General features: G+C 46.7%; 2 protein-coding genes across 4 annotated transcripts; both read right to left on the bottom strand.

The window, feature by feature from the left end:
• Nucleotides 1-18,611: 18,611 nt before the first annotated feature.
• Nucleotides 18,612-55,322, bottom strand: RABGEF1 (RAB guanine nucleotide exchange factor 1). Of its 3 annotated transcripts, none has more exons than XM_060259031.1 (10): nucleotides 55,231-55,322; nucleotides 43,448-43,636; nucleotides 41,447-41,613; nucleotides 30,610-30,630; nucleotides 27,415-27,578; nucleotides 24,703-24,784; nucleotides 24,106-24,238; nucleotides 22,963-23,054; nucleotides 21,811-22,067; nucleotides 18,612-19,475 (listed from the first exon to the last, which is right to left on the bottom strand). In XM_060259031.1, the coding sequence occupies exons 2-10, from the start codon at nucleotides 43,624-43,626 to the stop codon at nucleotides 19,077-19,079; spliced, it is 1,494 nt and encodes a 497-aa protein (XP_060115014.1). In that variant the 5' UTR covers nucleotides 43,627-43,636; nucleotides 55,231-55,322; the 3' UTR covers nucleotides 18,612-19,076. The 3 variants fall into 3 exon arrangements, with proteins under 3 accessions (XP_060115014.1, XP_060115012.1, XP_060115013.1); XM_060259029.1 differs by lacking the exon at nucleotides 55,231-55,322 and adding an exon at nucleotides 37,911-38,030 and having other exon boundaries at nucleotides 43,448-43,634; XM_060259030.1 differs by lacking the exon at nucleotides 30,610-30,630 and having other exon boundaries at nucleotides 55,231-55,296.
• A 1,243-nt stretch (nucleotides 55,323-56,565) lies between these two features.
• Nucleotides 56,566-66,823, bottom strand: KCTD7 (potassium channel tetramerization domain containing 7). The gene is made up of 5 exons (XM_060259381.1): nucleotides 66,642-66,823; nucleotides 65,730-65,922; nucleotides 64,498-64,667; nucleotides 61,186-61,364; nucleotides 56,566-59,534 (listed from the first exon to the last, which is right to left on the bottom strand). The coding sequence occupies exons 2-5, from the start codon at nucleotides 65,871-65,873 to the stop codon at nucleotides 59,158-59,160; spliced, it is 870 nt and encodes a 289-aa protein (XP_060115364.1). The 5' UTR covers nucleotides 65,874-65,922; nucleotides 66,642-66,823; the 3' UTR covers nucleotides 56,566-59,157.
• Between the last annotated feature and the right edge of the window lie 4,096 nt (nucleotides 66,824-70,919).

The raw sequence follows: 70,919 nt of genomic DNA, 5'->3' as shown, positions 1-70,919 counted from the left end.
ATAGCTACTTACCCCAACATTTCAGAAGTTCCTCTTGGATCCGCAGGTTTCAAGGCTCCTAGTATATTTCAGGGTCACAAAAGTCATTGATCCAACCATCCTCCTTATTGAAAGTAAATACAAACTGCTAAAGCAACCTTGAAAGATGGCTGCTCAAAGCCACTCAAAGACTTTCAACTAGTGAAAACTCACCTAAACATCTGGTTCTATAAGCCCCGCTTACACCATCTGGAAGTTTTTCCTAACATTCAACAAGATTTGTTGAACCCTTGTGCGATTTTCAACCCAAGAGACATTCAATGGTGGTTTACCATTGGCTGCCTCGGTGCTAAAACCCTGGACTTCCGTGGGGATCTCCCATCCAAACACTATCTAGGGCTGACCCTGCTTAGCTTTTGACGTCTGACGAGACTGGGCTTATCCAGGCCAAGGCAACAGAATTCTACACTCCCACAACATAAAACCTCCGCTGTAATTCATCTTTTCCTGCCACTCAGTTTCATTGCTGGTGTGCACAATCAATATATTTCTTTTAAAGCAATTAACCTGTACAAGCATCAGTTTTTGATAACGACCTTTCTATTTGGACTTCATTTGTCAGGCCCAGGGGAAAAAGGCAAGTTGAGGTACTCTATGGCAGGGGTGGCCAACGGAAGCTCTCCAGATGTTTTTTTGCCTACAACTCCCATCAGCCCCAGCCAGCATGGCCAATGGCTGGGGCTGATGGGAGTTGTAGGCAAAAAACATCTGGATAGCTTCCGTTGGCCACCCCTGCTCTATGGGAAGATTCTTAGGAAGTTCCTCCCTCCTCAACCCATACCTGCATACAGGGCTTTTTGGGTAGAAAAGTCCCAGCAGGAACTCATTTGCATATTAGGCCACACCCCCTGACACCACGCCAGCCTGAACTGCGATCCTGTGCCAAAAAAAAGCCCTGCCTGCCTAGCCATGCCCCCTGACATCACCATTGTTTCACACAGGGCTTTTGGTAGAAAAAGCCCAGCAGGAACTCATTTGCATATTAGGCCACATCCCCTGACACCAAGTCAGCCAGAACTGCGTTCCTGTGCATTCCTGCTCAAAAAAAGCCCTGCCTGCATAGCTGCAAAGTTGCTATATCACACAACCTCAGACCAAATAGTAGCATGCGCAGCCCTCCCCCACAGCATCCTCTTGCTGCCCATAACCAATCACATTCGTGGGAGCCAGCAATAGCATTCCCTTGTGCCCCAACATTTATTATTTATTATTTTATTTGGTTATTTTATATTCCGCCCTTTCCCATACGGGCTCAGGGCGGATCACAGTCATGGTAAAACAGTTAAAGTACAACAGTAAGTTAATGATGTATGAATAAAACATAACTCAAAACATCAGGGATGCTTGTAAATTCCTTCTCCCACACTACATTGGGAAGAACTTCTTATCAAAGCAGTTCCTCAATGGAACAAGTTTCCTCAGGACTTCTCTGGAAGTTTTTAAGCAGAGGTTGGATGGCCATCTGACAGCAGTGCTAATTCTATGAATTTAGGCAGATTGTCAGAGGGAGGGCCGGAATGGATGAGCCAATACTCTGCTCTTGTGGCTCTTTCTTACATGCCCAGGGATCCTGGAAGGGTTTCTTCCCCCCCCCTTCCTCTAGGCATAGAGCACGGGTCATTGGGGAGGGGGTAGCTGTGAAGTTCGTGCATTGTGCAGGGGGGTGGACAAAAAGACCCTCAGGGTCCCTTCCAGTTTTATGGTCAGGGCTGGTTTTGCATGAAAAGCCCAACAGGAACTCCTTTGCATACTAGGCCACACACCCCAACATCACCATTGTTTCACACAGGGCTTTTTATAGAAAAAGCACAGCAGGAACTCATTTGCCTATTAGGCCACACCCCTTGACAACAAGCCAGTCAGAACTGTATTCCTGTGTGTTCTTGCTTTTAAAAAGCCCTGTCTATGGTTTTGTTTCTGCTGCCAAAGACTATTATCCCCTAATGCTTTGTTCCAAAATTCTTAAGAGCCAATTTGGTGTAGTGGTTAAGTGTGCGGACTCTTACCTGGGAGAACCGAGTTTGATCCCCCACTCCTCAATTTGCACCTGCTGGAATGGCCTTGGGTCAGCCATAGCTCTGGAAGAGGTTGTCCTTGAAAGGGCAGCTGCTGTGAGAGCCCTCTCAGCCCCACCCACCTCACAGGGTGTCTGTTGTCGGGGGGGGGGGAGAAGACGTAGGAGTTTGTAAGCCACTCTGAGTCTCTGATTCAGGGAGAAGGTCAGAGCAGAAATCTGCAATTCTTCTTCTTCTTAACATTCCTCCTCACCCCCCCAATTGAGTCTTGAAGATGGGGGCCAGCCTCTTGATTGCTGACACACATTTGTCTCCACTCCTTGTGGTGTTGACATATGAGGGCAGTGACTGCGGAAGACCCATTAGATACTCCTTGATGGACTCTCCACTCCCAGGGCCTTCCTAAGGCTCTTTTCGCAATCATTAAGCTGTTAGCTGTTTGCATGTTGAATTAGGGACTCCATTAACTCCAAAAATAGCCGAGAAGCTGCAAACATGGGAAGCTAAACTTAGTCTGGCTCCGTAGTGTCTACGCATGCACATCTGCCCTTCCCCTCCCACCCCAATTATTGCCATTGTGGTCCACAGATCTTTGCGATGGCACAACAACTCCCTTCCACAATTACTTGCAGTGATTCCTGGAAGCACAATTGGGCAGGGAGAGATTCCAAGTTTTGTTTCAGCCAAACTGTGTATTATATTTGTTTGTATGAGGAAAGGCTGAAGGAGCTGGGTATGTCTAGCCTGGAAAGGAGATGACTGAGAGGTAATATGATCACTATCTTCAAGTACTTGAAGGGCTGTATGTCATATAGAAGATGGTGCAGAATATTTTCTGTGGCCCTAGAAGGTCATGAGACAGGATGCTGTGCTAGATGGACCATCGGTTTGATTCAGCAGGGCTCTTCTTATGTTCCTAGAGTCCACCTTCCAAAACATTGCTTCATCTGGAGAAAATGGCTATGTATCACCTGGAGATCAGTCATAATAGCGGGAGAACTCCAGCCACTACCTGCCGGCTGACAGCTCTATGTATCTCCCTTCAAAAGGCTTTGCATGTGGACTTCTTCATTGTCCCACCGGAGTCTTCCAGGAGAGGTAGTGAAAAAAGAGTGGGATACATGCCAAAGGTCTTACTGGTCTTGGGAAAGGGTCTTCTGTAGCTTGAGACCCTGGAGAGCTGCAGCCAGTCAGAGAAGACAATACTGAACAAGATGAACCAATGGGCTGACTCAGTATAGGGTTTTTAAACAGCCTTACATGGAAAAGCCTGGCATGAGCAGGCCAGCATCCTGTCTCATGCAATGGCCAGGCAGTTGCCCTGAGGGCAATTCCAGCTTGCTGGAGATCTTGGGGTTGTGCCTTGGGAGGGGCTCTGAGAGATATGAATCAGCCATTTTCTTCAAGGGAACTTATTTCTGTAGTCTGGTGATCAGGTGTAATACTTGGAGAATTCCAGGCTCCATCTGGAGGCTGGGCGTAAAGGCTAAGGCCTTCGTCTGATGTTGGCCTCTTAGCACTGGTATTCAGAGGTTTGCAGCCTCTGCCCATGGAGGTCCCGTTTAGTCACCATGGCTAGTTGCCACTGGCACACCTCTCCTCTGTAGAGCCGCCAACCTGTAGTGGGACTTGGAGATCTCCTGGAATTGGAACTGATCCCTAGGTGACAGAGATGAGTTGCCTGGGAGAAAAATGGGTGCTTCGGAAAGTGGGCTCTGTGGTGTTGTACCCCACAGAGGTCCCTCCCACCCAGTGTTCCCTCTAAGCTGAGTTAGCGTGAGCTAGCTCACAGATTTTTAGCCTTCAGCTCACACATTTTTTGTCTTAGCTCAGGAAGGATGACCACAGAACACAATAATGTATGCAGTAGCTCACAACTTTAATCCTAGTAGCTCACAAAGTAGAATTTTTGCTCACAAGGCTCTGCAGCTTAGAGGGAACATTGCTCCCACCCCCAGGCTCCACCCCCCAAACCTCCAGGTATTTCCAAACCCAGAGTTGGCAACCCAAATTTGATGTGTCTAATTCCCTTCTGGTGCCATCTGTCCTCATCACTAAGACCACCGCCAGGGAATCTCACAATTCAATGACTCCATGGCTATTATGCTGTGACTCATACATCCACTGCAGTCCCTTCTCACTGCATCCCACCACATCTCCCAACTCTTCCATTTCATGCCAAACCCCCTGATGTCCCCTCTCCAATCTGAATCGTAACCCAGCTTCCTGACTGGCTTGAAGTCAAGCCTAGCAAAGGAAAACAACATCAAAACCACCAAAAACCTCCAAACAAACCGATTCAGTTTGTGAGGTTCTTGAATCAATAGAAATACACACACCCCTAGCTTGCTAGAGTCACCACACTTGCAGGAGAGCTTCAGCTAACTCTCTCTTCCTGCCCTCAGGGCCGGCGCATGGGAGTAGTCAGGGTAGGCGGTGGCCTGGGGTACTACCCCGCCTTGGGGCGCCACTAGGCACCCCCTTACCCACACAGAGTGCTCCTCTTACTCTGCCTTGAAGGCAGAATCGGGCAAGCGCTTTCCCCCTGCAGTAAGCTCAGTGCGCTGTTTTAGCGGCACCAGTCGCTTTGGGGTTGAAAGCGGCTAGTGGTGACCTCATTGTGCCATGCACACAATATAAGCTCCATAGAGGGAGCTGGGGGGCACAGTGCAGGGGGCTGCCTCCAGCAGCAGAATCCCTAGTGCCAGCCCTGCCTGCCCTCCAAGTTTGGGGAGGATTGGCTTTATGGGCTTCAAGTTACAATCACCCAAAGAAGATGCCCCCCAGGAAATTGCTCTCTAGGGAAATGACATGTGGCCATTTTGGCAGGTACAGGTTCAGGATCCTGCGCAAGATGGAGATATCGAAGTCACAGGGGCTCCTTGACTGACTCCCCTCTACCTGCCATCCAAGTATGGCGAGGATTGAATTTATTGGGTCTGAGTTACGGCCCCGCAAAAAAGGTGCCCACAGAAAATGCTTCCTGGGGAAATGACAAGTGGTCACTTTGACAGGCTCAGGTTCAGGAGTGTATAGAACAGATCCTGTACAAGCGAGAGACATCGAAGTTGCGGGAGTCCTCCCTCGGATGCTCCTTTACATGATTGTTCCACACACACACCCCAATTGCTTTGAAGTTTGGTAAACATTTAGATTGAGCAGAGACTGTCTTGAAATGTATCTGTTCACGAACCACCATGAACTGCTTGAAAATTCATGCCAGTTGACCTGCCACAAACGTGAATTCGCGAACCACAAACTGGACAAAATTCATCACAAATTCTTCACGAATCCATGAGCCAGTTCATGCCCATCCCTACCTATGCGGTTGCCCTAAATTGGCTACAACATGATGGCTACAACATGATGGCACCTTACACAGACATCTGTACTACTGTCACTTCTGCATCCTTCCACCTGCACTTCTTGACTCAGAGTAGCACGGCGAGAATGTGGCAGCCTATTGGACTGAGCTCTTTCTCTCTCTTCTGTAGAAATTAAGCCTCACCTGTGTCCATCATTCTCCAAGAAGACCAACATGGCCAGTTTTAGGTAGAAGAGCCAGCGACATCCCTCTCCTCCAGAGAAGTAGATTATGCAAAGGCGCTCATGTATAAAATTGCTTCTCGAACAGAGAGGCGCTTGTAAGCAAGAAAATCAGCTCCTCCGCATTCCAAGCATGGTGGACAGAAACCTGCCAGGCCCACTGTGCTGTGCCGTGTCACGGCTCCGTATCTGGGCCATTCACCACTCGAGACTCCCAGTGCCTCCGGGCAAGCAGCATGTCGAGCCGATGCATTCTTTCTGCTCCAGTAATTGCAGGAAAAGGATTTGTTGGAACGAGCTTTCGGGAGGGGGGCAGAGAGGCGAGCCTTCTCGTCTTGTTGCAATATTACCTGGAGTGTTGAAAAATAAAAGTCGCTGGTAAAAAAACCAAGCTGTGGCTAGCTGAGCATGGAATGCCGCTTCTTTGCCGTTCTGCGTTCAAGGCACATCAAAACAGAAAAGCCTCGAACACAAGCTACAAGCTGTGTCCTTAATCAGAAGGATTTCCTTAAGGATATCAGGAAAGCCCTGTTGGATCAGAGCAATGAGCAATGTTCCCTTCTAAGCTGCCGCACGTTCTTGTGAGCAAAAGTTCTACTTTGTGAGCTACCGGCATTAAAGCAGTGAGCAACCGGCGTTAAAGTTGTGAGCTGCTGCACAAATTAGTGTGCTCCTGAGCTAAGACAAAAATGTGTGAGCTGGAGGCTAAAAATTTGTGAGCTAGCTCACGCTAACTCAGCTTAGAGGGAACACTGGCAATGAGCCATCTCATCCAGCATCCTATTTCCCATGGTGGTCCCCCACTGCTCCTGCTCCCCAGATTGTCATTCAGAGGTAGACTGCCTCTGCGCATGAAGTCATTAGCAATAATTTCCTACCAAACCTCTTCTCCAAGAATATACCTGGTTCCCCTTTAAAGCTAACTAAACAAACAGCCATCACCATAGCACAGGCGTCTCAGAGAAAAGTTACATCAGTTGTCTGTCACCCTGTGGAGTGCAGGTGTACATCATGCCTCTTCACACATTTCACTTTATGAGTAATTTGTTTGTGCAGATATCTCAAAATGTAGAGTGCAACACACAGGCACAGGTAACATACAGTCACCCAGCAAGACCTGCCTGGCTGCAGCTACCTTTGAAGTGGACACTTAAACTTAGCTTCAGTTCGTGGGTTTCTGTGCTTGGATAGAAAAACCCAGACAATAGTCTTCAGAATGGCAGGGAATTTAGGAGACGCTGCCTTAGTCCAGGTGTCGTCGCCACCTACGGGCAGGTGCAAGTAATTTCAGACATACGCTGCTTAGAACGGTTTTAAGCCTGCAAAAAGCTCTTTTGAAACCAGGTTTACTGTTCAAAGGAAGTATAAATGGAACAGGTTTTCAGGGTCCCAGTTAGGGTTGCCAATCTCCAAGCGGTAGCTGGAGATGTCCTGGGATTATAACTGATCTTCAGGCAACAGAGATCAGTTCCCCTGGGAAAATGGCTGCTTTCCTAACTGGGACCCTGAAAACCTGTTCCATTTATACTTCCTTTGAACAGTAAACCTGGTTTCAAAAGAGCTTTTTGCATGCTTAAAACCTTTCTAAGCAGCGTATGTCTGAAATTACTTGCACTTGCCCATAGGTGGCGACAAGGGTGAAGTCTATAGCACTAGATCATAGAATCATAGAATTGGAAGGGACCTCCAGGGTCATCTAGTCCGACCCCCTGCACAATGCAGGAAACTCACAAATACCTCTCCGTAAATTCACAGCATCTTCATTGCTGTCAGATGGCCATCTAGCCTCTGCTGAAAAACCTCCAAGGAAGAAGAGCCCACCACCTCTCGAGGAAGCCTGTTCCACTGAGGTCAGGAAGTTCTTCCTAATATTGAGCCGGAAACTCTTGATTTAATTTCAACCCATTGGTTCTGGTCCTTCCTTCTGGGGCCACAGAAAACAATTCCACACCATCCTCTATATCAGTGGTCCCCAACCTTTTTGGCACCAGGGACCAGTTTCGTGGAAAACAGTTTTACCATAGACCGGGGGTGGGGGGGTGGGGAGAATGGTTTTGGGATAATACAATTGTGCACTTTATTTCAATTACTACATTACAATATATAATTAAATAATTATAAAACTCAGCATAATGCAGAATCAGTGGGAGCCCTGAGCTTGTTTTCCTGCAACTAGGTGCTTGCTTGCCCACCACTCACCTCCCGTGTGGCCCGGTTGCTAACAGGCCATGGACCCGTACCAGTCCATGGCCCGAAGGTTGGGGACCCCTGCTCTCTATGACAGCCCTTCAAGTACCTTAAGAGGGTGATCAGATCACCTCTCCCTGAAGTCTCTCCCTTCCCCAAACCCCACCCCCCAAATCTCCAAGGTTTTCAAAACCCAGAGCTGATGCTTTGAGGCCAATTCATTTCACCAGGCAAAAATAGGGAGGGAGGAACAAAACAGTTTCTGCCTTCAGCTTTCTTCGCTGAAACCACTGAGCAGTGATTCCCAACCGAGTGGCACCTCTGGGCATCAAGATACCCACTTATTGGTTATTTTTCCTAATGCAGAGTTACACACAGCTGGGGTTGCCAATCTCCAGGTGGGGCTTGGAGATCTCCCGCTTTTACAACTGATCTCCAGCTGGCAGAGATCAGCTCCCCTGGAGAAAATGGCTCCTCTGTGGCATTGTGCCCTGCTGAGGCCCCTCCCCTCTCCAAACCCTGCTATCTCCTGGATCCAAGCCCCCACCCCAAAGTCTCCAGGTATTTTCCAACAGAGACCTGGCCACCATACACTGGAAGTATCCTGGGGCCACATTCGCTTTTTCTCCAAAGCAAAGAGCCAGCCCTGGTGTTCTTCTCCCTCATCAGAGCAGGAGAACCCAGAAATAACTGACTTCGTAATAGAAGGGTGCTTGGCTTGCAACTTCTCAACATTCTGTGACTGGCCCCATGAGGGTTGCCAATCCCCAGGTGGGGGCAGGGGAACCCCCGGTTTGGAGGTCCTCCTCCCGCTTCAGGGTCATCAGAAAGCAGGGGGGGAGGGAAATGTCTGCTGGGCACTCCATTATTCCCTATGGAGAACTATTCCCATAGGAAATAATGGAGAACTGATCTGCAGTTATCTGGGGCTCTGGGGGGCCTGTCTTTTGAGGTAGACGCACCATATTTTCAGTATAGCATCCAGCGCCTCTCCCCAAAATACTCTCCAAGTTTCAAAAGGATTGGACCAGGTTATCCAATTCTATGACCCCCAAAGAAGGTGCCCCTATCCTTCATTATTTCCAAATGAAGGGAAGGCATTTAAAAGGTGTGTGGTCCCTTTAAATATGATTGCCAGAACTCCCTTTGGAGTTCACTTATGCTTGTCACAACCTTGCTTCTGGCCCCACCCCAATGTCTCCTGGTTCCACCCCCAATGTATCCTGGTTCCAGCCTCAACATCCCCAGATATTTCTTGAATTGGACTTGGCAACTCTATGCCCCATCCATCCATTGCAGCCATTTTGTGGTGGTGCCCATTTAGAACCATCAAGGTTCTACTCGTGCCCATAGGTTCTCCAAAATCATGGCCCCTGCAATAGAGCAAATGAGCCAGTGTTTAAAGCAGCAGAAACAAGCTTGGCAAAGGATGCAGAACACTGGGTGAACGCAGAGATTCCAGAACTAGAGAGAAAAAGGGAGACAGAGGACATCACAGTGACTTATTCAGAGAAATAGATGCAAGGGAATAAACAAAAGAATCAGCTATTGCAAAGTTGATAGTAAGATGCTCTTCTAGGACGAAAGAATAAAATTTCTGGGAATTAATCCCAGAGATGGCAATGTGAATTATTACCAACTGGATTGAATTGCAAAGAGAGGACACAGGAGCGCGTGCAGAGCGCTTCCACAGTCAAATACCAGCAGCTAACCTATCATGAATGAGGGAGCAGAGCTTCCATGAGCCCTTCTCCCACACAGACACACACTTGCAGGAATTAAGTACTGAAGGGTTGGTTGATGCTTATCTACCCAAGCGGGTGACTTTTGCAGAATAAAAGCTACACAAGGCTGCCAGAGCCCACTGTGTTAATTGGATTACAAGCAGTTAGGGCTCGTGGGGAGGGTGACAAAGAGGCCTCGAGAGGCAGAACCGTTTAAAGAGAAATATGGGATCTTTGGGAATACTGCAACGACGGATGCTCCTTTTCCCCCTTGACAAAACAAAAAACAAAAAACCAGGGCGCAGCTATAGCGTGGCCTTTAGCGCCCTCTACAGAGCTTCCATTGTCAGTGCTCCTCTCTTTCGAAGGAGCCACAAAGAAAGAATGGCCCAGATGGGAAGACCCCTGACACAACAAATTGGGGGTCCTCATTTTTCCCCCTGAGGCGATCTCCCCAATTGAAATTTACCAGGGGCTGAAATAAGGCTGCAAACCTCCAGATGAGGCCTGGAGATTTTCTGCTTTTACAACTGAACTCCAGATGACACAGATTGGCTCTCTTGGGGAAAATGGCTGCCTTGGACTCTATGGCATTATGCCCTGATGGCATTATGCCCTTCCCAAGCCATGCCCCCAAGGCTCCACCCCCCAAATCTCCAGGTTATTTCCCAACCCTACACTGGCAACCCTACGGAGTGACTTAAACAGGACCTTTTTTGAGCAGGAAGACACAGGAATAAAGTTCCGACTGGCTCAGCTTCAGGGGTGTGTGGCCTAATATGCAAATGAGTTCCTGCTGGGCTTTTTCTACAAAAAAACCCCTGGACTTTAATATTTTGTTCCAAAATTAGTGATTGTTTAAGATCAAGTTTTGTTCAGTCAAAAAGCATAGGATTAAAATTGTCATGTAAGATTATTGTCATGTATGTGGTAGAAATAGACAGCATAGTCAGTAATGTATGCATTGTTAAACCTGATTAAATGTGTCCATAGTTAGTGAGCTATAATTTGTATTACCCCCATTATGGGATAGAGCTCTACCTCTAGATAACAGAAATGAGGAGCACGCATACTGGATGGGGGACACACTTCTGGGTAGCAGTGCATGTCAGCAAAATCTTGGGGTATGGGTAGACTAAGCTAAATATGAGCAGTCAGTGTGATGCTGCAGCAAAAAAGGCTAATGCAGTCTTGAGGAGTTATCAGCAGAAGCATAACAGCCAAATTGCAAGATGCGATAGCCCTGCTGTAGAGTGCATTGGTCAGGCTGCACCTGGAATATTGGAATATTGCAAAAAGGGAGTGACAAGGATGATCAGAGCCCTAAAAACCCCTGATCTAGGATTTTATGACTAACAGGTGTTGAGACCTACCATCAGGGAACATACCCCTTTTAAAAAATCCAGCACCCCTCTCCGCTGCCTCTGACAAGTTGCATTCTGCTAACAGTCATCAACAGCAAGCCAACAGCAAGAAAACTGTCCTATGTACATGTTCAAGCCAGCCCAGTGTCACACCACACACAGAATCTAGAATGCACAGGACGCATGTGTGTTCGTCTCTCTCCCCGCCCCCTCTTCAAACCTGTGTATTGCTGAATCCCCTCTCTGCTTAGAGCACCCATGCACATCTGTCACATCCACCCAAAGTAAAAATAGGAAAGAACCAGGATGTATCACCGTATCTGAACCCCTTTGGTATAGTAACAGCAGTTTCCAGTGTTGCCAATCGCAGCAAGTTTTACCTCTGTAATCACGATGCATCTTACGGCTTCCCAACATAAAGCTGTGGGAGGAGGGGGAAGGCATCCTCCCTCTTTGAGGATTTCCACGCGTTCAGAACATCTGTGCCTCCGCCATCACTCCGCAGGGCTCCCTTTGCAACAAAGTCAACACCATCAAAACCTGCTGCATTTCAAAAGCAGCAAGTCCAAATCAGGTTTGGGTTCGTTCTGAAGCTTGAAGAGCAGGCGTTGCCTTTTAAGGAAAGTCATGCTTATGTCAAATTCACGTAACATGTTCCAAGGTCTGTTATCTTCCTTTTCCTTTGAATCCCACCCTGGAAATCTGGGGCCTCAGTTAAATATTGAGCCTTACCTCCCATATCTTGCTTAAGGTAAGTGAGGGACAGATCGCAAGACACCATCAGATCATTTAAAAGCCCAAGGGAGGTCACATGGGACAGGGGTGACCAAACTGTGGCTTGGGAACCACGCGTGGCTCTTTCACACACATTGCGTGACCCTCAAAATCCCCACCACTCCATTGGGCAGGTTGGAAAAGGGATTTGTCTCTTTAAATCACTCCCCCAAGCCTGCCAGAGAAGTTAAAGTTGCTTTCTTTCCACCTTGCCCTCCCCCCATCTATTTGCCTGCCTTCCTTCTTGTCTTGTAGCTCTCAAACATCTGATGTTTATTCTATGTGGCTCCTACATTAAGCAAGTTTGGCCATCCCTGGTAAAGGGCAAGGGATTTTCTATCATACCCTAATCACTCAAGAACAGGCCTTTAAAGCTCACTACAAAACTCCCCACCCATCGCAAAATCATCTCCAGGGAAACTTGAAATCAACTTCGCTAGGAACAGACAGACTTATTCCATAGACCGAGTATGCACATGCTTGTGCATCTGGAGATGCACGTGCACAAACGCCTAGCCCCAAAGTCACATCCAGCCGCACGTGCTCGCCACACAATTATCTCCCCAGCTGTGCCAAGAGCGACAGATTGAGCTGTGACTGTTCCAGCAACCGGGAACCGAGTCGTCATTATTAGCGCAGGATTACTTTAATTAAATACTGTTTTGCATCCTTAACTCTTAATTTTTTAAGATGATTATAAATATTGGTATTAACAGGAGGAGGCAATCAGCCAAGCAAACTTCAGGAGATTCAGCGAAAGGCCCAGGGAATTAACGTGAGGCGCCTGGGGTGCCTGCGAAGATGTAACTCTACGTGTGCAAATCCAAATTTCCATCCAGTTCAAGACGACTGCATTTCCAGCAGTTTCCCAGCACTTCCATCTAGATAGTTCTAAAAGAACACCAAGCGAGTCACCACTGACTTTCCTTCCTTCTTCCCAAAATCAAGCATTCAAAGATAAATATCCACAGAACATGTAGGCTCAACTTGGAGCATTCAGGAGTAATATGATAGTCACATCTAAGGGTGGAATTCTAGCAGGAGCTCCTTTGCATATTAGGCCACACCTCCTGATGTAGCCAATCCTCCAAGAGCTTACAAGGCTCTTTTTGGTAAGCTCTTGGGAGGATTGGCTACATCAGGGGTGTGTGGCCTAATATGCAAAGGAGCTCCTGCTAGAATTCCAGCCCTGGTTATATCTAATGTAAAAGAGGTGCCCTGCTGGATCAGGGTAAGTACACCTCTAGTTTAGCATTCCTCTCCCATGGTGGGCCAGCAGGATGCCTCTGCGAAGCCCCACAGAGCCAGATGTGGAAGACGCAGTTCCTTTTTAGAGCTCTGCATCCACAGGTAGACTGCCACTGATCGTGGAGGTTCCATTTGGCTATCCTAACCCACACACAAGCTTTCCCCCATGAATCTTCCAAATTCCTCTTTGAAGCAATCAGAGCTAGCGACTGTCATCTCATCTTGCAGCAGGAAATTCTGTAAGCTAATCTTGCATGCACGGCAGTCATTCTATACCGAAGCGACTCTTTTCAGCTTTCCAAATGCTGCCAGAGCTCTCATTCTCTAGGAAAGGGCGTGTTTATTGCTTGCTTGACTTTAGATGGTCTTTTTGACCATCCAAAGTAAGCCTTAGTTGATGGGATTGTAAAGCAGAGACTAAAAACTTGAGCTAGCTCACACTAGCTCAGCTTAAAAGGAACGCTAGTTGGCACCCCCATACTTAAAACTGAGATTTTTCTCACATGCACCCCCCCAAAAAAATTCTGAACAAAGGAGTGGAAGGCCAAAGAAATGGGACAACTTTAACCAAAGAAAGATAACAGGACAGAGCTAGAGGGGTTCAGTCACCCCCATTTCTGCACATAAAGCAACAAATCCAATTTTCGTAGTTATTGTTTCCCTTCATCCCCAAGACTTCAGATGATTCACGATTACAGTTTAAGGTTGTTTTGTGTGCCTGCTCTATCAGTTCCCCAAAGAGGAGCACAGCAGAAAAAAAACAAAGACGACTTTTGTCATTTACAAACTTACAGCTAAAAGGAGGGGAGCAGGCAAGAACACAAACTGACACCCTTAGTGATTAAACCTGCACAATTCCCAGCCCCACCTACCAAAAAGCACATTTCTGCTGTTCTTCAATGATCCTTCTCTTCACTTGTCTCTGATGGAAAAAAAAAATCAGCCTTCTGTCTCTCTCTCATGCATGCAGAGTTGCAACAGGCAGCCTCCAAGAGGTAGCGATTGCTTCTGAAATTCTTCACAACCCAGTTTCACCTCTGGATTTGAGGGTTCAAGTCCTTTTATTGCATTCACTCACAATCATAGAAAACAAGCAAATTTAGGGTTCAGAATTGCCTCCTCTTATTTCTAAAGCAGAACCACTACATCAGAAATCTTCCCCCTTGTTCCATTTTTTTTTTTTTTAAATTGGATTTTGAACAGGGCACTATTGTTCAAGTGTGGTTTGCTGCACCTTTCTTTCCCTTCAGATAACCAACCCCCTTTATTTCACCCCTGTATTACTGATGTACATATTTGCATTACAACACTCCACTCTTCGGAGTGGAGGGCGGGATATAAATCCAATATCTTCTTCTTCTTCTACAACACAACCGACACATCATATCTTGATGCGATCATGTGCACCACTGTAACAACTGTGTGCTGTTTCACCAAAGAAAAGATGGATGCTAACATCAAAGAACGTGTCCCCTACAACCCCATCAACTGAAGTTTATTTTGGGTGGTCAAAAAGACCATTTAGAGAAGACAAGCAACCAATAAAAACACACCCTTTCCCAGAAAACACGAGCCCCGGCAGCATCTGGAAAGCTGTAAAGAGTCACTTCAGTACAGATTGACTGCCGTGCATGCAAAAACAAGCACTTGGTAACTTTGAAGCATCAAGCTGATATTTCTGTGTACATTAGAAATCACTGATAAAAGGAAGAAAAACCATCTTCAAAAATGGAATGCTAACCTGGAGGGCATGAGAGCCTTGGACATCCCTTGGCAAACACCACATGAAAGGCCTCGGAGATTTAAAAAACCAAACGGTCCATGAATATTTCACTCCCATCAATATTTAATTACAGAGAGAGAGAAAAGAGACTGTATGTAATGCACCAGCTCTTCAGAGAGGTCCTTGCAGATTTCACAGAACTTCCAGGCTGACAACGTCAAGAGAATCAGACAGCCGAGCTTCTGCTGCAGGCGCTGGAAGTGAAGGACGCTCGTTCAGTGTGAGCTAGCTCACAGCATCTTAGCCTCCAGCTCACCCATTTTTGTCTTCACTCGGGAAAAATGGTCCCCAAACAAACAGATCTAGGCAGTAGCTCACAACTTGGACACCAGTAGCTAAGTAGAACTTTTGCTCACAAGCCTCCACAGCTTAGAGGGAGCCTTGGTCCTGACCCAAGCCAAGACAGAACTGGCCATACAATAGGTGCCTACCTGAGCTTGGATTAGATGAGCTATGGTGCCCAGGGGGTCCCTCTTGCCACCTCCCAGCTCCCTGTGAGGCCAGCCTAAGGACTTACTGCAAGGGCATGTATGTCTAATAACAGGGGGGAGGCCAAGCTCTCTCACCTTCCCCCAGGTTGCTGCCACCAGATTAGTTTGTCTTACAGGGCCCAATCCACCCTAGTTTCCCCTACGGGATCAGCAGTCTCCAACTAACCAAAGATGGTTAAACACATTCACCTTCTCTTACATAGGGCACTGGTACCTTGTGAGCCACTGACACAACAAAAGGTTTCAATAAATATTTGAACCCTGCAGGTAATCCCCCAATGCAATGTAATTAAAAATAACAAAAGCTTCAAAGCTAGCTAATACCTCAACCCTCAGGTCGATTGTAGGAAACCAAAATGATCCAGAGTTCCTTAGGCACTCCCTCCTGGGATGGTCCGGAGCAGTCCACCAGGGTTCCAAAATATTCTTGCTGACCCTTAGGTCACTGTCACCCCTTGCATCAGCAAGTAGACAAAGGCTAAAACTAGGAGAAAAACTCTCCTTTTTCTAACCCACCAGCCTCTAATGGGCCATCAGGGCCTGATACCCTGCAGCTGGTGGCTCAACCATGAGGCTACAGCAGAAAGGGAGATATCCTGGGAAACTTAAGTCAATTTAAAACTTACCCCTGGCACTACATGAGCTGGTTCAGTTCCAGCTGGCTTGAGAGTCCACAGGAACCTGAGAGAGCAGGGCTGAAATTTTTACTAACAGGGGCACTTTCTTTGCAGATTTAAAACTGGAGGCCAACCTGACACCCAAAAAGGTATATTCGTTCTCTGGAAGGAGACAAGTTTGGAACAGCTGAGAATGCAGAAGGGCAATAACCTCATTGGAGGGAGTTTGCTGCTGTGTTCCTGCCATCTCTCTCCTCCACGTCGACTGGTGAAATGCACAAACCTACCTGCCCTCCGATGAACAACTCTGTGTGTACCAGGAAGTATTCCGTGTTTTTGCTTCAGATGCAACTGGGTCATCGTTACTTCCAATGCAGAATTACCCAACCCCAGTGGAAAATGAATGGAAGGGCCACTACTATGAAGGGGAGTCTGATGGCATTATAACCCTGATGAGGTCCCTTCCCTCCCCAAATCCTTCCCTCTCTAGGCTCTATCACCCCTAGGATCTATCGCCCCCAAGTCACCAGGAACTTCCCAACCCAGAGCTGGAGACCCATGCCTTAGCTGGTAGAGTTGAGGGCTGACAGACTGATTATAGGAATATGGCAAGACTTCAGCACCTAGGAGAGCTCCAAGAAAGCAGCGGTTGTTCTACTGAAGCCCAAAGCTAAACAGAGGCCCTGCCCCTTGAGGAAATTTGCAAGGAATTTAAAGGGGCAGCACTCAGATGCAGGACCCCGGGGAAGGCCAGGGACAAGAGCTCCCTTGGCTTCACATCAGATAACCATTGTATTATAGAGCAGGATTTTCATGAATGATTTGTGGTAGCCCCTCCCACTTAATAACGTATTACTCCATTCACTCATACAGGCAGCTGCACAAATTTCCCACCGCTGGTAAAAAGAAGACCATCCTGCACCACCCAACACTCCATTTGCGGACGGAAAACTAGGTTTTGCAGATGCACGACCTGTGTGCGTTAGAAGTCAAGACGCGGAAGGTCACATAAATCAGAAAGCAGGAGTTGCATTATACATGGTTTATTTAATGGCAAGTTTAGTGACAGCAGCTATAATTCGTATCATCTTTTCAGGAGTGAAAAATGTGTACCTGGACGCCAGAATTAGCACCTAGTGAAGCACTGGAGTGGGGGGGGGGGAACCAAAAAAAGCCCCTTTTAGAAAAGTGCTAATCTAATTGGGAGCTCCCTATGAACAAAAGCAAAAAAAAAAAGTTCTGTATAGTCAGATGATCAACTTGCTCACAATTTAATGGCGGGGGCAAATACTTACCTTTGAGACACCAGGAAACAACTTAAAAAGATTAAAAGAAGCATACTTTGTTTTTAAAAAGACACAGGACAGATCACAGTCTTGGTCTTAACTTATTGCAAAATGCAGAACACGCACGCACAAAAAGACTCCACTCTTGAAAATGCTGCTTTGAAAATGCCGCCCAAAGCAAGTTAAAAGTTGTACCAGCAAGACCTCCACCGGTACAAATGAGACCAAAAAGGTTAAAAATACATTTTTAAAGAGTGTGCTTCTCCCCCTCCCCCCCAAGAACATTAACACTGTCAGGAGACAAGCCTCTCTCTACATCACGGATCAACTGCGCTCAGGGATTCTGGCTGTGGAAGTTTGCATCCCATCTTGTACTCACCCGCTCAAGTCTTCCCTTGGCATCCAAACCACCAGTCAGACATTTGAGAAGCGGGTTCATTTAGCAAGTGGGTGGAACTCTGTCTGCCAGGGCTTGTCTTGTTGGAATGGGGGATTCAACAATTACGAACGTTGGAAAAACAGAGGTGAGGAGCAATGAGCAGTCAACTGCAGATGACTGAGGAGAGCTGGGAGGAAGGGCTTTCAGGAGGGTGGTTAAGAAGACACCAAGGTGATCTTAACATGCCCTGGAGATTCCAAACACACGCAAAGACGATCCAAACATAGACCAAAATGTAAAAAAAATTAAGGTAAGAGTCTCTACGCTACCACTTTTTGGCATAACACCTGAAGAGGACACATGGCCAAGAGTGAACCAGATGTTATGTCAAATACACCGGAACAGGCACAGGTGGATGTGCTACTGAACACACTGTCAATTGGCCCTACCTTGGGAGGGACAGTTCATGCATGCTGCTGAAGACAGGCTGGAACGAAGACCCAAGAAGGAGTGTGGAGGATCTGAGAACGGTTCTCTCTGCTGGCCCAAGATCTCAATTTCCCTCAATGCAGCATTAACGGCTGCAGAATTGTCTCAGGATCCTTCATAGTGGGAACAATAAAATGTTGTTGCTTTGGAGTTTGTGGGGGTTTTTTAAAAAAAATTGAGAGTTTGTGGGGTTTTTTTTTTTTAAACATGCCGGCACTGAAGCATAGGGGTGAAGCCACCATTTCACCGCACATCACCACCTGCCCATGTCCTCTGACTTCTAGAGCAGCGTTGACCAGCTCTAACGCCAGTGGGAGAGAAAGTGGGCTCCGACCTAGACGATGCTTTAATCTCAAAACCAAGCTGTGACACGCAGCTGATGTTGCATGCTAGCACATGGGAGGAGGGTGAAGAGTTGTTTTGTTGCCTATGAAGACTAGCTTAGAAGATGGACTATAACTATTAGGAGAGGAGTGCTTATGCAAGTTGTAGTTGAGACCAAAAAACCCCCAAGTCTCTTCCTCACCATGCTGGGCTTCTTTTCCATTACACACCCCTCGAACAAAGTCACTTAGCAGCAAATCTGCCCTGCGGATGGTGAGGAAATCTTTTTAAAGAGCTACCATTCCTTACAAGATACCCATGCAGATAAGACACTGAACGTTTCAATCCTATGTACAATTTTAAATAGTTATTTTACAATAGATTTCCTTTAAAAAAAAAAAAACCCAAAAGCATCCTTTCAAAGGTCCAACTTGGCATTCCTCTGCAAAGTGCTGATCATTTTGTCAATCTGGGGAGGGCCAAACACACCTCAATTGATTTAAAAAACAGACCCTCATCTGGAAGGGAAAAACGTCACACATGAACCCCTGGGTGTTCCGTTAAAATTACACTGGAGTCATGTTAAAAAAAAGAAGTAGTTAAACTCAGTTCACCTTCACCAAACACGCAACCCTGAAAACAAACCTTTTTCTGGCTAAAACAAACACTGTCGGGGACCCCTGCCAGTAATTAGTACCACTAAAAAAATGTGCCGGCTTTAAGCTCATCTGATGCATCTCTCAAGTCACCCGCCAAGAAGCAAAAAAGCAGCATGAAGGAACATGTCTGCTCCTGCCCCGGAAGCGGCTATCATCCCGCATACACCTGAGGTTGCAACGGTGGCGGGAGTTTGTCATTCTCGACGTTTTCAGAGTCAATGGCCGCCAAGGCTGGGTTGGGGGGCTTGATCTCCAAGGGATACTTCTCGACTATCTCTTGGACTTCCTTGGCGACTCCATCGGTCCAGTCAATCAGATCTTTCTCCAGTTTCTTGGCTTCGCTCACGATCCTCTCCTGCCGCTCGTTGAGCTGGGAGAGGAGATCGAGGTTCCTGTACATCTGCCGGACACCCACGCACATGTCTGCCGACCAGTTCTCAGGTTCCTGCTTCTTTGGAGATGCCTGGCCAGACATGTAACGGTCAAAGTCCTCCTGGCTCAGGTTTAGCGATTGCGCGTCCAGCTTCTCTATGAAGGCCACGGCACAGCACTGCAAGAACAAATACGTACTCGTAAGTCTGAGGACTAGCAAAAATGGAGTTGCTTTCTGTTGCCCCAGATGTTTGGACCAGAACCAATGGGTTGAAATTAAATCAAAAGAGTTTTTCAACTAAACATTAGGAAGAACTTCCTGACAGAGTGGTTTCTCAATGGAACAGACTTCCTTGGGAGGTGGTGGGCTCTCTTTCTTTTGAGGTTTTTAAACAGAGGCTTTTTGGCAATCAATAACAGGAAAAGGCTTTTTTTTCCTGCTCAAAATTATGAGTGGCTTATAAGAAATTCATAATTATTTTTCTTCATGAGGCCTCATTGCTTACATTTTGAGAGCATCATGCCAACTTTAGAAGTGATGGCTTTATTCCATATAAAAGAAAAATGATTGGCAGCTCCTTATAGAAAATTAAAAAGTAAATTCCAACAATAGGCAGTTCCTTCATGGAGAGTGGTTTGGCCAGCACAGAAATGGAGGGCTTTGTGTAAGGTTTAAAAAAGTGACTGGCTTACTCCTTCACTACATACAGCTCAACAGGAAGAAGAAATTAATACCAAAGAAGTGGCAACATGAAACGCATCTATTATTGTGAGTTTATTGCATGCTGTATGATTAGTCAACAATGAGCTCTGTGGAAAATTGTTTTTATTGTCTATTATTGCAAATAATAAGTATGGTAGCCCTTATATCACAGTTCTATTTTGTATTTCTTGGAATATTTCTCAACTATGATCCCATAATTGTTTTTTTGATTCTTTGAATTAGGCATATCTTGAGAAGGAGGGCAGGAAGGGCTGCATCAGTGATTAGTTCTCGTGGCCCTTTCTTATACATCCAGGGGAATGCTTAGGTGGACAGTTCTAACAAAAACATCTTTTACTGTGAACATGCATCTCCTTCAACAAACTCCTTATATGATTTACATCAAAGAGGCTGTTGATGAGAACTGCACAGAAGCTGACAGTTTTAGTATGAAAACGGTTTAAGCTGCTCTGTGTTGTTATGCTCTGGCTGGGTTTTAATTAAAAACTTTTAATGTCTTATTATGTAAGCTGACTCAAGAAGGTTTTTCTAGAGTGGCAGCATAAGTATTTTCTAAACAAGTGAACAAACCCCAAAATTTAGTCTGAACGCACACATGCACAAGCGTGCCTATGCATGCACACAGAGTAAAATGGCCACCCAGGCAATAAGTGACAGATAGTAGCACTTTATTTGAAGTACAGATCTCCAAAGCTGCCTTCCTAAAGAGTGTCATGCCCTAATTTACACCAGTGTGTATTCATTAACTCTGCTGAGTCAAGACAGCAAAAAAGTCAAGCGCACCAACAGGACGGAGGATCACCTAAACGATGGAATGGTTTCATACTTCCAGCACCAAAGATACCCACTGTGCGTAAATTAGACAAGCAAGGAACCCACACCTATTGCAGAGGATTCTGGGAACTATTCTGTGTTACATTTCAGAAGACGACGATGACATTGGATTTATATTCCACCTTCCACTCTGATTCAGAGTCTCAGAGCAGCTCACAATCTCCTTTACCTTTCTCTCCCACAACAGACACCCTGTGAGGTGGGTGGGGCTGAGAGAGCTCTCCCAGAAGTTGCCCTTTCAAGGGCAGCTCCTACAAGAGCTATGGCTAACCCAAGGCCATTCCAGTAGCTGCAAGTGGAGGAGTGGAAAATCAAACCTGGTTCTCCCAGATAAGAGTCTGCACACTTAATCACTACACCAAACTGGTAGACTACAAGGATAGCTCTTGCTGGATCTGAGCAAGGGGTCAACAAGTTCAACCAGGTGGTTTCCAACAGGGGGTCCAGGAGATGTTTCCGGGATGCCCCTAAGCAGGTAATACAATCTGTGAGTGACACTAGCCATGTACATCAGCCCTAATCTTTGCTCTAGTGAACTGAGTGAAGGTTCTTAGAACAGCTGCAGGCTGGAGGAAGATCAGCAATGACCAGCTGCCTTTACTGCAGCAGGCTTACCATCACCGATCTCCTCATTGCTAAAAACCTAGGTTCCCTTCAAAGAACAAAGAACACAGCTGACTTATGGCACTTTGAAAGCAAGAGATGTTCAGAGATGGTTTGCCATTGCCTGCCTCTGCGTCATGACCCTGGCATTTCTTGCTGGTCTCCCATCCAAATGCTGACCAGGACTAACCCTGCTTAGCTTCCAAGACCTACCGAGAAAGGGTTAGCCTAGCCATACAGGTCAGGGCAGAAAGAACCCCAGAAAAGTCCACAGGGACGGGAACAGCACCTCTCAAGCTGCTAAAGACAGACAGGCGCCCTATTCTGCCCCAATACTGACAGCTGGACTCACCAGGTTAGTGAAGTAATAGCCATCCTCCCCTGTCATGAGCCTGCTGGGATTGCAAAACCGAGTGATGTACTGGATGTTGGACTGCAGGCGGGGCGGGTTGCCCTTCAGAACGATGTAAATGAGGGTGGGCAGGAAGTCATCCGCGGAGGCCGGCTCGTTCTTCGTGGTCCGGATGGCAGTGAAGATGTGCTTGCTGCAGCTGGTGATGCAGGCCAGCTTGTCACGCGGGACCCGCTTCGAATCCATCTCAATGATGTCTGTGAGATGGAAAGAAGCCCAGGAGGGTCGAGAGAGTGAAACACTGGCCCACAAACCAAGGCAGTGGAGAGAGACAAGGACTTCCATCGCTGTGCTGGCTTCTCAAATTCAAAGCACAACGAATGGTTTGGCTCACCCTCAAATCCAAGGGAAAATGCCTCAGTACAGAAATTGAAGGAGGGGGGGAGAAACACAAGCAGTGTCGGAGGGCTACTGAATTCACAGCCTGTTCGTGGTCTCCTTGAAATAAGTGTAATGAACTAGATGAACTTCTATTCTAACCAAGGAGGGCTCTTCCAACATTGACAACTCCAGAGCTTTTACTAAACCTCAAATATAGTGTTCCTTTCCACAGCTAAAAAATGACTGCCGATCCTGTAGTGCTTGAAGACAGTGTCCTCTGAGCTTGGGCAGAGTGATTCGTACCTTGGAAGAATCACATCTCTCCTCTCTGCATGAGGAAGGCTATCAGAATATATTTGGCATTTATACACAAGAGCGTATTTCACCTGTTCAAAGCACTTCCTGTCATATAACTACCCCCTACTGCAGTTGGACGAAAGAGGTCACACCTGCCCAGGGGTTGTTTTCAAGAGCCAAAGCGGCTTCTGTCATACCCAGTCATTAACTTCGGCAAATTCAACCACTAATTTATTTACTTTCACCCCAGCGTGGACCCCAAAGCTCCTTACACTGCTCCCCCCTCTTCCATTTCAACCTCCCAACAACCTTGTGAGGTAGGTTAAGCTGAAAGAGGGAGTGATTGGCCAAAGGTCACCCAGTGAGCTTCCGTACCACACTGGAGATTCGACCCTGGGTTTTCCAGATCTTAGTCTGACACTAACCGCTACAGAAATCTGGCTGCTATCCACTCTTGTTAAGGTCATTGTGTACCTGTGATTGCTTTCACCACCACATCAGAGACTTCAGGGATTTCCTCGTTAACAGGAACACACAGCATTTGTGGAGTCACCCAATGCAAAGCCCTACAGGGAGAGGGAGAGAAAAGCAGTGAGATGCTCTGCCACCACTGTGGAAAGAGCAAAAGGAAGAAGAGGAGGAAGAGATTAGATTTATGCCCCGCCCTTCACTCGGCGCCTCAGAGCAGTTTACAATCTCCTTTCCCCTCCTCTCTCCACAACAGATACCCTGTGAGGGAGGTGGGACTGAGAGAGCTCTGACAGAAACTGCTCTTGAGAGAACATCTCTGAGAGAACGGTGGCTGACCAAAGTTCACTCCAGCAGCTGAATGTGGGGGAGAGGGGAATCAAACCCGGTTCTCCCAGATTAGAGAACCACTACACCAAACTGGATCTCAAGGCAAGGGAGATGCTGGGTGTTAACCCAGCCCCCTCCCCGCGACAGCAGCACTGTGCAAAGGCCACCCAAATGCTGCATCCAGAAAAGCGAAATTTGGTGAACTGCATATGAATGACAGAAAGTGCTTGTGGGTGCTATAACACAAAATACAACAAAACGATTTTGTGCATTTTATTCTGCTAGTCAGGAGGGAGATGAGGAGCTACCTAGAGGCAGCGACAGCGAATCCTCTGCCCGCGGGAAACCTTATTCCTTCTGTTCCTTTAGCTTTCAAGATGCCCCAGGCACTGGCCATACTTTGCCAAATTGTATCCAATACCTTTGAGCCCCATAAGGACTTTACTAAAGACTAGAGACTTTAAACAAACAAGGAACAAACTGAATTCCACACTGATTACCAAAGTAATTCCATCCTTATTACCATACTTCAGCATCATACCCAGTAAATCTGGACTTGCAGGCCACTATGTAAACCTCTTCGGTATGGCGGCCTGCAAGTCCAAATTTGCTTGGTACATTCTATAAAGGGTTCTGAGGAAGTTGTATACAACATTCTTAGGAAGTCTCCCATCCAAGGAACTAGCCAGTTACAGACCCGCTTAACTTCAGGAAGACTTGCGCCAGATGTCCTCTGGGACTGGCCAGGCGCAACGAATCCCTCTGAAGTGGCACAACCACTCACTATTCCAAGTCAAGGCCTGTCCCCAAAGCCAATACCTGATTCTCTTTTGAACAGCAAGGTCCTTCTTCTCGTCCTCAGTAGTTTCTGGGCAGAAAACATACTTATACAAGCGGGTCATGATGAACTTCTCAATCTGGTCCATCACCATTTCCACTTTTTCCGGAGACACTGAAAGGAGGGGACATTCAAACACATATCACCACAACACAAAGGGCTTTCTCTTGTGATCTAAGAAACTGTTAAACAGAGTCCACGCTAGGGGCTAACTGCATTTAAAAAAAATCCCTCTGTGTTTCCTGTTTTCTAGACTGGGCCAAAGGCTCCTTTGCACATTAAGCTTGAAAACTGATAAAACAGGAGCTTCACTTCCAGGAATGGATCAGGCTTGTTTCCGAATCACGGCTTTTCTCGTGCACAAAGGGGCAAGCTGTTCCCCAACCTCTTCGGGGGCAGCAAGTGCATTTTTTTCTTGGATCAAACACACTCCCGTCTGTGGTGAGGCTGAGGAGACCCCCTCGCAAATGCACGAAATAGATCAGGCGTGAAAAGGGTACATCTGAATCTGTTGAAGGAATGGGAGCCTGCCTCTCCTTCCCTTTCCCCTCGGAGCCCTCTCACGGAAATGGCAGTACCTTTCCAGCGGGCGTGCAGCTTATCTGCCACGTTCTGATAGAAGTCCTGGGTGTATTCAGACTGTTCTTCAATACTCAGCTCCTGCAAGAAGAGGCCGTCAACCAAGTGCAAGGGAACTGGCAGAAAAAGAAATTCCAGTTGCATCCCCACCCTCACAGAAGCTACACACATACACAGAAACACCAAGGAACACACTTTACTTGTTGACACCCTTCCCTTTCCTTAGGTGAGCAGCTAACCTGCACTTCCAAAGCTCTCCCCTTCTTCAAGTCCAGCCCACCTCCAGCTCCTTTCCGGCCACCCTGCCCTCCAGTTCCAGCATGCTCTTCGATGTGTGCGCCCAACCAAGCAGACTATGTGGCAGGGCTAAAGGGCTTCATGTCCCAAACCCTTCGCAGGAGAAGACACCGCAAACCACAGATATTGTAAAGACAGCAAAAAGCTCTCCGAGCCCACTGCTGGCTTCACTCTGTGGACTGAGAGATATAAAGGGAGTGTAGAGATATAAAGACCATGGGTGAGGGGGAAGAATCCCAACAGAAACAGAAGGTTCTTTGGGATACCTTAGGCAGGCATGTCAAACATGTGGCCCGGGGGGCCGAATCAGGTTCCCAGAGAGTTCCTATCAGGCCCCCGAGCAACTGGCTGTCATCTGCTTCCTTCTCCCTCTCTCTTGCTTCCTTCCTCATAACAGCTTGCTTTGCAAGGCTTGCTCAATCGCACAGGAACTACAGAGCAAAACCTCGATTTTCTCCATTGGCTGAGGCTCCTCCCTTAGGGGGGAAAGCAGAGTTTGCTTTGCCAGGCTCTCTCAGTCGCACAGCAGAGCTCCTGAGCCAAGCCTCTCTTACTTTTATTGGCTGAGGCTCCTCCCCCTTCTGGTCCCCTGGGGAAGCAAAGAGCCAGAGCTTCCTTTGCCCAGTTCCCTGGATCCCATGGGAAAAATACAAAGAAAGCCCTTTTAAGACCAACGAGTGCTAATGTTTTAAACGTTTTAAGGGTTTTTTTAAAAAAAAATCTTTAGTCATGTTTGTCTGTGTCCTTTATAAACTTTATATCTCTGCTACCTAACCTTAAATAGGCACACACATGGGCTGGCCCAACATGGCCCGGCCTGACAAGGTCTCCTTTATGTCAAATGCGGCCCTCATAACAAATGAGTTCGACACTCCTGCCTTAGAGGGCCAGGCACAGTTCACAAGCTCAAAGCAGTGCAACACTCCGCTTTTGTTTTATAACCATGTTGGTAGCTTCTATTTTCAATTTTTAAAATAAACTTTCCCCCTCATTTGTCAACTGCCAAAAAAAGAAAGACATTCTGAAGCATGTTACAATATAGCAGCTTGCAGCACCATCTGGGCATATCTGTAATTATTCTTTGATTCAACGCTAAAATAATGTACATACTTTTCCTCACACACACACACACACCCAAATAGACTGAAGAACACTGTATTCTACCTGACAACTGGAAGGCGATTTCTAGAGGCGTCAGGCATTTCCAGCCCACGTCTCAGAATTTCCAAATCAGGTAGTAACAAAAAAGGGAAAATATAGGGTTGTTTAAAAAAAAAAACTAAAAAAAACACTACTCTTAAGTAATCATTGTAAAGTGTCGATCCCATCAACAACATTATTAGAAGGAAAATAAAGGCACAAGAAGTGGGAGCCAAAAAAAGAAAAGAAAAAGCCTGTCATAATGAAATAACCCTGGGTGAAGGCCTGGTGCTTAATCCACAGGCCAGGTGCCCGGTGAATGAATGCCTGAGGGAAGAGGAATTTCACATTCTGGGTGCCACGACCAAGAAGGTCCCATCTCTAATAATGTCCTGTTTTCTCTCTGTCACTGATTGGGGCCTCAGCAGAGTATCTTCAGTGCAAAGCAGGCTCACACAGGAGTAAGTGATCCTTTAAATATACCAAGGACCTCACACCATTTAAGGCTTCAAAGAACGCCTTTCACATTCATTGTCAACATTTCCCAACTTCTGGGTTGTAGGCTGGCCCTCTGTAATGGCCACCCTTATCCTTTCCATTGCTCCCTTCTGAATTTTGGAAACCACAATCTGGCCCCTGGAAACAGCCTCATCCATATCATACGTTAGTTGGTCTTTTTTCTTCACTGCATGTACATGCTGAGCAAGTGAAACACGTCCTGATGGTTACCAGAGTGAGTCGCTTAGAATCTTACGGGGGCATCTGGGAATAATGAGGAAGGAGCGGGTGGTCAAAGGCTGGCATGAAACCTCCATAGGCAAAGGGTGTTTATGCTGGAATGCCAGTTGCCTGGGGTTCATAGCTAAGGGCAACTGTACCCTTTGTACAATAGTAGTTGGTTTCTCAAAAATGTCTGGTTAGCTCCTGTAGAAAAGGGATGCTGAATTAGATGGGTGCCAAGGTCATCGTTCACCTAGGGCACCAAAATACCTTGAGCTAGCCTTGGATGGATCATCATACCAAGCAAATTTGGACTTGCGAGTCACCAAGCCAAAAGGTTGGGAACTGCTGCTTTTAATGCTACATCCACTCTCTCTGTCTCAAGTCAGGCGGTCCTGAACGGTTTGCAATTTCCTCCCAAAATAGTCTTCAGTTCCCATTCTGATGCCGCCGCCACCACTTCAGGAAAAGCACACACACGACCCCATTTGGGAACAGCAAAAGGAGCATAAGAAACCTGGTGCCCCTTCACTCTGGCTTGCAGAGCGACCTACCCGCTTGTGATGCATGGCTTCCAGAAACAGTTTGCACTGTTTGTAGATCTCCTGCCCGGGTTTGTTGTAGGTCTTCAAGAACTCACAGAAGTCCTTGGACACTCTGTCAGTTTCGATACTGACTTGCCTGCTTATTGGACTGGCGGCCTTGGCTTCCTGGACCTCTGCAGGGGAGGAAAGGGTCCAACTGTTAGCAATAGGCTTACTTGCCGGGTTTACCTCATGCAGCTGGCTCCTCAGCTCAGGGGTCAGGTACGCACACGGGCATGTGGAAGGGCCCGAAGTTCAGTCCCTGGAATCACTAGTGGAAAACCCATCAGAGCCCCACCTGGTGCATGACAAACCATTGGTCTGATTCTGTGCAAGAACCGGCCTCACATGGAATCCAACCACTGAGCCGTCTAGCTTAGTGCAACAACTCTCCAACAACAACAACAAAATATTTCCCAGTCCCTGCTACCAAAAGTCTTCTAACTAGCAATGCCAGGGTACTGAACCCAGGGTCTTTCGCAAGCAAAGAAAATGCCTCCAAGCTATGAGTTCTTAAAATATTCAACAGTATATGACAAGAACGCATGAGCTATGTCAAAACTGTACAAGAGTTTTGATGGCTCCCTGCTAGTTGGCGCCTGATGTTTTCCCAAAGGTTTTAGAAGCTGAGCACGCAGTTTGCCCACTCTTGCGCCTCCAGGTTATGTAGAGATCTGTGCATGTCCACAGGGGCATTTTTAAGAGGTTGATCTGATCCCTACACACACCACTCACTCCGTTGGGCCTTCAGCCTGCACTGGTTTCTTCCCCCATCTGCTTGACAACAGCAGGACATATGAACATATATGAAGAACATATGAAGCTGCCTTATACTGAATCAGACCTTTGGTCCATCAAAGTCAGTATTGTCTTCTCAGACTGGCAGCGGCTCTCCAGGGTCTCAAGCTGAGGTTTTCCACACCTATTTGCCTGGACCCTTTTTTGGAGATGCCGGGGATTGAACCTGGGACCTTCTGCTTCCTAAGCAGATGCTCTACCACTGAGCCACCGTCCCTCCCCAAGGACAGCGGGCATGGTCTTCCTGTGCAACACTAAAGCAAGCAACCAGGAATACTACTAGACTCCTGGACAGATGCCTGTCAGTGTGGTCCCTGCCTCTACTCTTCCACCCACACTCAAGTTTTTTCAAGGTGGAATTCACAGGCCAGCTTGAAGAACGCTGTGAAAACTGTGACACTAGCCTCCCTGCTCCCCTGGGGTGAGAAGTATTTGCAAACTGGCAGGTTGGTGTTTTACAGCTGTGGTGGTCCAAAAGAAAAATCCAAAGTCACGAATGCAAATCCCTCTAATTAGGGTTTATTAGGGCCAACCCCACAGCATTTTGCAGTGCGTGAGCTTTCAAGCTCCCCAGAACTCTTCATCAGACCAAACGTTAGCAAAAAGAAATTAAAAGAGGGGGGGAAGTAGTTATTTCTAGAGCCAAAATACCGAGCCTGTAACCTGCCTATGGGTAAAACTGTCACCATGAAACCAAGGCCAGCCTTAGCTCACCTCTCCCGTTTTGGATGGATATAGGTATCTGGTCAACGCTTCTGGATGCCTGTCTTATTGATCAGTCTGCAAGGGAACCATCAGCAGACATCCTATGCAGAAAGGGGAAATAGCTAGTGTGTGGGGTAGTGGCAAGAGTGTCAGCTAGTGTGTGGGGTAGTGGCAAGAGTGTCAGCTAGTGTGTGAGGAAGTGGCAAGCAAATCAGACTCAAATCCCCCCCTTCTGCCATCGATGTTTGCTGGGTCACCTTGGGCCATTCACGTCCTCTCAGCCTAGCCTACCTCACAGGCCTACTGAGAGGACAAAATGGAGTCAAGGAGAATGATGTACGCCCCTTTGTGGGTGGGGCATAAATGTGGCTCCTGCCTTGTAGAATGGCCTGCCGCAGGAAGTCAGGAAAGCTGCAGGTCTCCTGCGAATGATGCAAAACTGAACTGAAAAGAGGGCTTTTCTGCACAGGCAAGAAGGAAACACTGTACAAAACGGCTCACAAACTGACTGGGATAAACGGTTGGGACTGGTGGTCTATGCACCTGTGTCTACTGTGTTGTAAATATGACCCTTTTATGTTCCACTTAATGTGGCATAGGAATGCTGATGCTACGCTGCAGTTCTTTCTGGTGGTTCCAGGCTTCTAAATATTGTAATCTATAAGTGACTGAAGGGCCCATTTTGTGAACTGCACCCACTCACAATGTGTAACCCACCTTGGGTCCCTGTTTTTATATAAATCAATAGAAACACAAAACAAAATAAATCAAACAACACTGCTACAACAGGGGGTAACCTAGAGAGATTGATTACCCAGGTCTGTGCATTTTCCAGAAAGGCTATCGCCTGCCAAGTAATGTTCCCTCTAAGCTGCAGAGTCTTGTGAGCAAAAATTCTGCTTTGTAAGCTACTGGCATTGAAGTTGTGAGCTACTGCATACATGAGTTTGCTCTGGGGCCAGAGTTTTGTGTTTCCCATGAGTTTCTTCTGACCTAAGACAAAAATGTGTGAGCTGGAGGCTAAAAAATCTGTGAGCTAGCTCACGCTAACTCAGCTTAGAGGGAACACAGCTGCCAAGACTTGGGATGCTGTAGCTTTCAGTGGCCACCTTTTAAGCAGGCTGCTCTAACTGGCTACTTCTTATCTTTGAGATTGTGCACTGCCCAAGTGATCCCCCTGAAGAGACAGGATGGGTTCAAATGTGCCGCAAAGAAGTCTCCTCACGGCTGACCTTGGGAGTTGGGGAATGGGGACAGCACACACAAGGGTTGCATTCGCTTCGTATTTCCGAACGGTTTCTTGCTCCTGCCAGAAGGACTCTTCACAAGCACCAACTACCTGAAATCATTTCGTGGGGGATGCCCACTACTGAATCAGAGACCTTTGGCGATCAGAGCAGGTGCTGTCTTGTTGAGCCGCAGTCTGTCTCCAGAGACCACCCCCTCCAACAGTGCCTTACCCTGCTCAGCTGACCCACATACCAACTGCTGTATTAATAGGGAAGGGAGAAGCCCTCTTGTTCAATGGTCTCGTACTGCAGAGATCAGGCAACATCCAGTGCAGAATATACACACGGCATCACCTCGAGGCCACAAAACACACCCGCAACCCAAACTTCCAAAAGTTTATTAGATCTAACCAAGCAGCACCGAGTCACCCACCTCTCAGCTTGCCAGCGAGCACTGCTCAGAACGAAGGATGAAATGCGAGAAGATGCAGATGGAGCAGGATGAAGTGGAAGCAGCAATGGGACAGAGAGAGAGAGAGACGAGAGAGGAAACACAAAACAAGAGAACGGTCTCAGATGGGCATCTCACAAGGGCAACGTCGAAGCACAGCAAAAGCCACCTGATGGGTAGCAACATAAAGTCCGAGGCAGGTTGCATGAGCACAGTGCAGGATGCTGAAGGCTCCGTACCGTTTTCAAACATAGCCACCTATTTCGGGGCTTCATCTGCAATGAAGTATAAGTCTAACAGCATCATCAGCCACTGCACGGCAAAGTTTAAGACGCTGGGATGCTGCTTGGCCAGCTACACTTAGAAGCAGACCCAAAAAAGTCACTCTGAAAAACTATTAATCTATACAACCGATAGTCATGGAAATCAACCAATATTGTTAATTTTTCTGCTACGTAGCCACGGGAAAGCTCCAACTCTTCAGCAATGCTTCAGATGCAGAAACTCAGTCCCTTCGTTCTGGTTTGCATCTGGGTGCTGCCTGAGGGCACAGGGACTTCCAAAAACAAAAGCCCTCTTCCTCAGCCTCCAAGGATTTTAAGTGCACTTTTATTGTTGCCGCTGTTCAGACTTACTGAATTTTTTTTTTTTTTACTGGTGCACATTTTTAAAAACATGAATGCATAAACTCACTGGAGGTTCATATTATAGCATATGCCAGCATTAAAGGGGGGGCAAATGGCTATGTTTGGCGTAGTGTAGTTTGGTGTAGTGGTTAAGTGTGCAGACTCTTATCTGGGAGAACCGGGTTTGATTCCCCACTCCTCCACTTGCACCTGCTGGAATGGCCTTGGGTTAGTCATAGCTCTCGCAGAGGTTGTCCTTGAAGGGCAACTGCTGTGAGAGTCCTCTCAGCCCCACCCACCTCACAGGGTGTCTCTTGTGGGGGAAGAAGATAAAGGAGATTGTAAGCCGCTCTGAGACTCTGATTCAGAGAGAAGGGCAGGGTATAAGTCTTCAGTCATCTTCTTCTATGTTTATAATCTGATCCTGTCCACTGCATCAGCCAAGGCCTGCCAGAAATGCGTGGAAAGCGTCACCCTGCTTTGTTTCCAGCTGTCCAAAGAAGCCTGCCTGACCTCAGCTCCGTGCCAGTGCCAGCAGCTCCTGCAGGCTGCGAGAACAACCCAAGTACGATGCTCCAGAAGCCTCAGCCCTTCCCTCACACCACGGAGCCTCCTGCACAGGTATCACTGTCCCAACTGGCTAACTGCCAATGTGAGGGCCATGATGCCAGCATCTACCCCTGAGGTGATGCATAACCCTTAGAGAAGCACCAGGTGCCTTTTGCTTTCAACTATGCTCTGTGGCCCCTTCACATCAAGCTCTTCTTCAGGAGCTCCTCAGACATCTGTAGAGCATTCACTTGGCCTTTTGCCCAGCTGGCTGTTTCAAACCCCAGTGGACAGGACACCTCCCTTCCAAGTCTACCCCCTTCCTGCTCAGCAGACCAGAGGTTTACTGAGGTCTGTAACCATGGGCTCAGACACTCAGTCTCATCTGTTCTTTGCTTCCAAAAGAGACATACATGTGCCCACCTGGTTCCTAAAGCATTCCACCATAAAGCTGATGTTCCTATAGCCCCTACTGTCTCCTGCAATGTGAATAAACCCCATTAAGCTAGGTTAGGTCTGTAGCAGTAAGGTAGCAGTTGCCACAATCTAGAAAGCTACGGCAAAGGGGAGGGCCCAAAAGGCCTTGCATGTCCAACAGGACACACAACATACGAGTCTGAAAACACCCCTGAGAGCGGACCTGGCCAGGAAAAAGAAGTAGAACTGTCCCTGGTATATATCCTCTGTCAGCAGGTGTAAGAACCAGAGCCAAAATGTGGAATGGCAGCAAAGAAAAGGGGGCAGGGGCCACTGGCTTAAAAGAGGGACGGGAGCAGGGCTTTTTTGGTAGCAGGAACTCCTTTGCATATTAGGCCACACACCCCTGATGGAGCCAATCCTCCAAGAGGCCCTGTAAGAAGAGCCCTGCAAGCTCTTGGCAGATTGGCTACCTAGGAAGGGTGTGGCCTAATATGCAAAGGAGTTCCTGCTACAAAAAAAAGCCCTGGATGGGGGAGAGAATTTTCTTAGGGCATTTGAAAGGTTACATGGATGTCATGGATGGGTAGCTACCCTGGAGTCTATTCACTGCCAGTAAAATGGTCGTAGCAGCAAACCAGAAGAAACTAGAACCTCCTTTGGCAAATGGTTTAACACAGTGATGCTCAGTGGCTCGGGAGTCACACGGGGCTCTTTGAAATACTCCTCTCATGGTTCTTCTGAGTCCCCTTCCCCAAGGTGGCACCTGCCCTGTCTTTCAGCAAAACAAGCTAGGTCCTTGCCTGGTGGGGCTCACAGCTGGCAGCAGATCACCACCACCAGAGGAACAGGTAAACAGTGAGCCTTGTCGCTGTGTGCAGAACTCATGCCAGGGGTGGAAGTTAATGTAGCACTATCAGCTGAAGATAAATGCAAACACGGCTCTCTGTCAGATGCAGAGCAAGAGCCACTGGTTTAACAAAATCTGACAGTACTGCTCTACAGGGAAAATTAACCTCTGGGTGCAAAGGAGTAATAACAAACACTGGGTATTATTATGTTTTGGAATAAGGAAATAAGTAATGTGTTTTCTCTGCTTGCTTTCTATGATCCTTCGTAGATTACTTCCACATTACATTTCATTATATTTCTTTTTCTTCTTGGATAATTGTGGCTTTTTTTGCCTTTCAGTTATAAAAAGGGGGAATCAGATAAATCCAATGAAGTTGAATGGAACCTTCATGTTTAAGAGAAGTATTGCCGGGGGTAGAATTGTAGCAGGAGCTCCTTTGCATATTAGGCCTCACCCTCCTGATGTAGCAAATCCTCCAAGAGCTTACAAGGTACTTTTTTTTTAAGCTCTTGGAGGACTGGCTACATCAGGGGTGTATGGCCTAATATGCGAAGGAGCTCCTGCTAGAATTCCACCCCTGAGTATCAGGTAGTAGTGACAAACAACGGAAGGACAGCTGCCCAGATGCTTGCATGGGGGCTTCAAGGAATCCAACTGGCCACTGGTAGGGGAAAGGAGGCTGTATTAGATGGACCTCTGATCTGATCCAGCAGAGGTCACCTTGTGCTCTTTATGGCTAGGCGCTTCTAATTGCATAGCTTTCCCAAGGTAAGCAATGGATGCAACTGCAGCTTGTGACATTCTGACAACCTGAGAGATAAGAACAACAGAAGAGCCCTGCTGGATCAGACCAGCGGTCCATCTAGTTCAGAACTTACATCATCTAACAGACCTCCCTGCACTGACCAACTATTTGGACTGCTAGCTATCAGGCCTACAGCTATGACATCTATGACACTTATGGTATCTATATCTTAATCTGTAAAACGCGCTGTACCAGCCATGCTGCATATTTTGATTGTTCGTTGATTTTTTATGGTTTTATTGTTGGATTTTTTTTTTACTGTTTTATTGTGCTTGTGATCCACCCTGAGCCCATTATGGAGAAGGGCGGACTATAAATCTACTAAAATAAATAAGGACCCCGCCTCACACAGTAGCCAACGAGTTCCTCTTCAGGGCCAAAAAACAGGGTACAGAAGCTGCCTCCTGGCTGTGAGATTCAGAGGATTCGTGCCTCTGAAAACTGAGGTGTCCCTCAGTCATCACGGTGAGTAGCCACTGATAGACCTATTCTCTATGAATCTATCTAATTCCCTTATAACACCGATAAGGTTCCTCCCTGCGTGATGCATGGGGAGAAAGGGCAGTGAAGTAGGGCTGAGGGTGAAAGAGATGACATGCCTGACTAAGGATCAGATGAGGGAAAGAGCATAAGTCAACTTGCCCTGCTTCAGGGGCACTCTCCATGTGATACAGCTACAACCAAACCCTCAAGTTGCTCATGCCGCCCCAAGTCCTACTCGGAGACTCATCTTGAGATTTTTGTAGATTTGTAACAGCCAATGGCTAATTACAATAAATGAACTGGAACTGGACTCATCGCACAAGCAGCACCCCCAGAGCCACCTGGTTTTTATCAAAGGGCTCTACAGCGTGTTTTTTAAAACCAGACAACTTTCTTGATGCATTTATAACAAAACAAAAAAATAGTCACTAGGAGGCCACGGGAAGATAGGCGTCTCAACACCACAGGAGAAACAAATTTAATGAACACAAAGGAAGGGTTGGGGTTTTTTTGAACACACAAAGACCTTGCTACTTGGGAGTCACAACACCACAGCAAAACACAACACACACTGCAGACTCTAGTTGCACTGATTCTGCATCTAGCTGACTTGACTCGTTGGGGCAGCTCTATGTTCTTTAGCAAGCCTCCATGTGGTATGAAGCTACTTACCAAAAAAAGGGCCCCATTTGAAGAGGCCAGGAGCAAGAAAGAAGGAGGGTCTCAACACCACAAGACGCACACACACACACAGAGAAGGGTATCACAAAAATACAAACCTCTGCAAAACTGGCACACAAACCATCTTTAGGTCACTTCCATATGGGAAAATGAGCAACATCGTATGTGCTACGGTTGTGTCAATGCTTTCTCTAGCAAGTCACATGGCAGGAACCTGAATGTTCCTCAAGCCACTAGAAGTATGTTGTTTTTTCTGTACAAGCCTCTGACAGCCGATGGGTGAAGTCTCTAAAGATTCAGCCAAAACTGCTGAGGAATAAGTACCTCTGTCACCAGACAACGCAAAATATACGCTGCTACTTATTGCATTCCTGCCTTCTTTTATCTTGGGGGAGGGGGTAGTAATTTAGTTGACCAACTGGACATTAAAAATACTGCCAGCGAGTGTTTGAACTGCAAATACTTTTTGCAAAAGTCTGTTTACAACAAAACAAAACTCGAACATTGCGTATCCAGAGAGACAAATTCCAGAAGAGCAAAGAGAAGCCCGAGGAACTCAAAATGAAGATTCCATGTTCAGGGACAGTCTACTGCCAAACCCTGGGGACAAGGAAGATCTGTTGCCTTCGTGGCATGTTCCTTGGCTTCCAGAGGCATCCCACTGGCAGAAACAGGCTGTTGGACTAAGTGCACCTTTACTCTGATCCAGTGAGGCTTGTCTTAGGTCCTTATTAGCCACGTCAGTTTGGAACAGAACTTCCACAGAGAGAGGCAGTGTGCTACTAGTGGCAAGGACCAGCCAAAAGGAAGCTCTTGCTTGTGTGACCCCCTTTTGGACTTCCCCTGTAAAGTGTCTGCTAGTCTTAGCTTGGGACAGGTAGCAAAGCTAGATGGACCCCACAGTCTAATCCAGCAAGACCATGCTGAAGACCTCATTTGCGCATCCCACCTTTCTATCGAGGTCACAGGCTGAGAGCAGACAAAGCAAGGCTGTGGGCATTTGGAGAAAATAATTGTCTGAACAAATTAAAAATCAGCAAAAAGACTGGGGCTTCTGCTACCGACAGAAACAAATTGCTCAAGAGGACCCAGGAAATATGGACTTGTCAAGACACAACCAAGCGCTGCAAAAATGTTCCATCATCTCCCAACAGGAAAGAATCCCTTTTATTGCTACTGGGTCCTGCAGAACCACTGAAGGGTGAGAATATAGACAAAAGGCAAACAAAAAACCCCTGCCTTATTAACAAATCAATATTTGGAAAGCAAACCGGGCTGAGAGTCAGTTTCAGGGCTGCGTATGCATGCACGAGGAGGCCACAGGGGGAAAAGGAGACAGTCTGCGCAAATTCAACTTTCATTTTTTTTTTAAAAAAAAAACACATTTCTAGCCCCTTTGTCTGAGAAGTTACAGTAGAAAGCAGGCACCTGCAGCCAGTGAAACTAGCATTCAGCAAACAAGAACATGGAAACTGAGCGCACTGCCTCATCTGTGCCAAAGGCATAAGAGTCCAGTTCTTCTTAGCTCAGGATTTGGATTGCCACCTTGTCCCATAAGGTGCCAAGGCAGCTAATAATTGTTTTAAATAAACAAAATAATAAAATAAATTGCCCTTGTGCAGAAGCGCAGTGAGGGACGCAAAGAGCCAAACTTGGTTTCCAGGTTCCAAAACTCGCTTGCAGTATTTTTCCTTTCCTATTAGTTGGCTGGGGGGGGGGGGGGCAGGGGGAAGAATATGTTTAAAAAAATCCTTCTTGTCTCACGTGCTGTTCTGTTGCAAGCACAGCTATTCATTCCCCGTTGATATGGTTTCAGTCTTAAGTAACTTCTCTAGCTGCTTTGATAAGATGATCCTTAAAGGACTTACTCTTCGGAAAGCCTAAAGGAAATATTTAACTTTGGGACTATTTCAGCCCTGATCTGGGTAGCCCAGGCTAGCCTGATCTTGTCAGATTTTCGGAAGATAAGCACAGTCAGCCCTGGTCAGTATCTGGATGAGAGCCCTCCAAGAAAGTCCAGGGCCAGGACATGGAGGCTGAATGGATATTTTTATCTCCATGAGTAGCACCATCGGAGACTTTTCCATGCAGCTACCTGGAGAATCTGTAACAGAATTTTGGAGAGCAGTTTTGACTTATGGAAGTATGGACTTGGGAGTATGTTTGTATATTTTTGTTGCGTGTGATTTCTAATTGTACTATTGAAAGTTCACTGCTGCGTATTTCGATATTGTATGAGAGGCGTCGGCTTGATATTATTATTATGTACTATGACGTGGTAAAGTACCAGTGAAGACTGTAATGTACTATTTACTGCGGGTTTCCCTTGCTTGAGCTTGACTACCCCCAGGACCTCGGGTGTTTGCTTTTTATGACACAGAGGCAGGCAAAGGAAAACTGCCTCTGAAAGTCTCTCGCCTTGAAAAGCCTACACGGTTGCTGTAAGTCGGCTATGACCTGACAGCAAAAAAAAAAAAAGGGAACCATGTCGAGCTTCGCTCGTTTTTTAGTTTCATTTCCCCCTCCCCTGTCCAGAAAACATCCTGAAATGAGATTAATAAAGACACTTCCTCATGGAAAGAGGTCAATTTTGCGTTCCAAATCCCCTGTGAACTGGTGGGAGCCTCCTCATGAAACAGTTTTTAAGATAGGTTTTCTTAAAGGACATGCCCTAGTTTTCAGCTCCTCCATTTATATGACGGGACTGCTTCATATCTCATCTCCTGCAGGCCAGGTTCACAGCGCGAGCATCTCGTCCGCTAACCCCTAGCACAACCCTAGCATGGATTCTGCAAAGCCCAGCCACACACCAAAAAAAAAGCTACTACAAACAAGCAGACCTGGCTAGCCTCCCGCTACGTGGTGTTACCTTCAGTAGGGGAAGGGAGTTCCCAGGGCGGAGTAAAAATCTCCTTCAAGTCCCTGAGAAGGTTATCAGCACCGCGCTCCTTCCCGAGCTGTCCAGGGTTAAGACTGGTCTCCTGAGCGGCTGGAATAAAACAGCAAGCAGGATACCAAAGGGTGACACAACAAGAAAGGAGAGACTGGATCTTAAAAGTTCCAGGTTTGGGCTGGGAAAAGAGGTTTTGAGCAACAGGCAACTGTGACAGTCCAGACTGCAGGCACTGGAAGGTGACTGCCTGACGGCGAAGGAAACACGCTTGATTAACACTATCAGCACGTGCACACTGAAATGGCACCTCTTGCAAAACAGGCAGCTGGTTTTGAGACCATTGCAAGACTGCACGTCTGCTAAGAACCCAGGAATGGGGGAATTGGGCAGGCCGCAGATAAAAGGTTCAGGGCAATAGAATGGGAAGGGGCTCAGCCTACCCAATGAAGCCACTGCTGGTCCACGATTATGCTGAAGGCTTATCCAGTACAGTGGGCGTTTACATGCTCACGTGGGTGCAACACTGGGAATGGATTATGAACTCCTGGCAGCCTTAGTAAGAAAAGCAATAGGAGAGTTCCAAGCGAATGAAGGTGAAGGCCAGTATGAATACACAGCGGGGTTGCATTTGGAGAGTCTCATCCTAGGACAGAGCAAGAAGTCATCTCTGCATGCTCTCACCACAAAGACGATACTGACCTCAAGCAACCAATGGCCTGGCTCAGTATAAAGGCAGGCTCGTGTGAATTGCCTCTTTTGGTCACTGGAAACCTGACCAGCTGTGCAGATGCAAAGGAACGTTGCTTTGGCAGCACCTGACCGCACAGCACAAGGATCTTCCCTGCGTGACTGAATATAAACTGTGCATGTAAGGAAATGTTTTAAAACAAGCTGCTCATAAGCAGAACCTACGCTGAGTTACTTTCGGAGTTCTGCATAGCCTCACTTCCTGATCCTGCATGGCTGGCTACTGCAGCAGCCGTTCTGTTGTTTGTGCCCACCACCTGGTGCCAGAGCTCCCAAGGTGCCCAAACCAATGTTTCCTCTAAGCTGCAGAATCTTATGAGCAAAAATCCTGCTTTGTGAGCTACTGGCATTAAAGCTGTGAGCTGCTGCAGAAATTATCATGCTCTGGGGCCATTCCCCCCTAAGCTAAGACAAAAATGTGTGAGCTGGAGGCTAAAAATGTGAGCTAGCTCACGCTAACTCGGCTTAGAGGGAACACTGCTGGGGACCCCTGCCCTACTTCAACCCCCCCCCACCCTGCCATGGAAGCTTGGTGAGGGCCTTGGGACAGTCGTTCTCTCCCGGCCTCCTCTACCTCACAGGGCTGTTGTGAGGAGAGAGACGTTGTAAGCCGCTTGGGTCTCCACTGGAGAGGAAAAGGAATATAATGAATAAACGTGAAGCAGATAAACAAATGAAGACCCTCTTATGACCTGTATGATGACAAAGCCGCTGATTTCTGACATTCCCTCCCCCCCCCCCCCGCCCCACAAGGACACTGTGGGCCCTGTTGTTTAAATGACACTCCTCCTCCTTTATTTTTATAACGATGCCGTCAGCAGACCGAGAAGTCTGTTAGAAATGTGAGGCATGACTGTATTAAATATCTGCCACAAAAACCACAATGAGAGATGCGGTTAGCCAGTCTGCTCAGAAGACGTGCTCCCGAAGAGGCCTTGCTTCAGCTTCCTGCTAACAGAAGCAAAGTGGTCCTTCGGTGTTCAGAGCAGGGCCTTCGCAACAGAGACAGAGCAGTTCTGGAATTCCCACCCTGGGCAGGACCACCCAGCCACCTCCCCTCTGTAATTTTAGCTGGCTTTCAAAAAAAATGGGGGGGGGTCCCTCTCCAACCTTTGCTCCATTTTTGGCATGACACTAGCTGCTTCCTTTTTCTGTTATTTCACCAGGCACCCGTGTTTATCGGCCTTGCCTTAAGATTCGTCATTTGAAATTATCACCTGCAGAGGGTGGGTGGGTTGACACTTTTTTAAAAGTTGGACGCAAACACCGGTCAGGCAGAACAGCATCTATACCCCTGCACACAAGGTGCATAAAATTGCAGGGCATAAATCTAGTTTTTAAGTATGGAGACAAAGTCATACCCTGGTACAAGGACCCAGCACAGACTGGAGGGGCTGCTCTGTTGCAGCCGAGATTATTCAGTGCCTGATCTACATGCACAAATCTTGGAAGAGGAAACATTTTATGGAGAGTGAATCATGCCTCCTGCTGCTTCGTGCCGAAGACAAAAGGGACTGTGCACCTTTCTGTTTATTTTTAACTGCATATATTTATTTATACTTGGAGAGGTCTAATTTTAGAGTTATCAAAGCGGTTCTCGCATATTTTTATGACTTGCTCTTCTGATATGCAACATTCCAGGTGTCTTAAGAGGGAGAAATACAGAACATAAATGCAAGCAAAAGATACAAGCCGTTGGAAGAATGAGCTGAGAGAGACAGGAAGGCCAGAGATTGGAACTCCAGCCTCCACCATCCACTGATCTGATGGCCTTGTGTGACCCACCCCATCTCAGACTCGGATGCTGACATCTGCTATAACCTGCTGTACCTGGACAATAGGCCATGTCTGTGAGGCAGAAATTGCCATTTTAGTACCTATCGTTCTCTGTAATTTTAGATTTTATATATTTATATATTTTAAATTGGGTTTTTTTACTGTTGATTGCTTTTATGATGTAACCCACCCTGAGCCTGCTCTACGGGCGGGCTAAAATCAAATCAAATCAAAATAAAATATTACAGGAGGAAATTAAGCTGCCCCAGTTTGCAGGGACACTGCACCGACCGAGACAATTAATGCAAAGGGCTTCAAACCTTTAGGAAGAAAGCTCCGTGACGTCCAGAAAGCCAGGCTCAGAATTAATATTTCAATAGCTCAGATCAGAAAAGAGTCTCAGCAGCTGCTTAGAAATCCAAAGGATGGTCAAACAAATTGGTGCCCCAGAGAAAAGTGCTGCCCAATCGTGCGCTGGTGGAAAAGACGGTGGTAGGGGCGGAACAACAACGGCCACATTGGGGTTCCGAGTTAAACACTGGCTCTTCCTGCTTCCAGTGCCAGATGTGGAGTGCTCTTTCCCACTCTGCTGTTCTTCAAAGCACTCGTTCCTTGAGCTGTTTCACTTCTCCCCCCCCCCGCCCCAGTTTGTCAATCCTAAACAGCTTGAGGGGCTGGATGCGCCTCTCCTTCAAAGCCCCCTACCCACCCCGCTGTAATCTGTCTATTTCCAAGCTAAGAGAATGAGCTGCAATTTGGGGTGTGGGGGAGGGCGGCACGGGTTTAAATTCCCCCCCTGCCACAAACCCATCAGGTAGCCTTAAGCAAGCCATTGTCCCGGCCCCTCTCCCTCCGCTGTACTCAGATGGTAACACCCAGCTGACCCTATGAGGTTGTTGGAATGATTACAAGGATTAAGTACATGAATCACTTTGAATGCTGACAGAGAGTTCACAAATGAAAACAACAGAAGGGAAGTTCACGGGTACCTTTCTTGGATCCTGCCCGGGAAGAAGCCCCAAAGAATTTCTTCACGGTTGTCACTTTCCGTGACTTCTCATTGGTCTTCTTCTCTTCGAACTTGGAGAACGTGAGCGACTGGGCCCCTTGAGGGTGCTGAGTACTGGCGTAGGCTTCCTCTTCCTCACGTTGCAGCCTGGCTCCCAAGGAGAGAAATAGGGCCTCTGTTTAGCTCCAGCAAAAAAAGAGCACGGCCATGTTTGCAGTGACCAGCACCCGGCACCACTGGCACCAAAGACAGAGACCTGAGCCATAGGCTGCATTCATCCTATGTCAAAGCAGCTATGAGGAAGCCGGAAAACCACCACCTAACCAACTGAATTGCAGGCAAAGCCAGACAGAACCAGGATCAAGTAGTTGCTTACCTTACTGTTCCAGTAAGAACCATCAGCTACTCAAGAGAGACAGATCCAAGACCTACCCACAAACCCTTTCCCCTACGGGAACTCACAGAATCCCAAATGCATTGAGAGCATCTTGGCAAAAAAACCCATGCATTTACAATGATTTACTACCATTCCGTAGGACCTGCAAGACACAGCTATTCTACCAGGCTTTTGGTTGAGGCAAGCGGGCATCCTCATCACACTGCTTATACCATCTATTTGTCCTCCCCTACAATGACCTATTAATATACCATCTTGACTATTAGATTTCAGGCCAACATCTATGACATCTATGTTTTAATCTGCAAAATGTGCCCGCACCTATGAGGTATTTTATTTTGCTGCGCTTTCTTGACTATTTTATTATTTTATTGTTAGGTTTTAACTGTTTTATTATGCCTGTGATCCGCCCTGACCCCGTCATGGGGAAGGGCGGAATATAAATCTACTAATTAAATAATAAATAAAATACAAGTAGAAGCTATTCTGTCAGTCTTTGCAGAGTAAGTCACAGGAGGTAGATTCAGGTGGTCTGCAGCAGCAGAACAAAGTTTGAGTCCAGTGGCACCTTTGAGACCAACGAAGCTTCATTCTGCATATCAGCTTCCAAGTGCGTGCACACTAAAGCTTATACCTTGAATCAAACTTTTGTTGCCGCTGGATTCAAACTTAAGTCATGGGAGGGTAACTTCGGAAAGCAAGCTGAGCATGGAAACTACAGAGGGAATATGCACAAAATGGAATGGCCGCAACTCAGCAGCAGCGCAAGGGCTCAACTCCAGCCTCCTTGGCTGAAGCGATCCTGGGTAGCAGGACAGAGAAAGACTCATGGTCCAACAAAGTACAGTCGAAGGAGACAATACCATACCTGTGACCATCAGACACTGCCTTTTGCTGGATTACATCTAGTTCAATATTCTCTCCTCTGACTGGCAGCGGCTTTCCAGGGTCTCAAGAAAAGATCTTCCCTAATCCCTGCATTGCAACCCAAGATCCTTTTAACTGAAAATGCTCAGAACAATAAGTGGAACCTTCTGAATGCAAAGCAGTTCTCTACTACCAAGCCTTTCTTCCCCTTGATTATTTAATTTAAACAGGGGTGGAATTCTAACAGGAGCTCCTTTGCATATTAGGCCATACCCCCTGATGTAGCCAATCCTCCAAGAGCTTACAAAAAAGAGCCTTGTAAGCTCTTGGAGGATTGGCTACATCAGGGGTGTGTGGCCTAATATGCAAAGGAGCTCCTGCTAGAATTCCACCTCTGAATTTAAATTTAGGTAGCACCCCATGCTTATATAAGCATTCAGGCTACAAAAAAAAAAACATGGGCTGCATTTGTTATGGCTATCAACCAAAAGAAGGCCCAGCTTGCCTTAGATTGGGGCCATTGTGTACATCCCAGTTGAGCCTTTAGACTTCCTACCAACATCACTACACATTCCTGGAACCGAAGGTTTTCTATTTAGGGGATCATGCCTCACCTTCCCATGGAAAGTGCAATCAAGAGCTCTTATGTGGTATAACAATGGCCAGAGAGAGACACGCACCCTGATCCATAAACATGCAACAAAGGTATCTCCTTACCGTTCAGCAAGCTCCCAGTCCTCCTGGATCTGCTTCTGCCTGGCCTTTTGGTACTCTTCCCTCCAGCACTTGGAGCAGAAGCCCTGCCATCCAGGGTTGCCATAGTAACCGCATCCTTTCTTGCAGAGCAGCTCCGACTGATCGACATGGATGCCTCGGCGTTCGGACTTGAGGCTCATCTTCCTCCTTCTGTGGAAAGAGACAAAAGAGAAAAAGTCAAAGGTGCAGTGTGGATTGTAGGAAGGTTTGTCAGACTTCAGAGAGAACAGGAAAAGCGATGCTTCCATTTTGCTAAGAGAAGCCACCATGCTTTACTTAAGCTTGAAAGCCACTGTGGAGCACAGCTAGAGTCTTGGACTAGGATCTGGAAGACCCAGATGTGAATCCCCAGTTGCCAAGGAAACTTGCTGGGTGACGTTTGGCCACTCCCTATTCTCAGTCTAACCTACCTTGATGGGTCGTTGTGACGATAAAATGAGGGAGAGGAGAACACTTCAAGTCTCCACTGGGGAAAAAGGTGGGATATAGATGAAGTTTTTAAAAAAAGACTTAGAGGGAAAAAATGGGCAGGAATGTTTTTTCATATGTAAAGTACTGGTTATATAACCCAGTAGGCATGACTACTATTGCTTTCCCATAGCCTGGCAGGTAAAACACAACAAGAATTTGGCAGAGAGCATATATACAACAGGCTGCTCCAGAGCTAGAGCTGTAAACCTGGAACAACTCCAGAAATCCAGTGAAGTATCAGTTTGGAAGATCTCTAAGGCAATCAACGTCCTTCTGTGGGAGGTACTGGCATCTGAGAACAGCATCAGTTCTTTACTCAGCCAGCCTGCTGGACTAGGATGAAAGGGAGACGTGGGTTCGAATCCCTACTCTGCTAAGGAAGTCTGCTGGGTGACCCTGAACCAGCTATGCAACTTTCAGCCTAACCTGCCTCACAGGAATGTTGGGGGAATAAAATGGAGGAGAGAAATGGTTGTAAACTGTTTTGGTTTCTCCCACTGGGGAGAAACGTGGGATATAAATGAAGTATAATAAAGACCCTAAGTTGATCCATGTGAGCACACAGCTGCTGATGGAAAGGTTCTCATCTTTCTGGATGTTCACCATACTGTGAAAATCTTTTCGAATTCCCAAGCCACCCCTAGGAATATCTGCACCAGCCAGTGCCACAAAGTTTCATAACACCCAGCTAATCAAAGAGCCAGTTTGGTGTAGTGGTTAGGAGAGCAGACTCTAACCTGGGAGAACTGGGTTTAATTCCCCACTTCTCCACGTGCAGCTGTTGGAATGGCCTTGGGTTAGTCACAGTTCTCTCAGAGCTGCTCTCTCAAGAGTAGTTCTCAGAGCGCTCTCAGCCCCCACCTACATCACAGCTGACTACTGCCGGGTAGCCACCTGATCTCACGAAGTCATAATGTTTACATGCACCCTTCTCTTACCAAAGCAGCATCCAAGCTAAAAGGAGCTAGAACCTCTGGCTGCCAGACAATCTTAAGATCTCCTGGCTATTCTACACACAATGCCATAGAATAATTAATTCGCATCCACGCACTCCAGGAATAGCTACAGGGTTTCTAACCAGGGCTCTGTATGCCATGGCTTCAAGCTTTCAAAGCACCTCCCCAGCAACCATTCCATCAATCCTGCAAGATAGGACAGTACCCTAAAGGCCCTACCCTGAGAGCCAGTTTGGTGTAGTGGTTAAGTGTGCGGACTCTTATCTGGGAGAACCGGGTTTGATTCCCCACTCCTCCACTTGCACCTGCTGGAATGGCCTTGGGTCAGCCTTAGCTATCACAGAGCTTGTCCTTGAAAGGGCAGCTTCTGGGAGAACTCTCAGCTCCACCTACCTCCCAGGGTGTTTGTTGTGGAGGAGGAAGATAAAGGAGATTGTGAGCCGCTCTGAGACTGAGTGGAATATAAATCCAGTGTCTTCCAGGCTAGGAAACAGCCACTCACCTAAAGGTACTCTGGCTGGACAGACAGTCCTTCAGCCCACCAGCTTTCAACTGGTCCTACTCATCCTGTCTTGGATAAGTGACCATGGTTTTACCATGGCAGATACTACCTTTGCCAAGTCAGTCAAAAGTGCTTTACTAGTCCAACCCAGCTCTGACCAGCTCTGCAAAAGATAACGGCTCGAAAGCTGCCACAGCAAAGGAAAGGGTTTTTTCCCCCACTAAGCGTCATCGCTGACGGCACTGCCCACTCAGCGCCTGAACGTCAGGCTGGGTGCTCTTCCCAGACCTCTATGACTGACTGTTGGCCCCAAGCCAAAACCTAGCAGTAAGACAGGTGCCAATTCTAGCCTGGGAAATCCCAGGGAATTAGGAGGCACAGCCTGGGGCAGGACGGAGAACTCAGCAGGGATGGAATCCACTCTTTGAAGGGGCCACTTCCTCCAGCAGCATTTAAAGCAAGTCAGGAGGTCAGTTATTTACTCAGTGGAGACCCAGAGGGGCTTACACTGGCCCAAGGTCACCCAGCAAGACGAGCAGGGATTTGAAACTGGGTCATCTGGCAAGAAGCCTGGCAGATTGAGCCTCCCAGCATCAGTGACACACTGAACACAGCAAGGAAACACTTGGGGGGGGAATAATTAGCAAAGGGCTTAAATGTAATCCTTTCCACTCCAGAACCATCTCTGTAAGCAGGGCAGAAAGATCACCCTTCTCTGGGCTCAGAAGGTGACAATAGAAAGCGGAACAGAAAGAGCCCTGTAAGTCACGTAAGCACAGAGATGCACTGTCTTGCACTGTTACATTTTTCCCAACGTGGGCAAAGAAAAATTGGCAAGATCTGGTGGAAGGGGCCACCAAGAGACAGCTGACTTATGGCAACCCTGTAGGGTTTCCAAAGCAAGAGACGTTCAGAAGCGGCTTGCATCGCAACCCTGGTATTCCTTGGAGGTCTCCCATGCAAACACTGACCAAGGCCAACCCTACTTAGCGTCCAAGATCTGAGGAGATCAGGCTAGCCTGGGCCATTCAGGTCAGGGCAAAGTCTAGCAGGACTTAAAAGCTCAGTGGCAGAGCACCTACTTCCCAGGATAAACCCCTGTTATTTCCAGTTAAAAGACTGCAACCTTTATTGGCTTGGGGGGGGGGTGTGTATTGTTATGGATTTCACTGATTTATGCCAAACAGCATACAGGCTGCTCATCCGATTGCATTCTCTAAAGAAGGGCTGGCTAAAACTACCTTAAGAAAATAAGATTAATAAGGCTAGGAGAGAAGTCTCTTTATCCCAGATGCTGCAGAGCCACTACATGTGGTGAGATGTGGCGCCACTGAGTGGGAGAATGTCTGCTTTGTAACAATTTAATGTTTTGAACTTTCCCACCAGAAAGTTAGGTGTGCATGTAATATATATATATATTCACTTACTTGCATCCCGCCTTTATTATGTCACTGGCTTTGCAAGTGGTACTATCCTGTCTTACAATAAACGCTAATCCTGAGGAAATGGAGAGTTATTATTGAAGCTAGTCATAGACCTGACACTCAACAGAGAAGCCAGGCTGCCTTGGTAGCAGGCAGTCTTCGATCTTGCGGAACAGCCCATCTGCGAAGTGTTACCAGCCTCCGGCAGGAGTCCTCCCCAAAGGAAAACTAGCTCCCCTACTACAGAGATCGGTTCTCCTGGAGAAAACGGCAGCTTTGGAGGATGGACTGGGGTGGCCAAACTTGTTTAACGTAAGAGGCACACAGAATAAACATTCAATGTTTGAGAGCCACAAGATGTGAACAATCTGTTTGAGAGATGGAAGGCAGGCAAACAGATAGGGGGAGGAGGGGGAGAGAGATGGAAAGGAAGGAACTTTAACTTTAAATGCATTCTCCAAGCCGCATTATACAACTAACAGTAGTCTACAGAAAGGAGGCTTGGCTTCGAGAAGTGATTTCAAGAGAAAAAATGCTTTCTCCAAGCTGCTCGACAAGGCAGTGGCTCCCGAGCACAGTTTGGCTCACCCCTGCTGTAGACACTGAAGTCCTTCCCTATGCACCATCCCCCAAACTTACCAAGCCACAGCTGGTAACCCCAAAACAGAAATGCTTAGGGAGGTGACTTTTATAAATGGATTAGAACTGCAGAAGGATGGCCAGCTCAGGACGTCGCAGCTATAAGAACAGTAATGTGGTCTGTTGCAATGTTTACTGAATGTATCCCCTCCCTTTTTACAGCAAAGCCCTCTGCCTTTGTAGCCCCCCCCCCCCTTCATTACAACTCGGACACTTTATCTGCTGCCTCAGTTTGTCAACTGCACCATTTACCATTCCTACTGCATTGTTTACTTGGAGATCTTTGCTGTCAGACTGAATTGCTTTCTGTATTTTGTAATCCATCTCAAGTCTCGGTGAAAAGGAGGGCTGCCAACTGAAGTCAACAGCACTGTGCCCGTATGCGGAAGAGACAGCAAAGAGAATGGCATGCACAAGGTATTCATGCAGCCAGGAACCTACTCCCAGAGAGGCTCTCCTCCGGATATCGCGAGGCAGGCGCTTTTGCACGATGGAGCCAAAGTTCCTCCCAAAGAGATTAATAAAGGGCTTGATAACTCAAACACACCACACCCTGGCAGAGGACTGTGGAGCCAGCCCTGCAGAGATCTTCAGAGAGTCAGGATGACTAAACAGGCAAGGGGGGGCTGGGAGTAGTAGGAGCCTCTTGCAAATGTGTGGGGCACATGGCCACAGTAGCCAGAAACATCTTGCCCTTAGTCACAGGCCAGGAAACCGGTCATTTTCCAGCTATGATTCAGATGGGCCAAATCCAAAAACAACAGCCACACAATACCTTCTTTCCGGATCAAACAAAAGAACACAAGAAGCTGTGCAAGCTGTCAAGTTTCACAGAATTCTTCACCGGTATGTTAAGGGAGGCAGGGAAAAATGTTATCTGGGGAAAAAATGTAAGTCCATGTAAGCATCCCGTGTGGAAAAGCTGAGCAGGGACTGAATCGGTGCTGGTGTCAGGTTGCAACCTTTGGTTTTCTGCAATGAAGCAGGAAAAAGAAAAAAAAGGAAACTACTTGCAGCCACTGGAGAAAGGGATCCCTGCTTTCCCAGAAGAGGACTGAAAAGACCACCTTTTCAGGGTGGAGCAGTCTCTTCCCCATCAGCTGCTGCTTCAAAGAAAGAGAGTCATAGTTGCAAGGATGAAAACCCACAGGGACTGCTCCTCTTTGCAAGGCCCTAGCCACAAATGAAAACTGTTCCTGAACATGACAAGAACAAGCCGATGCTGAGCAATTGATACATGACAAGAACAAGCCGATGCTGAGCAATTGATACTGCAGGCAAAAATGAAAGCCATGCAATTCTCTATTCAATCCACCTTAGCCATGAAGGGCAATCCCAAGCAAAGCTGCTCCCTGCCAACAAATATAGGGTGAACAAAAGCTGGCCTTCAGATACAATGAGCACTTTCGAAAAACTCTCCCCTACCTTTTGCATTCCGTACCAGCTTTCACTTATAGGAGCATATCATTGAGCAGGGGTGTCAAACATGCGGGCCGGGGGCCAAACTAGGCCCCCGAGCAACTGGCTATCATTCTGATTCTTTCTCCCTCTCTCTTGCTGCCTTCTGCGTCACAGCTTGCTTTGCCAGGCTTTGCTCAATCACACAAGAGCTACAAAGCAAAACCTATTTTCTCCATTGGCTGAGGCTCCTCCCTTGGGGAGGAAGGGGGGAGGGATAGCTTGCTTTGCCGGGCTCTCTCAATCGCACAGCAGAGCTACTAAGCCAAGCCTCTCTTCCTTCTATTGGCTGAGGTTCCTTCCCCTCCTGGTCCCCTGGGGAAAGAATGAAAGAGCCAGAACTTTCTTTGCCCAGTTTCCTGGATCCCATGGGAGAAATACAAAGAAAGCACCTTTAAGACGAACGAGTGCTAATGTTTTAAGCATGTTTTAGTTTAAGAGACAGTTTGGTGTAGTGGTTAAGTGTGCAGACTCCTCCCCACTCCTCCACTTGCAGCTGCTGGAAATGGCCTTGGGTTATCCATAGCCATAGCTCAAAAGGGCAGCTTCTGTGAAAGCTCTCTCAGCCCCACCCACCTCACAGGGTGTCTGTTATGGGGGGAAGAAGATAAAGGAGATTGTAAGCTGCTCTGAGTCTCTGATTCACAGAGAAGGGTGGGGGTATAAATCTGCAATTCTTCTACGTTTTTTAAAAATATATATTCAATTGTGTTTGTCTGTGTCCTTTATAAAGTTTCTATCTCTGCTACCTAATCTTAAATAGGAACACACGTGGCCTGGTCCAACATGGCCCAGCCTTACAAAGTCTCATTTATGTCAGATTTGGCCCTCATAAAAATGAGTTCGACACCCCTGTCATAGAGAAATATGGAATCCCTGACTGCAGCCTGAAGTGGTAGGGTTTGTTCTACCAACCCAGCTCTCTGCCACCTCATTTGGTTGTACCAAATATAGGCTGGGCATCAGCAAAGACAATGGGAGAGGTTACAAGAAGCTTTTAAACACGCACAAGCATCTCTCTCCTTGCCCCCACAATCTCTAGCAATTTCTGAACCCTCCCCCCATACAGCCCAAACCTGCACAGCTTCTACAAACCTTCCCTATCTGCGGTTCAAGCTAAATCAAGAAAGGGTGGAGAACTTCAGTTAACTTGGCTACTTCACGAATAAAGGCAATGCTTTTGTACTTCATTCACTCCAGCCTCCCAAACAGGAATACTTACAAATCAGAGAAAGATCAAATAGATCTTCAGTTAGAAAAGTCTAAAAATCTGAAAGCAAGGACTTCCACCAGCTTGACTGGTGTGTGTAAAGGGGCACACAAATTTTTCAGCCTTGGAAGGTCACACGTCCACCAGTTTCTGAGGGCTCTGAGTTGAACACAGGCTTTTCCTGTTTCCAGTGCTGGCAAAACTGGATGAGCTGTCATTCAGCTCTGAGCCTTCATAAGCAGGTAAAGACCCAGATGGGGCTCCGGAGGACACTTGGCCCTCATGCAGGGTCCATTTGTTCTTCAATTGGACAGAGAGTCGAAAGTTGTGAAGTCATTTGAGGGCCAGATGAAAAGTTCCCATGGCTAGATGTGACCCCCGGGCTGTCAATCCCCCATCTCTGGATTGGTGTTGGTTTTTTAAAATAATAATAATAATGTTTATTGAGAAAAAAATAAGGCATTACAAGAAATACCACTATTTAGAGCAGTATAAAATCAGTGCACAAACAAATTTGAGATTTAAGGTATACATTACATATGCATAATTCAGCCCTTCCCTCCCCCCCTCAAAAGAAAGAAAGACAGACAGACAGAAAGGTGTTAATTAACAGGTCAAAAATAGATCAGACTCCAGTAAGACGGATTATTATGTAAAATTTCATGTCCCAGCAGGTATGAGACTAAGGGGAACCAGACTGATATAACTCTTTGTTCACAGCAATCTATTGAGTATTCATAAGTATTAGATTAGAGTGTCAGACTAAGAAAAGAAAATAATATCTTCCTAGCCTGTGAAACTTCTAGTTGTTTACCACCCAAAGAGTTTTAGGAAACAAAAACCTCTCACCTTTCTTCAATTAAAAAGAAGAAGCTATTGGATTTATATCCTGCCCTCCACTCTAAATTTCGGAGTCTCAGAGTGGTTCACAATCTCCTTTATCTTCTTCCCCCACAACAGACACCCTGTGAGGTGGGTGGGGCTGAGAGGGCTCTCCCAGCAGCTGCCCTTTCAAGGACAACCTATGCCAGAGCTATGGCTGACCCAAGGCCATTCCAGCAGCTGCAAGTGGAGGAGTGGGGAATCAAATCTGGTTCTCCCAGATAAGAGTCTACACACTTAACCACCACACCAAACTGGCTCTGCTTACCTAGAAGGGGAGCCCGGGATGCCCTTCCAGGCAAGGAGGCAGCAGGCGGCTCACTGCAGGCGGCCCTTCGCTGCCATCCCCTATGTCCAAGAGAAAAGTCACATGACTCCTTGCACACAGGAATGTCTCTGGTATGCAAGAGGTCTCCGCTCTCTTTAAAGGGAGAGAAAAGGGTAAAGTGCCTTAATCAGCATTTCCTACAAAACCCAGAGGCAACTGGACACCAACGTCACCTCTTTGAAGCAGGAACACAGCCGCTTCATCCTTAAGCCCAACCCAAACAAGCCACATGCAGAACTCTAAAAGGAGCGCCCAACTCAGCAGACAGAAATCTGGGCAGAGTTTCAGCTGCATTGCTCTCCAAACAGCAGGCAGGCCTGGAGGAACATATGGTATAATCCGCCAGTCAGCAACTAGAGGGCGGCTTGGGGGGTGGTTGGAAGCTCCACTCTCGTCTTTCTTTGCATTGGCATCTAAAGGAAGCTATATGATCCTCCACAGAAGGCAGATCTGGCCCTTGAGCTTCCAGTAGCTGAACCCTTGGATAGCAGTTCACTTCTGCTTCAGTCAGAAAATCCTGAGAATAAACTTCCATTCAGTAGGACAGAATAACCAGAACTAAGGGAGCAGCGTTATCCTCCAATTCAGAGTCGTCACAGTTAGCCATTTACTCCTGAGTGAAGAAGCGCAGCATTTTAAGTAGGTCACCCAAACCAACCTTTGCTCGCTTGTTCCACTCTGGCACACCTATACAGGTGAATCACATCAAAGGAACCATACAGAGCCCAAACAACAAAGAGGATAAAGGGATGAACTATCTTTACTATGCTGCAGTGGTCACTGGATGGCCTTGGGCCACTAATCAACTAACATTCAGATCTACCTCACAGGGCCGTTGTAAGATCAGATCAACCGAATTCGTTCCCATGCGCATGACCCTAAGCTCCTGGGAGGAACAACAAAACTTTAAATGAACAAAAAGGGTTTTGTTTTATTACTGGGTTAATGCTTCATGTGTTTCAATGATTGTGTTTTCTAGCTGTAAGCCGCTTCGAGCAGCACTCTGAAGAGGCAGCACATAAATATTATGAAATAAAATAATCCATGAATTATCATGATTTAAATAAAAAGTTGCCACTAGTTGGGGAGGGAGGAGGGAGAAAGGACTCTGCCTTTCACATTTTCACTTTCATTCCCTATGACAGTCACATGTCAAAGTGAAAACTATTTCCAAACTGATCATCCAGTGCTTGTCAACTAGCCCCTCAACTAACTCTTCACCCAATTATTCTAATAAATAAGCCAGTTATAAATAGGGGGACAGTTCACTGCCCAGGCTCAAATTTTGGGTGCAGGGGATAAAGGAGGAAAGCCTGCAGCATTAGCAAGGACACACGTTTTAATTACTACAAAGCCTGGAATTAGAACTGTTGTTTTATTAAATGCTGCAAGGGGTGTGGGAGAGAAGGTCCCCAGCCCTTCTGGAGGAGCACTGCTGGATCAGGCCAAAGGTCTAGAATCATAGAGTTGGAAGGGACTTCGAGGGTCATCTAGTCCAACCCCCTGCACAATGAAGGAAACTCCCGAATACCTCCCCCTAAATTCACAGGATCTTCATTTCTGTCAGATGGCCATCCAGCCTCTGTTTAAAAACCTCCAAGGAAGGGGAACCCACCACCTCCCAAGGAAGCCCATTCCACTGAGGAATCTAGCCCAACAAGTTTTCCTCATCCCAACGGGGACCAACCAGATGCCTCAACGAGAAGCCCACAAGCAAGGTATGATAGCAACAACTCTGTTTGCCCCCAGCATCTGACATTGAGGTAGACTGCCCTTAAGCATGAAGGGCACGCTAAAGAACTCCCCAGTTCTGCCCAGAAGTTCATTTTAAATCATATACTGCCTCTGAACCCAAAAGTTCCATTAAGCTATCATTGCAATCAATATACCACTCTTACGCAAATCTATTTAACCCTACCCCTTTAAAGCTTTATAAACTAGATCACATGCACCATGGGCCAGAGATGTCATGAAGAAACCAAGTGCCTTTTAAATAAAATTTGCATTAAGCCTTGCAGAACTTCAATTTGCATTTATCACAAACAAAGCTAACATTAACATCACCACCCAGGTGCACAACATCTTATGTAGCGAAGTCTCTGATGCTGAATTATTTTTGGCTCTGTTTTCTTTTACCAAGTGTAGGATTTTCTATAAATTATTAATGCTGTTGCTTTTCTCTTAAAAAAAAAAAGCGATGGCAGGCATCTTTTAAGGGGAGAAGGTGGGAGATGTTTGGGGACTGTTGTTTTTTATGCTGTCTTGAACCACAAGGAAAAGCAGGGTATAAATGTATTAATGTGGAAGAAAGTTTTACAGATACCATGGACCACCAGAAAGATGAATAAGTGGACTCTAGGTTAAATGAAGCTTGAACTCTCCCAAGAAGCTAAAATGAGATTATCATACTTTGGTCCCTTTGCAAGAAGACAGGCATCACAGGATAAAACAATAATGCTAGAAAAAACCATGAAGGCACAAGGAAAAAAGGAAGCCCCAATATGAGTTGGCTTGACTCAAGAAAGGAAGCCACAGCCTTCAGTCTGCAAGACCTGAAGAAGGCTGTTAACAACAGGACATTTTGGAGGTCACAAACAGATACGGTCAACGTAAGTCAGAAGCAACGTAACAGCACTTAAGACACACAGTGTTGTAATAAATCATAAATAAATACATACTTTAAGTAGTGATCCCTCTAAGCTGAGTTAGCGTGAGCTAGCTCACAGATTTTTAGCCTCCAGCTCACACATTTTTGTCTTAACTCAGGAAGGATGACCCCAGAGCACAATATTTTATGCAGCAGCTCATAACTTTAATGCCAGTAGCTCACAAAGTAGAATTTTTGCTCACAAGACTCTGCAGCTTAGAGGGAACATTGACTGTAAGTAGTCCTAAAGTGCTCCTTGGCATTCAAAAGCAAATAATGACAGTAAGGACTGAAGGGTTGAGAGAAGGAGGTGCCTGGTTCAAATCGCACCTCTACTATGTAATTATCTGGTGGCCTTCTGTAAGGCCACTCTTTATCAGCCTCCAATCGACTATAAGTGGATAACAACAGTGCCTTACCAAGCAAGGTTGTTGTAAAAGTTGCAAGAGTTACAAAGCAGGAGTGAAGCACGCAAAACGTCAACAGCATTTCAGAAACACAAGGAACAACTAGAAAACAACTAAAATTAAAAAAACCAACCTAGTATTGCATGGAAGGGGCTAAGGATTTTACGGTTTGATAAGAGGACCACGTTGCAAGCCGCTTCAAGTCCCAAGGACGGGGGCGGAAGGGGGGCATTCCCTAAACCAGGGGCGGTCAAATTGTGGCTCAGGAGCCACATGTGGCACTTTCACACCTCTTGTGTGGCTCTCAAAGCCCCCACCATCCCATCAGCCAACCGGTGGTTTGGGAAACGCATTTAAAGTTAAAGTTGCTTTCTTTCCACCTCTCCCTCTCGATTTGCCTCGCCTCCCTCCCTCTTCTCAAACATCTGACGTTCACGTCTTGTGGCTCTCAAACATCTGCTCTTTATTCTATGTGGCTCTTACATTAAGCAAATCTGGACACCCCTGCCCTAAACAAACAACATGTTCTCTGTTACGTGTTGCAGGAGGCTCTTATGTCACCCGAGATTTTAAAGGACAGCAGCACGCAAACACATCAATAAAAGATTCGCACGAGCCATCACCTCATAATAGATGAAAGAACTAAAAACATAAGCGACAGATAGGAAAAGAATAAAGAAACGAACTAAGAAAGAAACGCGTTAAGTGAAATGATTATTATACCGCTCAGCGACCGGTTTAGGATGGGGAACCAGCGACTATTATAATTATCGGAGTTGTCATCGAGGACCCTCGTCCGTCTCCCCACTCCGGGCCTCACCTGGGTGGCCCCCGTCTCGCCGGGCCGGAGGCCGTCTCCGCTCTTCCTTCCACTCGCAGTCTCACTTCCCCCCTCAGCGCCTCCGACTTCTGACAACCGGCGCGCTTGCGTCACTTCCGCCGACGAAACAACGGGCGTTGCCCGGGAATAAGGAGGGATATAGCCATGCCCGGAGCAAAGAGAGGCGCGAGATTTCCGCAGCTCCACACTTCGGGGTCCCTTCGAGATAGTACTGTGATGCGGGGTGGCGAAAAAACGATGAAGCGACAGAAACGGAAGCCTTTCCACATCCGAATGAGATTGGAGGAAAAAATTGGGAGAATGCTGCTAGCCCTCTTTGGCTCTGTAGCGTCTCTTGTTTCTCTGGATGTGTTTCACCACTCAAAGTCCATTGAGTACCGAAGTGTTCAAATAGCTTCATCGAGTTTATAACCCTTTGGGATCACAAAAGCTATATAAGGAGGTGAAGGGGCGGTGCGGCAAGGGGCGACCCCCGCTCTGGTCAGGTGACCGGGGGAGGGAGAAGGGTTGTCTGTTTCTTGGTCGTAGTAATGATTATGTAACTGCATTAATGAGTTACTTAATACAATTATAAGAATACTTATAAAACTGCATAAAAGGTAACATTTCATATTGATATGCTTTTCCAGACTGGGTCTTCTGATCTTCCCTCCCCCGGGATGATTATGTAAGCTATCTCAAATGCCAAATTTGGGAAGCATCCTAAATTTCGATTGAATAACAAGCAGAGCGCTTTTACCGCGGGAAGTTCCCGTCACACATGATACCTTTCCAATCTATACAACAGACTTGTTAAGGTTGCGCCTTCCAGGTTAGAAAATTCCTGGAGATTGACGTAGGGTTGCCAATCCCCAGGTGGGGGCAGGGGATCCGCCGGTTTGGAGCCCCTCCCCTTGCTTCAGGATCATCAAAAAGCGGGGATTGGGTGGGGAGGGAAATGTCTGCTGGGCAGTCCATTATTCCCTTCACCTTTCCTGCATCTAGTTTATATAGGAAACCTACCAACAGAACCGGAGTCTTTCTGTAATTTGCACATGATACCTCTAGAGGTGCTCTATAATATTTTAAAAAAAAATTAAAAGATGGACTTCAAAAAGGGCCCTAATCCTAATGGAATGAACTGGGATTGTTCTTTTGGGGAAAAGAACACTCTGCTGATGCTTAGACAGCCCGTCTCCATTTAAAAGTAACAATTATCCCTTGCTTTTAGAGCTTTCTCAGTGGTTCTGTCTAGGAAAATGAGAATCTCCCCACCCCCATGCTTGATTTCAATGGTTGAGAGCAGTCAGAACATTAATTCAGACAGATGTGAACCAGGTGATCATATAGAGATATTTTATTGCACAATACTGACACATGACACATTTTAATACAAAATACCAATTATACATCGGGAAAACAAACACATAACTGAAAGTCGTATTAGTGAGGTTCACCAGTTCCAACAATTTACTTCGACACAACACACAACTTCCCATTTATATCTTGGTTGTTTTCAAAGGCATTAAAGGTAATGCATAGAGAAACCTAGGTAATACGGTGATTTCCCACCCACCCCTAAAAAAACCTTTAAATAACAGTCACAACAAAATCTTTCCAAATCTCGGTAAGGAAGAAGAATTTTTTAAAAGTTATTCTTTCCTCTCTCTGCATAAATAAATAGCTTATTCGTACAAAAAAAGAATGTGTTAGATCCACAAACTAAAGAACTAGATCTTCTCTCAAGAACAAAGCTATGCTCTTTTAATGCAACTGCTAGTTGCAGCAACATCCAGAATCCTATCTCTCCTGATGCGTGAGATATAATCCATGATAAATACAAAGGGGTCTTTTTGGGTCAGCTCTCAGGGCGGTGTAAATAGCCAGAACCAACCGCAGGACTGTAGCACCAATGAGCTGGCTCCCCACCCATGCAGCTGAGCCTATTAGGTGCCCATTCAGATGAGGTCCTTGGCAGTCTAATCATGGGGCAGGGCAGCCTGCTTGGCAGCCTGTAGCCTTCACATAGCCTGCACCCTTGCTGGAGTCCCAGTCAAAGTGCTTATGTACGAAGGAAGCATATCAGCGAGGACTTGGGAGTCAGGTGTTGATGGGCACCGTGAGCAACCATGCAAATGTGAGGGGACAAGCCTGATGGGAGGGGTCAGTCCAGCTGCTGAGGCCTGAGAGTGCCCTATCTAGATTCAGGACCTCTCTTGGCCCTTTAGGGTTTTTTGCTAGTATCATAGAGAATATAAGAAGAGACCTGCTGGATCTACCTAGTTCAGCCTCCTGTCTCACACAGTGGCCAATCGTATTCCTGAGGGCCCAAAGCAGGGCATAGAAGCTGAGGCCTTCCCCAATGTTGCCTCCTGGCACTAGCATTAAGAAGCTGGATGCCTCTGAATGTGCAGGTTCCCTTTAGTCACCATGGCTAGTAGCCACTGATAGGTCTATTTCTTCCATTAATATTTCTGATCCTCTTTAGAAGTCCTCTATGCCTGTGGCCATCATTATATCCTTAGGCAGCAAATGTGACTTTTCAATCACTCACTGTGTAAAAAGGTATTTCCTTTTGTCCAGCATGCATCTACTGCCCATCAGCTTCCTTGAGTGTTCTACTATTTGAGCAGAAGGAGAAAATGTTCTCTTTGACAGCATCAGGGGATGGGAGGATTCTTCTCTCGTAGGGACTGAGGCTAGGCTGCTTTTACCGCAGCTCTGGAAAATCAAGCAGCCCTTTTTGAATAGGCTGTGCACCTACAATCCATTCCATCATAAACTGCCGGACAACACAAAAACAAGCGCCGATCATTTATGGGCCCTATCTGGTAGCTTCAAATGTGTGCAAACTTTTGCAGATATAGGAGGCACAGGATCTTCTCGCCTGCTTTCATTTTAGCCAGTATTGGTTGCTGCACTAAAGCAACTAACCTTGGTGATCTTTTTGTTTCTGTGGGATACAGCAGTCCATTCTATAGGGAAAGATATTACACCCAGTTTGCTTCCTTGCAGTGTCTCTCAGACTTGGGATCTGGGGGAGGCCACAAGGCTGACTCAGTTCAAGGCCTTAAATCCCTGCAAAATGAACTGCCCTTACGGAGAAGCTTTCATCCAGATACTGCCAGCTGCTAAAGTTTTGGTAGAAACAATTAGAAATAGTTCTGTCTCAGGTCTATAAAGACCATCATCTACACAGCTTGAATGCATGGAGAGGCATCCCAGAAACAGGACAAAAAAACTTGCCTTTTTGGTCAAAGAAACAGCAATAAGTTACAACACAGGAAATAATTAACAAATATAGGCTCACAATTAAAGCAATGATAAAAAAGTACCCCACACTAAAAAAAAAATTAGGGTTTTGCTACAGAACGCAGATTATTTTTTTTAATTGCTTCTGAATCATGTCAGCATCTATGGAACGCATCTCAGCCCTCTGCTTTGCAAATCACAACAATAAAGTCACAAAGGCAGGAGTGACAGCGGTGTGAGGTAAAGTGCTTGCTGCATACTTCTGACACCACATGACTAAGTAACAGCTATTCATCACACTGGTGGGGGGAAACAAACTCTTGGAAATATTGTGCAACGGCTTGTGTTCCTGCTGTCAGCCACCTCTGTAGTGCAGATAAGTAAGGACTGAAAGCTGGGGAGGCAGGGCAAATGCCTTCAAAACCTCTATACAAGCACGCTGAGGTATTCTATAGCTGTGATCATATCCGGTACCCGGCATGCATCCTTCCCAATGGAAATTTTTTCTGTTTCAAAGAAGTGTCTGAGACAGGTTTCCACTAGCTGCATTGCAGGAAATGGAGGACATGTTCCTTCACAAGGTAATTTCTGAGACAAAGTAGAATCGCCATCCAGCGGTTGTAAGTGAAGTAAGACCAGGAAGAGGACAGGCTCCCTCACTCTTGGGCAAAAAGCCTACCACCATGTGATCTTGAATTCATAGATGGGACGTTTGCAGTAGTAATGGTTGATCAGATGTTTGTCACACACCCCGATGCACTGGTGGTCCACGGTGATGCCCCGGCTAGAAAGGTCCGTCACAATGCAATGGAGGAGATCGTAGACGTCTGCTACAGCTTCCCAAGGTCCGAATGACACATCCACTTCACAGTGGTGTTCAAAGAGTTTAGCCTCGCCCTCGCTCCTCTCGAAGCGAAGGGAGTTGAACAGCGGGCACTCGTATGGTGTGATGGGCATCTCTTCCTTGAAGACGCAGATCTTCAGCTTGGCAAACCGGGCCTTTCTCTGCATGGCCCTCAGTTTTGCAATCTCAATGATCCGCTCCAAGTGATCTGTGGAGCAAAGAGAAACAACCTTTGAAAATTACAGGAGAATGCCTTTAGCGAGAATGAACAAATTATTCACAACAATGTATGAAGCTGCCTTATACCAAATGAAATATTTTTGGCTCATCTTGCTCAGTATTATTTCCTCTGAATGATAACAGCTGTCTACTCTCTCAGAAGATAAAGCTTTTTCCTAGCACCTGCTCCACGCAGTTTGTTACCTGGAGATACTGGGGATCAACTGGAATATTCCATATAAAAAGCACCTACTGTACCACTAAGCTATACACCTTTCCCTAACCAAAAACCCACCCTGTATCAAGTCAGACTATTGCTATCGCAGGAGTTGTCCTTGAAAGGGCAGCTGTTCGGAGAGCTCTCTCAGCCCCACCCACCTCACAGGGTGTCTGTTGTGGGGGGAGAAGATATAGGCGATTGTAAGCCACTCTGAGTCTCTGATTCAGAGAGACAGGCGGGGTATAAATCTGCACTTTTCTTCTTCTCATTGACAAATCTAGCTTGTCTACTCTGGCTGTCAGCGGCTCTCCAGGGTCCTTTCCAGCAGCTGAAAAGTTGGGGACTGAGTCTGAGACATTCTGCCTGCAAATCCCATGCTTTTCCACTGCACCCACCTCCCCATACATAGAGCAACCAATTTAATAATATGAAGCTGCACAACATCAAGTTTGACCTTTGATACACCTAACTTAGCAACATCTCTCTTGACTGGCAGGAGCTCATCAGCATGCAGACACTCTAAAGTCTTTCCCAAGGCCAGAGATTCCAGGTACTGTACTTGGGATACACACAGAGCAGGTGACTTGCTTGAGTCACAGCCCTTGCTTCATCTGAATTCTGCTAACAGTGGTGCTCTTCTGTAGCTCCAGTTACTATAATGGGGCTTATGCAAGTGAACCCAGGTTACACAGTACACATACTGGGGGCAGAGCGCTGTGGAATTTTTCACTCTGGGCTCCAAACTGCAGAGTCAGCCACAAGCACAGAAGTGGTATGGATAAATTTTTAAAGTGTTTTATCTCCCAGATTGCTTCAATTTTTCCTCCTACCGTTGTGTGAAGAATGTCATTTTGTACCTTTTGAGGCAATGAATCATCAGATGACTCCCTTAGCAGATGGTCAATAGCTAAGCAGCAGAAGTTGGGGACTGAGTCTGAGACATTCTGCCTGCAAATCCCATGCTTTTCCACTGCACCCACCTCCCCATACATAGAGCAACCAATTTAATAATATGAAGCTGCACAACATCAAGTTAGACCTTTGATACACCTAACTTAGCAACTTCGATCCCTAACGGCATTTGCAGTCAAAGAATCTCAGTTGTTGGGGGAAAACCATTCTCTGCCCAAGCCCAGGAGAACTGCTGCCGGTCAAAGCAGGCAAGACTAGTTGGGCCAAAAGTCAGATTCAGTATAAAGCAGCTTCATCTCTTCACAATCTGCAAAGAACTGTGCTACGTCAAGGCACACCGCATAGTGACTAGCTACACTTTCTATTGCAAGTCATTCTTTTGTGGAGCTTTCAATTATTTTTTTTTTTAATTCTTCCCATTTTCACGTTAGCGCCTGATTTTAAAGTCCCATCACGTACTGCATGTGACCTGTCATGAGACAACCATGCCATGCTGCTCTCGATTTACCTTTGTAATAGGGCATTAAGCCCAAGAAAGCCTGCCGGACTTTCTCTCCTTTAAGGGGCTGGAGCTCTTCTAGGTTTTCTAGCAATGGTCCTATTGAATAATACTGAGCTTCCTTGTAAACTGACCTCACTCGTTCTCGGGGAGGCAAGTCACCGGACCGCAGGAAGTTAAGCACGTCTCTGGAAATAAAAGGGAAAGGGTAGCAGGCAGTGAGATTGTTGCTATGCTTTTGTGGTGCGACAGGCAAGTTACTTTTTTTTATGTAACAGGTTTTTTTAAAAGCTTGCTTTGATGGTCTTGTTTCCTGCCCTAGGAACCCCTAAAACTGGGTGCAAAATAAACAAACTACTTAATTTGGTTTATTATTATTTATAGATTTTTGCAAACTGCCTTAGAAGTCTTGAGTATGCTAGCTGAATAGCCATCTTTTACAGATCTTCAGTACCATCCTAAACAGAGATAACACTGTTACAAGCCTGCTGACATCAACAGATTCAGACAACTCTCCGTGGAGCTGTAGTGTTAAATAAACCTGCAATTTAAGTCAATCATTTAATCTGGTTAATTTTGATGAACTAAAAAGGTGTCTCGAATTAATGGGGAGGGGGGGTGGGGGTTAAATATTACAAATGCACATAATTTTAAAGCACTTTTATAAAACCTGCAGCTGCTAAGCAACATCTCGAGAAGCATTTCCCCCCCTTCTCTCACCCAGGATGGAACGCCCCTGTTACATTTCCATCCTGAAGTTCTTCCACAGAGCTCAAGGTGGCATGCTTGGTTCTCCACTCTGCCATTTCCTCTTGCAGGATAATACTGCGTTGACACAGCAATGCATCATTTAACAACAATTACAAAGGACATATACTTTTTTGCATTGGAATAAAACAAGTGTCCAGTGGCACCTTGAAAACTAGCTTTATGACAGTCTCTGTGAGTCACAGCTGACTTCTTCAGCTTCACTTCTAGCTGCTGCTACAGACTAAAATGTTGACCCCCCCTCAAAATCTGGAATCTTAATTTTTGCTTCAGAAGCACTGTCTCTTTTGATATGTCATTCTCATCAATTAACTGACACTCACATGAACAGTCAAGTAAGACTTCTTGAATCAGGCAACAGCCCTAATCCATATTTCACAGGTCCAAATGTCAACCTCCTTAAACATCCCCCAGAGAGATGAAAGAAAGACAGCCTAACTGCTCAGACAGCCCAAGAAGCTTCTTCAGCCAGCGCAGTGCCCAGAAGCGCAGATGATTCTGCTGCACATGGGAGCAAAGGACCTTGAGCCAGTCTTAAGGAGAAGAGCTAGATTCAAGCCCACCCACACCTCAGATGCCAGCAAGATTTTCAGGGTATACTCTTTCAAGAGTCAAAGCTCCCTTTAGGGTTTGTAGAATCTTTCGGGCTCAAGTGCCGTGTTCTACTGGAGAAAGTTTTTCTTCCAGACGTTTCGTTCTCAGCTGCGGAGAACATCCTCAGTGGCATTGCAGCCGGAGCAAGAGCTCTGACCTTCTTGGCTGCTGTGCATTGAGTGCACAGCAGCCAAGAAGGTCAGAGCGCCTGCTCCAGCTGCAACGCCACTGAGGATGTTCTCCGCAGCTGAGAATGAAACGTCTGGAAGAAAAACTTTCTCCAGTAGAACACGGCACTTGAGCCCGAAAGATTCTACAAACCCTAATGATGTTACCAGCCGTGAAAACCTGAAATCTTTGAAAAGCTCCCTTTGTCAGATACAAGTCGGAATGGAGATCCCTGAGTCGTATACCAGTAAGAAGGTAGGAGGGGGTGTTGCAAAGAAAGGAGCCAGGATGCAAACGTACAATGCAAAATGCATTCAGCTTGATTACAGTATGGGAGGAAAATGCTTAGGGGCAGAAAATTAGCATATGTAGCAAGAAAGTGTACAATTTAATTTCAGAGGGTAGATGTGCTGGTCTGCAGTGGAACAGCTAGATTTGAGTCCAGCAACACCCTAGAAACCAGTTGGATTTTCAGGGTAGAAGCTTTCGAGAGTCAAAGGTCCCTTCGTCAGATAAGCAAGATAAGAATCCTACGTCCTTGTTCAGCCTTGGGGGAGGAAGGGTGTCTGTCTGTTCTGAATTTGTGAATGAACTCAAGGGCAGCAATTTCATGTTATAATTTCCTCTCGAAGATTCTCTGTCTGAGGACTGCCACTCCTAGGTCAGCGATGGAATGCGCTGGACGAATAAAATGTTCTCCCCCTGGTTTTGGTGTGTTGTGATTTCTGATGTCAGATTTATGTCTTGAGTTTTCTTTCACTGCAGACCAGCAGGGCTACCCTCCAAAACTACCCTCAGGGGAAGCCTCCCGAGAGAACAGGATTAGTTTAATGTTTGCTTCAGAGCTTTCGGCTTTAAAATTAGAACTTAAAAAAAATAGAGCAGACAGGCCAAGGTCTGCTTGGATAGCTGACTTGGCAGGACTACAGCTGTGCACATTCATTCCAACAGGAAGGTGAGCGCTTAAAGCTGATGAGGCACCTCTGAAGATCCTGTTTCCAAGGCCAAAGGCAGCCATTTTGACGAATCAATCCTATTAGTGGCCACATGCTGCAGAAACAAAGAAGCATCTGCTGCTTGTCTCTTGGCCTCCTCTGGTGCTCAGAGAGTCAGAGCTCAAAGCAGAAAAACCCAAACGGCACTTCGCTAATGTGGGGCACAATCCACCAAGACATTCCCATGTGCAAGCACCACTGAAATCGGAGAGAACCAGGGTGCTCTCAAGTATCTCCTTCCCAGTGGACTGTGCCCCATGGGTCATCTGTTTGTCTCCCACTCAATTGCTCTCAAAATCCACCACCTGTGATAGCTGCTCACACTGCCTCATCCAATGCTACACGAATACAACAAAAGCGAGTTTGATTTCCTGATATTTTGGACAATCACTTCAGTTAAAACCACACATAACGACACTGGCCAGCAGCATCAGGGAGCTCAAAAAGGTCAAATAAAAGCTTGTTTTCCCAAAAGCTTTCACCAAGATCTTCTAGCAAGCTAGATAACAGCAGTCCAAATGCTGCTGGCTGGGATTTTATGACAATTTGTGTGCCTGTGGTCCCCAGAAAATGTATCTGCTTCATTTATACCACACTCTTCTCCCCAGCAGGAACCCAAAATGCCTTCCAACATTCTTCATTTTATCCTATGATGTAAATCAGGCTGAGAGTTTGTGATGGATGCCAGCTCACCCAGCAAGCTTCCTGGCAGAGCTGTGATTCACAAAGTCACTCTACCTCCAACATGCAAAACAATCTATCTTGCTCATTGTACATACATGCAGCAGGCACATACCCAAAGAATGTTCCGTCCCGGTCAATAAAATATCTGCCTTCGGCATCCGTCGGGATATAATGCCGGCCGCTAAACATAGCCGACAGCATGGTGTCTTCGTATCGCCTCAGCGTTGACAGTCTGGTGGTGAAATGCATGCCTCCTACATTCAGGGGAACCACTTCAGGGAACTGGAAAGAATAACCATGATAAACTCTTCAAAACTGTCTTGGCAGGAGATGATCCTTGTGAAGCAGGCAAGGGGCCAAGATGAGAAGAAGAAGGAGACAGGGGAGGGTATACAGGTAGGGTTAGAGAGATCAAGACATACAGGTGCTCACTTGCCACAGAGTTTAGGGATGCTCAGTTTTTAACAAAAGATACCAGGCCTGCAAAGCTTGTGTTTCAATCAAACACAGTCCATCAGGCTCACTTGAACCTAAGTTACATAGATAAAGAATGCTTTGCCACCCCACATTTTAAATATCCATATAAGCAATCTGAGGTCCAAAGAGGAATTACAGGGGTCAGAAGATACTTGGAAGCCTCATCTCTCCTCTCAAAATCTCCCTCTCAAGGATGCTCTAAGCTCACAGGGGCTTGAGCAGCTCCATTTCTCCTCTTCCTCTCTTATTCATTCAGGTGCTATTCTGCTAATATCCCTCCCTTCTGGAGCATGCACAGTTAAGGTTCTCTTTAGTTTTCCTTCGGGTTAATTTACAACACCATGTTTTTCTGCATACCAAATAGTTCACTTTTTGCTGCTTTCATCATTTGTGTGAGAGCCCACCGCTTCAGAATTAGATACAGATGACACTTCAAGGATAAAACAAGTTCTAGAGATGGATAACTTACAGGGATCCATCTGACCTGAGCCTAAAAAAAACTGCACTGCCAGAGCCCTCAAATATATGAAGCATAAACGCAAGATAAAAGTCAGATAACTTATTTTATGTACTAATTATCTAGGCTTCTAACCTATCCCATCCTTCAGTAATAAGGTACCAAAATTGAAGCAGAGCAGGGAATCACTGTATGGCTTCTCCCTGGTCCCACCAAGTCAATCAGAACAAGAAAAATTTTGCAGACGAGTCTGGAGACCCTTCAGGGGGAAGGAGTTTTGCAGACAAGGGACAACCCCTTGCAAATGTCCACGTTCAAACTCAGATGATAGAATCACAAGGACATTTTCCAGTAGATCTGTGAGACTGCATTAGGAAAGGATCGACAGATTCTCAAAAAGAATCACCAACCTGCTGTGGAAGAAGGGACAGGGAATGCTCTGCCTGGGTGGCCGTTGGGGTGGCCGGCTCTTGGAAATCATCTTCCGCATCCGAGGTCGACATGGCATCGCCTGGGTGTCCACTCGCTTTGTTCTGCCCCGTGACTACAACCATCCCTCTGGCTCGCGTAATTGGGTCTGCTGGGCAGGCAGCCGTGGCAGTGCTGGGGTAAACAGACAACCCATGGTCACCTGGGTGCCTTACTAAAAGTAGGCCAGCGTGAGGCAGCAGGCAGAGAGAGATGCTTGGCTCACTTTGCATCAATTGTTTACGAGTGTCATCGCTATTCTCGGGAAGTGAGTCACAACCAGGACGGTTGTTAGATCTGCCATTGGCCAGAGACACGAGTTGGAAGGGATCCAAGTTTTGCACGGCAGCCCCGGGAAGCCTCCCTGTCAGGTTTTGCAGCCAGAGAGTCCCTCACGGAGCCAGTTTTCATTGTCTGCCTGGTTGGCTCAACCTGCTTCCAGCAGCAATGTCATTTGCTAACTAAGTTCCCACCCACCGTTGGCTGGGAGGGGAGGAAAATACCTGCTATGGAGCAACTATTTGGCAACTCTCCAGGCTGTCATAAAAGCTGACCATTGACTGATCAGCTGCTCTTTGGTCACTTCCCTACTTGGGCATTCCTAACATCACACTGCCACCCAAGTTGTTTCAAAACAGACAAAAGGAAGTACCTCTTTGCTGCTCTGTAGCCTCGCAGAACTCAGCATCTTAAAAATGTTTAAGACTAATGGGAAATGTACTTGTGGGACAAAACTGCCAGCTGCATAGGTGCCGGGCATTCAGAATCAGATTTAAACAGCCAGCTTTGCTAGTCAGTTGCAATGGCTGAAAAAGGGTGGGTGGGGGAGAATCAAAACATAAGGTTTGTTTAACCTGGGTACAGTTGTGCATGCAGAGGTTGCTGGAGCCGCTGTTTCCAATCATTTCGTTTCTTGGTCACCCCGAGACATTTCAGCACACAACAGAGCACAGCATTGGACTTGTGAACAGCCAGCTCCACAACAAGGTGTCTACGTAAACATTTAAAATGAAAACAAGTCTGCTTTTAGTAGGATTCCCCCCCACCCCCCATCACCACCATTTCTCTCATACACAAACACATAAACCTGCCTTATAGTGAAGCAGGCCATTGGTCCGTCAAGGTCAGTATTGTCTGCTCAGAACAGCAGTGACACTATGGGGTCCCAAATCCCATCACTTACTACCTGATCCCTTTAATTGGAAATGTCAGGGATTGGACTTGGGACTTCCTGCATCATGCCAAGCAGATGTTCTCTCACAGAGCTAGGGCCCCTCCCTCTCATATGGAGATGGCCAAGAGGCAGCACAAGGGCCTCAGATGAAGCCCCCAAAGCATTTTGATCTGGTTCCCAGAAAGCTTATCCTATTTCAATCAAGTATGCAAGAAAATATTTGCAAGGAAATGTTGAGGAGGGGGGCTGTTTTCAGGGAATCAAGGACAGAGTCTGCCCCACTTTGGTGTTAAGATCTCTATGAGATTTATTCTAATGCTAACCACAAACATGAGGACTCCAGAACTGTGAAGCTATTAATTGCAGGGTCCTGCCAGGTCTCACGAAGGGGTGAACTTGTGTTGCAAAGATACACTTCCCGTCCCCAGAGCTCTGGCTGGAAAATACAGGAAATGGCCAGTGCTGCTTTACAGTTCAGAATGGATTTGATGGTGAAATGTTAAGCAGGTTTTTTTTTTTTTAATGTACTGTTTGTTGTAAGTGTTATCCTGTTTTTACTGCACTGGTTTCTAGTTCTGTAGTCTGCCTGGAGTCTTACAGAGAAAGACAGACTACAAATGAAGTCAAAAAAGGAGACCCCCAGGCTGCTGCTACATGTCACACAAACACAGTAAAAAACCCAAACACCCAGAGTTGCCTGTAAGTGGCAAAAGCTCAAACCATCATATGACAATGCACACAAAACATTTTAGCCACACAATTTTCATTAATGTTCCTAACTTGATCAATCTAACTTAAAGGGGGAAATCATGTAATTTTGTAAACTGCTGCAATGAAATCCCATTCATAAATTCTCTTGATGTTGATCACTTTGCATCCACTCCCACGGCTCTGCTTCTGACCTGTCAAAATAAGCCTTGCTGCACATTTTTGGTATGTTTCTTTCTGCTTCCTATAATTTGGATTCAGAATTGCTAAATTTAGATGTTGCCTGAACCTGGAACATGCTATGACAAACCAAAGTGAGCATAAGATCACTTTGCCTAATCTAATTGATCTCATTACAGTGGTGCAACATCTCTCAATTTACATTTAGTTTTCTGATTAGATTACTTCCTTTGAACTCTTTTAGACAGCGCTTTGCCCCAAAGCTATTCTAATTTCCCACATAACTAGATAAATCCTATCCTTCTAGAGTTCCTTAATTCTAAGAAAACAGTGATTAGCACTCCTGCCAAACACTGAAAATGCATCTGTGGATGGATCTTCCTAATGTGCAATGACAAGGCAGAAAAAGGGATGCAGAATGGTATGGTATAGCTGGATCTCATCAACTCTTGGAAGCGAAACAGTTGGATGGGAGATCACCAAGGAAAACTCTGCAGAAGAAGGCAATAGCAAATCATCTCTGCTTCTCTTGAAAGCCTCTTGTTGGGTTTGCCATTAGTTAGCTGTGACTTAACACATGTGGCATACAAATGTAGGCAGAAGAGACTGCCATTGTTCTTTTCAACTGCTTTGGAAAGAGAACTGTCCCCAACAACACTCCCCTCACTCCTTTTCTAAGGTGCAGGACAATATTAGGCAGAAACCCTGCAGCTTTTTCTGCTGGTCTCCGAGGGACCTGTGAGATTTCAAATGCTGCTGGAATCTTCTAAAATAAAGATTCCAGCAGCATTCGAAACCTCATTGGCTCCTCAATGTGCTTTAAAATGCAACGGCAGTGCATAGGAAGTCTATATATATGTATGTGTGTGTGCATATGTATTTGCCAGCATTGATTCTGCATTGTTCTGCAGAGGCTCAACTTATTTTGACAGATTCATTTCTAGATGCTCCCAGCTGAGCACTTCTTCTGCACTTCAGCTCACAGTAGCCCTCCCTGTCCTTCCATTGGCTCTGGGGAAAGCCAAGAAGGAAAGACTCTCCTTCTTACTTAACTTAAGGTCCCCACATAAGAACTCAAGAAGCCACAGCCAAACATTCCCAAAGGATAAACCAGGAACCTCTTTCTATTGCTGCCCACCCACTATCAGTGAGACAGGATGAGCTACAAATCAGCCATTTGCTGAAAAGTTGAATGAGCATATGGCAGAAACAACCCATAATCCATCCTGTGATTCTAAATAAACCAGCACACAAACAGCCTGCTGACAGCAGGCTCCAAATACATCCAGGGGATATTAAGATGCCAAGCAACTGCTGCTGGGACCACCTCTTCCTCCAGCCATAAGGGACATAATTCAACCTCTCCTGTCCATGGAGAGCTGAGCAGAGATCACAACACCATCCCCCTTACCCAGAGGAGCTTGGGCGCAGGTGCACCTTCACACAAATGATCAACAGGAGGAAGCCTGAGGCAAGGAACATCGACCTCTACACAAAAGCACAAGTTGGGGATCACATCAAGTATGCACCACTGTAGCAAACAGCCTGCACCCCAGTGCATGCCACAGAGAGCTGGACATCAAGTGTGCAATGCTGTTGCAATTGAGCCGCGCAACTCGCAGCCCGGCAACAAGAGCCTGTGGAGTTGTGACACCACCACTTTGCCTAAGGATTTGCAACTTCTCACCCAGCTCCTTTCTGGGGGGTGCATGCTCCATGCAGAAGAAGCTGGAGCGAGGGTTTGACCAGCTCCAAGGAAAACTGTTTTTCCACCTGTGTCAGACAAAGTCTGTTTCTTCCAACACAATGGATGGCAGGCTGCTCTCAAAAGAAAAGGGCAGAATACCTTTCTCTTCAAGACAAAGAAGGAGCCACACAGCCTGTTCCCTTTCAGCTATACCAGTGGGACTCCAGCCTCCCTTAGAAAAAAATAATAAGGCTCAATTTTTAACCTCTCTTTCCAGAAGCTGACAATTTCCCTATCTAGCAGTGGGCTAGAGAGAATGAGATTGAAGGGAAAGGGAGGAACCTGATCTCACCTCCTCCCCCAACCAATGGGGCACAGGGGGGGTCCAATGAAAAAATTAAGTGAAGGGTTGTATCTCCCCATCGCCGGGTACAGCAATACAGAAGACTGCAGATTTATAGCCGCCCTTCTCTCTGAATCAGAGCAACTTACAATCTCCTATATCTTCTCCCCCCACAACAGACATCCTGTGAGGTGGGTGGGGCTGAGAGGGCTCTCACAGCAGCTGCCCTTTCAAGGACATCTCCTGCCATAGCAATGATTGACCCAAGGCCATTCCAGCAGCTGTAAGTGGAGGAGTGGGGAATCAAACTGGGTTCTCCCAGATAAGAGTCCTGCACACTTAGCCAACTACACCAAACTGGCTCTCTAAGGATCTGCATAATACATATATATGTATTTGCCAGCATTGATTCTGCATTGTCCTGCAGAGGCTCAACTTATTTTGTCAGATTCATTTCCAGATGCTCCCAGGTCCAGCATCCCTCTACCCGATGCCCTTGGGACCAAGCTTCTCCCCCAAGAGTAATGGCAAGAAGCCACATCCCCGCGGGGAAGGGCTTATCTATCCCAGCTACCCTGGCACTGACCCTAATAACAACATGCACGTTTCGCTGGCAAAAGGGGAGGAGCTACACTCCACTGTATGTAAATAAGGCCTGGGCCACACCCCGAAAGGGGAAGAACTCCCACCTGAGCCTTCGGTATGCAAATGAGGCACGGGGCTCCTTCGGGAAAAAGCCAGCCGCCCCCAAGAAGGGGGAGGAGCTTCATAAACGACAACCAAAGGCGAGGGCGCGGGGACAGCTGGACGCGGCCCCTCCTCAGCCTCGCCTTCGACCTTACCTGCTTAGTTTTTGGTGTGTGGTTTTTTTCGCCCTCCGCCTTGTGGAGCGAATGGCGGTGGCAACGGCAGCTCTCCTCCTGCGTCCCGTCCGTCGCTCCTCGCGGCCAGCCTGCCTCAGGCTCAGTCACTGACGCGCCCCTCCCCCACCCTCGGCGACAGCCAGCCTGCCCGCCTCTCGCGGGCACGCGCTTCCCCAC

The sequence above is a fragment of the Heteronotia binoei genome, chromosome 18 (assembly GCF_032191835.1).
Source record: "Heteronotia binoei isolate CCM8104 ecotype False Entrance Well chromosome 18, APGP_CSIRO_Hbin_v1, whole genome shotgun sequence".
Lineage (NCBI taxonomy): Eukaryota > Metazoa > Chordata > Lepidosauria > Squamata > Gekkonidae > Heteronotia > Heteronotia binoei.
This window is presented reverse-complemented; position numbering and strand designations above follow the sequence as displayed.

Excerpts from the sequence above, each read along its gene's own strand:
- KCTD7 (XM_060259381.1), bottom strand. The coding sequence starts at position 65,873 with ATGGTTGTAGTCACGGGGCAGAACAAAGCGAGTGGACACCCAGGCGAT. Across the intron at positions 64,668-65,729 it reads TGTCCCTTCTTCCACAGCAG|TTCCCTGAAGTGGTTCCCCT; the intron begins GTTGGTGATTCT and ends TATTCTTTCCAG. Across the intron at positions 59,535-61,185 it reads CTTAATGCCCTATTACAAAG|ATCACTTGGAGCGGATCATT; the intron begins GTAAATCGAGAG and ends TTTGCTCCACAG.
- RABGEF1 (XM_060259029.1), bottom strand. The coding sequence starts at position 43,626 with ATGAGCCTCAAGTCCGAACGCCGAGGCATCCATGTCGATCAGTCGGAG. Across the intron at positions 41,614-43,447 it reads GACTGGGAGCTTGCTGAACG|GCTGCAACGTGAGGAAGAGG; the intron begins GTAAGGAGATAC and ends CTTGGGAGCCAG. Across the intron at positions 22,068-22,962 it reads GGTGGTGAAAGCAATCACAG|ACATCATTGAGATGGATTCG; the intron begins GTACACAATGAC and ends TCCATCTCACAG.